Source organism: Haemaphysalis longicornis, unplaced genomic scaffold (assembly GCF_048455015.1).
Source record: "Haemaphysalis longicornis isolate Haplotype H1 unplaced genomic scaffold, Haemaphysalis longicornis Haplotype H1 scaffold_4, whole genome shotgun sequence".
NCBI classification, from domain to species: domain Eukaryota; kingdom Metazoa; phylum Arthropoda; class Arachnida; order Ixodida; family Ixodidae; genus Haemaphysalis; species Haemaphysalis longicornis.
Genome location: NW_027526361.1, coordinates 182337543 through 182409631, shown reverse-complemented (window position 1 = coordinate 182409631; position 72089 = coordinate 182337543). Strand labels below are relative to the sequence as shown.

Genomic DNA, 72089 nt, shown 5'->3' with positions numbered 1-72089 from the left:
CCACTTACTGTCTTTATCGTTTGCTGTTACCAGAGTGCAGTTATAAAAACAGATCTGCGTTGACATTGCATGCGATCGATGCCAGGTATTCAACAATACTGGGCATAACACCAGCGTGCACTTCAGCTACGATGGCGTATCGAAATTCTCGTATAAACCACGCGATGTCAGTGTTGCCTTGCGATTTTTAGCTTCAGTCCAAGTTGCCTGCGTTCGACGTTGGAAAATATCGCTCACTGTGAGTGGTAAACGAGGCCTGGTCTTTTGTATTGGGTTACAATTTTGTATGACAAGCCTTTGGAAAGATTTAAACAAACAGCCAAGTATATCTCATCCATACTAATACCAATTCCAAATTTTCTATTCAAGGTTATTTCACCAAGAGTGCGACGCCAGGTTTCGCCGACCGCAAACGTCACAGTTCGCTTTCCCATTCCTGCTCGACTAAGCCTACGCGCCATGTACACCGCAGGTGCAGCTGTACAACCCTACTAGTCCTTTCAACCGAAGCTTTCTTTGCCTCTCGCCCGGTTGACGCTGCTGCTGCTGGGTAAAAACTGGTTTGGTGCGTCCGTGAATATGATCATAAAGCAGGTCATGATAGGTTCCGTGAATGGGACCGGGGCACGAGGGACGCGCCCGCTGGTGTGCGGCCGGGGAAGCCCCATCTCATGTGTGCAGGACAATTTGTGCGATTCGAGCTGGTGGCGTCAAAACAGCGTTCTGTTCAGGAAAATTCTGCTACTATGAAGAAATATTGAACCTCTCTTAACTTCGCTGCAACGTTACTCAATTCTGTCAAAAAGGGCGGTCAGCTTTGGAGGATGGGGTAGCATGTTCACTGGGCATGTACTTCAGCTTCGCTCGAAATTGCACTCGGATGTACACGTTTTATGGTTCGGGATAATACTGTTCGGCCGTGTCGCTTGTACGAGCTGAAACTTTAACCTTCCTATGTTGCACCCAACCTAACTAACGTTTGGGTTTGGGGCTAGTTTCTACTTAAACTGTGTTTGGTGCTCAACCTGCTGCTTGACGCTGTTCACGGCTCCTAACACAGATTCTGGCACTGGTGTGACCTTTAGATGGAGAGCGGAAGAGCGCTAGAATTTTCAAGGTCATTCATCACGTCGCAATGGCTTTCATCAGCCGGTGCGCAAGCTCCGCCATACTTTCTTATCGCATCCCTCACTCGAAGAGGAGAAAGGAGCTAGAGGATAGTTGATGTCTTGGTCTCTCACTTCACTGGAACACGCGTTGGGGTCGTCCATAATCTCTCGCAGCTGTATAGGGGATTTCGCACGCGCCAAGTGTGAGGAAGCCAGAGTTAACAAAAGGTACAGTTGTTCGACAGCATGGGTTAGACGTAACGGAGCCTGCGGAAATGCCCGCGCACCAAGTGTGAGGCGTAAGTGAAGAAATAACGTCGCATAGGATGAACGCAGTCGCTAACAGGGCCAAAAGCCCGCGCACTGCCACCGTGCCCCAGTACTATGGAAAATTGAGCATACTACCCCGACCGCAAGCCTCAACGTCGGGCCGATTGTGTAGACCGTCCCGTAAATGTGGTTTTGCGCAGCCGGACCGGTAGTCTTTACATTAGCATTGCGGTAAACCAAGGCCGACGTTTCCATCTCTTCGTTTCCGCGCTAGCCACTGGCCTAAACTGAGACTAAATTTCGTAACACAATTCAGAAACCCTTTAGAGTTTAGTGTTTTTAACCTTAAGAAAGCACATTGACCGGTACTTTTGAGTTTTGCTGGTCGCCCATCTTGGACTCTCACCTCACAGGATGTGAAGGCCTCAAGATATGTTTTTATCACTGTCATTTATATGGTGCCAGTCTGTGAATTTGAGGTATTCCGTGTTCCCCGGTGAAATAAGTCTTTTACTCCGTTACGGCGCAGGGACGCGCACGGATGAACGCTGCGCTCTCAATGTTTTTCTTGAGGAAAGATTATTCGACCATGACTACGGCAGAGTTCGTATAACTGAAGTTCGAAGCATGGAGTGAGTGTTGCTACTGGATATTTTTGCGCCGTCGCATCTAAAGACAGGGACGCCAAGTAGCGTCATTGTGGTACAATGTTTTCCGTACGAGTGTTTGGGGTGTTTTACTGTGCTTACCAACCAATTTGTATTTTAAAGCCACCTTGATCTCGATTCTTTTATTCCATCATTCCAGCCAGCGCCAAGGACCGCCACGTTCAGACCGCCGAATCGCGTGGACTGAGGAACCCTTAGTGAGGTCGTTTGGCCACACCCATTGGACTACCCCCCCGGCGAGTGCACCGCCTCCTGGCTTCGTCCCGTTGGTGGAACCCGGTGTTGGAGGGCGGTCTGGCCAGTGGACCTGCCGCTCCCTGTGCCTGGCTATCTGCATTTCCTCCATGCTGTTGCTGCTAACAGTCCTGCTGACCCTTTGGATCTGGAACTACTTGGACCAAGGAGCGTCTGAAAGCGGCGAAGACCCCGGGCGGTACGGTGCATTCCGCCAGACAAGAACCGAGCAAGCGACGCTCGGGCCCCTTGATGGCGACCCCAGTCCAGTTTCCAACATTCCGGATAACACGGATCCGAACGGTAGGAGGCACGAAGTGGCGTTTTTGTGATTTTAATTTGTTTTGTGGAATCATATGTGGTGCCTAGAATTGCTGCGTTTTGTGATGTGCTGGCAGTGGCCTACATGAAGTTCATGGCTTAGAGAAGCCTTAGGGGTTAATGCGCATGCGTATAGCGAAACACTATACGCCTCGAGCTTCGCGATCGCTGCGCCGCCTGCCGCCGCTTCTACGCGGCGTTGACGGGATTTGCGCTGCGTGACTGATAGGGGCTCGTGCAGTGTTTTGGTTCTATTTCGCTTCTTTTCGCCTTTCCGCGCCCTAAAAAAACTTGTTATGGTGACGACTATAGGCAAAGAGTACGTTTAGGTCACTTAAAAAGCAGCTGCGTCTTCGTAGAGTACGCGATCGCCTGCAAGAGCTATCCGGGGACGCGGTTTTTCGCGCTTCGTCGCCGCTCTTCCGGGCGTCGGCGACGGCAGCAACACATCACCCATGTCCCCTCCAAAACATTAAGCACAAATGAATTCTACTGTCGCCTCGTATAGACCTGATGCTGGCACAATGAGAGGTTGGCTTCATTTTGCAGCGTGGACAACGAATGCGGCTTCGTTTCGCATATATATATATGCCGCAGAAAAATATGTTTCGGGGATGCAATTACCCAATCCCGGACAATACCTTATGCCTTTTATAAGAACATAAACCATGCGAAAATATAAAGTATATTCCAAGCCTGTGCGTCGTTAAATATGTGCCCACACACGCCATATAGTAAGAACCAAGGAAATGAAACCACAGAAAAATAAATGCTGTGCCAATGCGGAATTTAAAAACATAATAGCTCTAACGGAAATAAAAAAAACAGTGCAGCCTCTGGCATGCTAAAGACGTTCGTCTAAACTTAAGCCAAGTAGGTTTCACTAGACCAACTATACGCGAAATGCACTGCTATTTCGCGAGAAATCGGTAGGGGGGGGGGGGGGGCAGGGAGGGGGACGCCGTGTACAAATGCGGAGCGGCATCACGCAATGAACGTTTTAGTAATCCCACACATAAATCTCGCGTTCACTTTCCTTTTGTTTTTCTACTTCAACGAAGAGCTGATCATACGGCGGACGCATTTTTGGAAGTATACAGGGTAGGCTGTTCAACAAGCGATGAAATGTGTCGTTGGAAGAGTGTGGTATGTGATAAGGCCCTCTGATTTCAGTTTCTGGTTTATTCTGCAGGGTCCCTGTGCCATATGACGATATTTCGAAGAAGCATTAAGTCGCGGACGCGGATTGTATTGTAAGCCCGTCTCCGCGCTGCTCGCAGAGGATATATGTAGCAAATGCAGGTCTGCTGGCGCGCACCTCACGACAAGACGACTCTGTCGTGTGCTGATCACCGAGTGTAATTATGCATTGTCCATCGTACTTTTGTTGAATATTCCCGAAATTAACACAGACTGGCTTGTAAATGGTGGTGATCAATATCTGAGGTATAATATTGGCAAACGTAACTGGTGTGCTGTCAGGTATGAGTGCTCCGCTGATTATGTAAGCGCACAAAACCGATTTAAATCGTAATGTATAGCCGTAGCATGAACATCTGAGGAACCGGTGGTTACGGAGACACGGCTAGTAAATTCAGGTCTGTGTAACTACAATCGGCTCCATCATACGCCGGTTCCGCGACGCTGGCCTGTGACACACACCTGGCGCTTATACAGACCGAAAATACCACACTAAGATCGCGTAGAACACATTTACACTCTCGTAAACACACCCCATTTGCGAACAGAGTGACTGCTCCACACAAACATGATTTTCGAACGCCCACAAACGGTAAATCTCAGTCGTGAACATGCCGCAAAAGCAGCGGCGGCTTTCGAAACGGGCCGCTAGGGGGATTTCAGTGGCGCCCCTACAGGCCGCGCTCGAGGCGTATACCAGAGGTGACTTGCGCCGAAGTCCTGATAAAGCGGGTAGTCAAAAAGAAAGAACGAGCCTGACACTGCTTCCCGCAACTTAAAAAAAGACATCCCCCTCGCGAGGGGCACGATCAAATGCACAGCATTTCCGAGGGGGTGCGCCGGCAAGTCGTATCTCTCGATCGCAGGACCCGTGTCGCCATCTTTCGGAGGCGCGGGACAACTTGTGGCGCTTTCGAAACAAACCAGAAATGAGTGAAGGATATAAGGCGCGTTCGGTGCATCGAAATCTGTGTCGGTTTCGATCACGGCTCTCGCATCACCGGGTTCTACGGGGAGATAGCGAACGCGGTGGCATTACTGCAGACGTATTTTTCTTGGGAATACCTGCTCACTGTGAAACCAAGAAAGTTATATTGGGACTTAGTAGCGCAGACATTGCCACCACCTCTGTACCGTCAGCCTCCGGTCCCTCAGGGTGGAGGCGATGTGCTCAAGCGAGTCAGGCAATCGCCCATCCCAGTCGGCACAAAAGATTTTTTTTCCGTTTCCACGCGGCAGTGTTGCCAGTCATGGCGCGTCAGCAGGAGCGGGGCTCCTTCCTTCCCTGGGGCGCCGGATGCCTCCTGTGTGGCAAACCTGAAACCGCAGAACACGCACTCCTTGACTGCAACACAGCGATGTATTTCTGGCACGAAATACAATCGTGCTTCAGAACATCGTGGAACGTCACTTGGACGGGCCTCAAGTTCCTGTGCGTGGACACAGAGCACCCCGCTTTCCGTGATTGTGTCCTAGCCATTGGACTCCACTCCCTCTGGAAAGCGAGGGTAGATGCAGTGGAGTGCGCCCTCCACCCACAACCCGCATGGCGACACTTCCTGCGGGAGGTCCAATGGATGGTTAGTGCATTGGGCACATCAGACTGTGACCTGGAACTGCGAAGGAAGCTCGCCCGAGGCAGCCATGCGCTGAAGCGCTACAAAACAAATGAGGAAAGACGCAGGCAGGGACACGTCTAAGCCATTAATAAAAAAAAAATGTGATTGGACCGCTTAGCGAGCCAGCGCGTCTCGTTGACCAGTCCCTCTTTTGAGGTACAAGAGAGATTAGCGCCAGCTAATAGGACACTCACAATTCTTTCAGCCATTGTTTTTGTATAGTCTGTGTTGCTGTTCTCATTGTCCTTCTTTTTTGTTTGGTTTCTCTTTGCCTTTGTGTTTTTTTGTCTCCTGTATTTACGTTTGTTGTCATCTTACCACTCAAACATGTAACGGACACATCCGCTGTCAGAGCTGCTCCTGAACCATGTGTAACACTCGGCATAACGTGTATATTTATGTGTAAATAAAGTTATTGTTTAAAAAAAAAAAAGTCGGTTTCGTGGCTCAGTCGGTAGGGCGCCGGGCACCTTGCGTTCCGCCCGCGGCATCATGGGTTCGAAACCGGGCGCCGGAAACTGTTATTTCTTTTATAGTGTAGTGGCCTGGCTGCGGGCTACGACAAGGCGCGCCTGCGGACTACGACAAGGCACGCCAACGCCGCGTGACATTGTGAGTTACTAAAATGCTATGCATTTAAAAAGCTTGAGCAGTTCAACCAATCAAACCCTTTATATCACAAATACTTTTTTAAGAAAGAATGATTCCGGTTTACGTAATTATGCGTATGGTAGGACGTAGCCTATCCTCGTGCTGTGACCGCTGAAGCATGCCAAACCATGCCTGTACGTAGCGCACAGGGTAATGGCAGCTAGCTTATGTACGGGTATAAACAGTTATTGCTATAGTTACAGTTACTCCCAAGATTGATCCTTAATTAGTTCAATAAACCAGGAATAATTTAAATGAGAGTGACAGTTCGCTGTCAGTAAAACGTGCGCGAGATTTTTCCTGTGGAACATCTGTTTTGTGTAAAAAAGAATTTCGTTTGTTCTATGAGCATTTTAGGTTTCCTTTATAATAAATGCAAAAAACATTAAAGAAACGTCGTATTTTTTGTGTAATGATCAAAAACCAAGCCGATAAGAGACCAGCGAGAAAACGTAGAAAAGTTTGTCCTAATACTGAAACAATAATTGGCTCCTCTCCGGGGCAGAGTTTGGGGGCACCCACGTGTTTCCACGATCTGCCTATCTCGACTGCTGATAAACGTACGCTTGACCGGAATGTTCGGCTTGGTAAACACTCGGCATCTCTCTCTCTCTCTCTCGGGACGTGCCTTAATCTTCTCTACGTGCGTAGTGCAGTGAATGAAGTACGCACAGAGAGCTGTCACTCAGGGCCATCTTCTGGTCAATGAGCCGTGCCAAGGTGTGTGGAGAACGCCCCTAATATTCACTGGCAAACCAGTCCGCGTTGGAGAAAACACACTTGGGTGTACGGGGGATGAGAATAGCGATCTTTCCGCGGTCAGTAAGGAGATGACAGAGGGGCTTCATTCCTAATGCTGAGGGAACACTCCACGCATAGCGTGCTGCGGAACTACGTGCCCGGACCAGCGAAGCCGTGACAGCAAGTACAACTCTATCTCCGAACGCCGAATCTCTTGAGTCTGGTAACGCGCACGCCACAAAGGTTTGATTCCTCGCGTGCCGGGCACTTCCGCAGAAATCACGGCGTCCGCTGCATACTCAACTAATAAAAGGTGTCATTCTCTACTTTCGCCACCACATGCAATCCAGGAAAGTGGCGGCATTTTATAATGTCAGTCGCCTAGATGCAGCTTTTAGTAAAAATGGTAACGGCCGGGAGCAATTATGCCTCCTTCGTTGTTGAAGAGGACGCCCTTCTCTTAAATGTGGTGGGTGGGGGCGTAGTCCAAACGTTGTTGGGGGCAAGGCAACGTCGCAACAGCGGTTAGAGCTGTGAAAGGGCCGCGTCGCAATAGATGTTGGCTATTTAGCAGCAAACTGAAAATCATCATCATCATCATCATCATGATAAAACTGCTGTTAAGGCTTTGCCCGTTGTTTCTAATGTTTTGGTCCGGTTTGGAAGTGGTGGTTTTAGTTTCTTACGGCATTCAAGGCTTGCAGAAAGGCGGTCTAGAATGCACACCTTTTACTGAGATGTACAGAAGCGACGATGACGGCAGCACACAGTTGGCATGGGTGGCTTATAATAGGGTCAGGTTTAGGGCACATGTGCTGCAGTCGCCTGTATACCAGCAAAGGATGAAGCATTCGGCAGCCCGGTGGTACGGTTGGAGGTGCGTACAGAATCGTATGCCTTGATTTTCTAACGCACACACGCGCCTTCAAAGGTCTTACTGCGGCACTCAATCTGCCCAGTAGTCGGACTTACAGGATTCGGGACCCGTAATGCAGTTTACGAGAGGGAGTGTTTGGTTCTTTCCAGTCCATTCCTGTAATCACTGCTCTGGTCGTTCTTGGTAGTAGCTTGAGGTAATAAACAGAATCTTGGGTCTTTACTCCCAGTTGAATGGTAGTCACTTCGCGGAGGGGTAGACGTACCGTATCAGTGGCTGTGATCAGTACGATGAGGTTCTGCTTCGCTTTGGTTCGAATTAGTACGCGGAAAAAGAACTTATTGTCCGTAGCTTAACGTCTTTTCCGGTAACTCTAACAGCTTAACCGGTAACTCTAGGTAACAACATGAAGCGCAGGTTGACGTCGATGCATAATCACGGGGCGGCCTCTCTAGAATCCACCGTGGTCCTGCGTAATTCGCAACAACAGCGCCAAATCCTCCCCTAGTGGCACGTGGCGTCTGAAAAAAACGTTGCACTTATCGTCATGGCAACCAGTGGCGAGGCGAGAAAGGAGGTTGGTGACGTCACAGACGCTGCTGACATCATTTTTCCCGTGGCAGCCAGGCCATTGGCCGCGCGCCGCCGCGTGCCGGCACCTGAAACCGACGCTCGCCCAACTGTCGCGCCTGCAGCCGGTCGCTGCCTCATGGGCCGCTCGGCAATGGCACCAGGCGCGAAAGTTGGACGAGCAGCGGTGATGACTCGAAATGGCCGCCACCCGTCGTTTGTCACGTGTGCAGGAACGTGTTCAATAATTCAACGAAGAAAACATGTAGGTAATAGTATGTTTTCTGGCGTTGAATTGTTGTCTTTGTGGCGATATTAATTGGAGTGTTACACAAACATTTTCTTGCTTTGCGTTTATTTAAAACTCATATGAGGACGTCCTTGATGCGAAGTCATGAAAACACATGTACTACACTCATATATTCCACATACATTTTATGTACATAGTATTGGACAAAACAAAAATATGACATCTGCAAATGTAAGCATACCATATTGTACAATAGGAAAAAACTTGCTACATACACATTTGCAATAACACGGTTAGGCGGGCTTGTTGGTATTCTGTATTCATGGCTGTAACTTATGCGCAACTTTAGACGGAGACAGATACAGGTCTTCGTGTCCCTTTTTTCACCTGTCTCCATGTAAAGTTGCGCAGACGTTACAGCCATGAATACACATTTAGGTACACAATACTTGATTACGAAAGAACTTCGAAAGTTTTAGTCCCTAACAGATATTTTTCGCGCACACCTCGGCGGGAGAAGACAAGAACTTCAAAGGTCCACTCAATGTATACTTAGCATACTGATTTCTTGGGCTCACTTCGAGACAGGAATGTTCCTTAGACGTTAAAAAAAATTCATTTCAGTTCAGATACACAATAATTGGGAACCTATATGTTAACAGAAAGCACGCACAAGTATGCTTCAAGCTCTGCCTTTCGGGCGAGTTAACGCAAACTCCGAAAGAAAGCGTTGACCCGCCCATTAACCAGCATACACATCCGACAAATCATGTTCACACCAACAAAATGCAGCCATAAAAAACTGTTGTAACACAATGAACGCACTGTAGACACTCATTGCTGGATTATATCTACGTACAAAAACAATGCGCAACCATGTGCACGTCGTAGAACACAGAACACAAATCGAACGCACTCGTCTTTTCTTTTAATGACGCGTGAATTAACAGTCTGCTTACCGGGGGTGGGAGGGAAGGCAGGTGGGGGGGAGAAGAAACCAAGAAAAAAAAAGCTTGCCGGTATTGTAAGCCGCAGATACAGCCAGGTTGTTACAAGCTACCATCTAGCTCGTGTCTGGGCAGCGCCTCTTATCTCATCCTATCCAATACGGCATGACCATTCTAACTTCAGAACTATCGAATACCAAACCTACTCGCGATAAGATGACAAGGCGCGGGCGCGCAGTTTAGATTGAACAGCAAAGCCGGCAATGCTACTTGGTTTTATTTATTTTTTAACGAGCGAAACGCCAGCAATGGCGGCTGCAGACAACGCATGTATTTCGGTTTGGCCTTCCACTGCTTCATGTGAAAATCGACTTGCATTGAACACCGTGGTGTTACGTCAGATTCTTCGGAGCACTGAAGCAACGCTTGGCAATAGTTTCGCCGCAAATATACGTTTTGGAGCACGACCGCGTAGGAAAAATTCCCGCGCCTTCCCGCGAGGGGAACACGAGTAAATGCAGAGCATTGGGAGTCGTTAACGCCGCGTGAAGTCGCGTTAGGGTGGGTAGTTGGGTCGTAGTTGCGTTGGTGTTGGTTTGGGATAGAGAGAGGAGAGTAAAGTCGCGTTAGGGTGGAGCGAGCGTCAACCAAGGAAGGAAGGAGCAACGCGCTGATTGAAGGATGAGCGACCGCTAGCCGCTTTATATTTGCAGCGCGCGCAGTAGAGGGAGAGCAGTACGGGGGGGGGGGGGGGGGGGAGAGCGCGCATGCGCAACGAGCGCGCGCCCTTCCACGCCCCACCGCGCTGCTATCACGCACCTGTTACGCCGAGACCGCGACGGAGCGAACGGGCTGACTACGACGCATGCGCGCGCCAGCTGCTGTTGAGAGAGAGGAGTGCAGGAGGAGAGGCGCACCTGCTGCGGGCGCGGAGCTGTGGACGCCGTCCGACGCAGGAAGAGGCGAGGCTAAAAAATGCTCTGCATTAAAAAGGCTTAGGGCGCAGCACCTCCACGCCACCAATCACTGTTGTAATAGGTACGCCGTGAAAGGCAAGAAGCGCGTACAGTTGAGCTTTCATTCTTTGTGAGCAGGTGCGTCGTGATGAAATCGGATGGATTGAGGAGAGTCACCGGAGGAAACGTCCAATGAAGTCGCAAACCGTCCTCGACTTGTTGCCCAAAACTAGACTCATACCTGCTGCACGAAACAACAAAAAATACCTTGATAAGTATTCTGAATCGACGTTCCTTCAGTTACTAAGGCAACCAAAAAACGGCAATGCCACCACAGATTGATCTTGCGAGTAAGAGTGTGCATGCCAAAGACGCGTTTACTTCAACTAAAACTTCGCGTGCCTGCACAGCTGCGATATATTTGCACATTAGTTTCCCCTCCAAGACGAGTGACATGTCTCATTAACTTCACATTACATGCGCGAAGTACTTTGAAAACAGAAGTGTGCAATCGGTCGGCTTTTAAGAAATTCACTATAACTTGTACAAAGTTAATTTGCTTACCTGTCGTCTTTGGAGAAGGCGAGAAACTTGGCCGAACTGTACCGCCCTGTGTTGCTGCACCACAGAGCTGCGCAGGAGTGGTAACGCTACTTCCTCCACTGCACCATATTTAGAATACATTCGAGTCTATTTTATAATGCAGCGAAACTTTCAGCCCGTGAAGGCGTTTAGGCAACCCGCGCAACCCTTCGCACGCCGGCTCGCTCACGCACGTACCGAACTGGCATGCCGTGCGCGCCGAGAGAAAGAAAAAAAAAATTCCCGCGCCTTCCCGCGAGGGGAACACGAGTAAATGCAGAGCACTGGGGCCTCAGTACTGATTGAAGGCAGTGTTGCTTCCATCGCTTCTTCCGTAATGCTGGAGTAGCAGACACGAGTAAACGTGGGCACGAGCGTCAACCAAGGAAGGAAGGAGCAACGCAGTGACTGAAGCACGAGCGACCGCTAGCCGCTACATTTGCAGGGCGCGCAGTAGAGGGAGAGCAGTACGGGGGGGAAAGCGCGCATGCGCAAGCAGCGCGCGCCCTTCCACGACCCACCGCGCTGCTATCACGCACCTGTTAGGCCGAGACCGCGACGGAGCGAACGGGCTGACTACGATGCATGCGCGCGCCAGCTGCTGTTGAGAGAGAGGAGGGAAGGAGGAGAGGCGCACCTGCTGCGGACGCGAAACTGTTGACACCGTCCGACGCAGGAACAGGCGAGGCTAAGAAATGCTCTGCATTTAAATTATTGGCGCCGGTGAGCTATTGCGCATGCGTGAGGAGGCGCGGAAGTGTTGATGGTGTGGAAAGAAAGAAACGCTGAGGGAAAGGGAAGGGCCACGCCGCAGCACCGTGCCGCTAGTATCGCCACAATTTCGGAAACCGAAACTAGCCAAAGTCGCCGACCAGTGGCATAATCATGAAATCGTTTCCTCGCCGTGGGCAGGGTTAGGTGTTGGTGGGGCCCCGGAGCTCGTCACACTGTATGGTCGCGTAGAGAACTACGGTGGTGGTGTCATGTGTGGGAGCAAAAAGTGGAGCCGGAGCCCGTGGCTCCGGCTAGCGTTAGGCTTAGTGGCGAAACTCGGTGTTTTTAGGATACCAGTTGCCACTACGTCGCAACCGCTATATGCGGCAATGGTAATGGGTGGGTTCAATCGATGGCAGTTGTCGTAATTAACCAGTTGGTAATGTAAGTGACCCGGGTACTCGTCAAGCAATGGCAGGAGTTGAGTATATCATCCTATTATTCTAGAAAAAGGTAGCTTATGATGATGATTGACTCTGAAGAAGTATTTTGTTGTTTTTTCTATACTAACGAACCGGTTGAAGAAAATCGGGGATGTTTGCTGAAACTTAAAATTCTTATTAGTGGCCAGCAACATTTTAGAAAATAGCAGAGTGAAAGTGTTCGGTTAATAACACATTAACGCAAAATGAATCCATTTCATTATGCCATTGCTACAGAGTGCTTTAATTTTCGACAAATGGAAATACAGCGTTCCTCATTATTAATGGGCTCCAGGTTTTTTTCGATCCACTAAAGCTCTGCAAGCCAAACTAATGAGTAATTGATATCTGCCGTTTTTTCTTCTTTTCGTAATTCCACGACCATGCTCGACCTAACGCACGTAAAGGCTATCTCCAGATACTTCTTAGTGTATTTAAAACTTTATTTATTTTTTGTGGCTAAAATAAGAGGCATTGAAGGACTCTGCTAAAATCATTCATTCCTTTCTTTCGGGAGAAGGAACATCTATCAACTTATTGTTGACACGCAATTTTGGTAATTATGTGGGCTAGTTATGCGTTCGTGAATGGTCAAATTAGTTTGCCGAAAGGCTCCTTAAGAGAAGTTTTGCCGATACAAGGGTATTCACATTTTCAGGTCAATCAATGACATAGTAATCGCCTTCTCAACGATTTTTTTAAAGAGATGAGTATTAGTGGAGTTGTTGCAAATCAAAGCGTCGCATTATCTCTCGCTCCGGGCTTCTCCTTCGTTTCGTTCCCCTCACACCCCGCGAGCGCAACTGCTTTTGATGCGTCGCTTTTCGGTGACGTCTGTAAAAGAACATCCGGTTGCGGGGTCGTCTGCTACTTCGATATTATGCGCCGCAGCTTGGCTCTGGGACGCAGCCATTTGGCTTTGTGCGTTCCATTGCGGCTATTTTTTATCATTTTGGTTATAAATCTTTCACTCCGCTCACGGCTTAGAAAGCTGATGGAACCTTACAGCCAGTGGTATTGGCTGTAAGATTCGTAAACTGTAAACCCTCAGCATATCCGAAGGGAGAAGGACTTTGCCACCCTATCACCGCGCGTTTGCGGTGACGTCATGTCGTGACACACTTGTTAGTTTAAACTATAGAAGAGGATGAAAAAGAATTTCCTCAAAATTTTCTAGAGTGAGCAATTACTTACGTTTTGAACCGACGTCGGTTTATATATTAAGGGGCCGCTCGTTCGCGCCAATGTCGAGCGTGGTCGGGTTGTGGTGACGCCATGTTCGCGCGTACAGAGGCAGATGTGGTATTCCATTTTATACCTATCGGTTCTAAACATTGATAACCATAATAAAAAATGTGTGTGATGCCTCTTTCATAGGAATCGGCAAAGCACGAAAGTTAAATGTGCCTTCAGATGAGCATTTCAATGTTTATTGGGCTTCCATATGAGCTTGCACATTGCTATTTTTATTACGTTGGTATGGCACCATTAGACGCATGAACATTAGACACCGGATTGCACGCGCCGGAACACTGTGTAAATATTGCTCAAATCACAGCCCCTTCAAAACCATGTGAGCAAAACGAATCCAAACCGAAAACGGAAGCAGTAGGTGGTCCCGCGCACACAAAGACGCTTAAGGCCTGTAAATTTACTTAGGTGGCACCAACCACTCCCTTCTTCTCCGCCGCTCTCCTATTTTTCTCTGCCCTCACCACGGCGCCGCGCGCCCTTGAACTCGCCGGCGGTGCGCCATTTTGGTTGGCTGCTTCGGAGATGACGCCCTCGCTACTCTACCCGACGCTCACTGACGTGTAAACACTCAGCTCCAGGCACAGACAACATCACATGTACAATGATACAACACCTACACGCGGACACACTTGAAGCACTTCTAAATCTATATAATAAAATAAGGCTTTCGGGGCACATCCCACACTCTTGGAGGGAGGCCATAGTAGTGGCTTTCTTGAACGAGGGAAAGGACCTGTCGTCCCCCTCAAGCTACCGTCCTATAGCGTTGACGAGCTGCCTCTGCAATCTCTTCGAGAAGATGATCAATCGCAGGCTCATGTACTTCCTTGAGTACCACGGTCTTCTCGAGAGCTGCCAGGCAGGCTTCAGGCTGGGGCGATCGACGAACGATCAACTGGTAGCACTTGACTCATACATCAAGGATGCTTTCGTGCATAAGCAGTACTGTTTAACGGTTTTTTCGACCTCGAGAAGGCCTACGACCCCGCTTGGCGCTATGGGATCCTTAGTGACCTCAAGTCATTCGGTGTTTCGGGTAACATGTTGAACACCCTTGTTAGTTAGTTGTCAGAGAGAACGTTTCGAGTAAGAGTTGGCTGTGCACTCTCAAAGGATTACGTCCAAGAAAATGACGTGCCGGAAGGTGGCGTGTTGAGTTGCACTCTCTTCATAGTAAAGATGAACTCTCTTGGAAAAGCACTGCCACCAACTATCTCTTATTCCATGTATGTATATGACATGCAGATATCTTTTAAGTCATGTAATATGTCAATATGCGAACGTCAAGTCCAGCTCGGCGTCAAGAAACTTGCCGGCTGGCTAGACCAGAATGGTTTTAAATTTAATCCTGTAAAAAGCTCTTGCGTTGTGTTCTCCAGGAAGCACGGGGTTCATATGAACCCAGACATTACTCTTAATGGCGTGTCGCTTCCTGTGAACAAGGAGCACAAGTTTTTAGGTGTGGTGTTTGACAACAAACTCACATTCATCCCACATATAAAAAAACTTAAGCATAAATGTATGAAAACAATGAATATCCTTAAGGTACTCTCCCACCAGTACTATGGGGCTGACAAAGAACTCCTACTACGGCTCTATACTGGTTTGGTTGGCTCTTGTTTAGACTATGGCAGTGTGGTATATGGGTCGGTGACTAAAACAGCATTGCGAATGCTTGACCCAGTGCTGCACTTGGGGCTACGGCTTGCGTCGGGTGCTTTTCGCCCTAGCCCTGTCGAGAGTCTGTATGTCGAGTGTAATAAGTGGATCCTTGAGAACCAATGGACCTACATAGACTTACTTTATGCCTTTAAGATTTCGTCGCTGAATCAACATCCTTTTTATCCTATCTTTAACAACACATCCACATCTGTGCTATTTGTATATCGCCCATTCGTTCCTCTGCCCTTTTCACTTCGAGTGAGAGAGCGAGCCTCGGATCTCAGAGCTTCGTTTTTAGACGTGTACAGGTCACCCTTTTTAAACATTTTACCGCCTTGGCAAGTTCGCCCTGTGTCCTGTGACGTTTCTTGTATAAAACTTGGCAAAAATCGGGTACTGCGAGCTGCAATACTGCAGAACTTTCTGTCTCTGCAGTTTAAATACCCATTTGCAGAATTCTACAGTGACGCTTCTAAAACCTCCACTATGGTCTCCTGCGCTGCTCATGGTCCGAATTTTCATACAGCCAGAAGCATGAGCATACACACAACCATTTTTTCAGCAGTCGCGTATGGAAGTTTTCTTAACACATACTTGAAAATCAAATTCCGTAGTCTATCATCTACACAGATTCCTTGAGTGTTGTTCGCGCACTGCCATCGCATAAGCCCCCCCCCCCAAAAACCACATAGTTATTCTTGTATTCAACACCATCATGTCTGTGTATGCGCAAAAGCATCAGCTGCTCCTCTGCGGGGTCCCAGGACACGCTGGAATTGCTGGGAACGAGTTGGCAGACGAGAGGGCTGCTGCTGCTGCACTCAGGAACACTGTAGACATCACAACTATACCCTATACAGACGTCAAGCCACACATAAGACAACACTTGCGCAGAACATGGCAAACACACCGGAATGAACAGACAGACAACTACATGTAATAAAGCCACACTTGGGACGGTACACATCTGACTCACACAACAGACACATGGAAGTCGCCTTGGGTAGGCTGCGGACAGGGCACATCCATGCAACGCACTCGTATCTGCTGAGGGGATCTTCTAGACCCCAGTGAAGCAGGTGCGGAGATAGAGAGAGAGAGAAAACAAACTTTATTTTCCGCAGGACCTAAGTCCAGGTCCTAATTTCAAAGTTCAATTCACCGGATCCACGTAGTACTCCAGAATGTCCGTGCGGATCCGGTGCAGGTGTTTGTAGAGACCTTCCCGGGCAGCCTGGATGTTTACTATCGTCGGGGGAGACAACCAGAGCTCCCAGGAGGTGATGGAGGCGAGGGATGGGTCAAGTCATGGCGGGGTGCAGTCCCAATAAGAATGAGGGATGGATGGGCAGGAAGAACAGGTGGGACAGGAAGGATGACCAGGGCGCCGATAGATGCGGTGAAGAATGTGATGGGAGGGGAGTGAAGAGGTTTGAGCCTGCCGAATGAGGCACGCAGCCTCACGAGTTAGACGGGAACTGGGGGGTGGGTACAGGGTACGTGAGAGGCGTTGGGCGTGTAATTGGTAACGGCGGGAAGCGCGGTGTTGAGTACGAACCGTCGGCGGGTGGTGCAAGGCTGGCCAGGACATGGGCGGACCCGGGAAAGGTACTCGGGTGAGCGCGTTTGCTAAGGCGTTTCCGCACATGCCAGCGTGGCCAGGAACCCAAACCAGTGTGAATCGGGGCCGAGGATTCAATGCAAGTATCGGAGTGACGAATTCAGTAGTGTGTGAGTGAGTCTCATGGTGAGCGAAATTACGAAGGGCTGACTGACAGTCGGAGAAGATATATACTGGCGTGCTGGTAGGAACAGTAAGAGTAGCGTGCTCTATTGCAAGGGCAATGGCGTATTCTTCGAGAGAGGTCGAACCTGGTCAGGAAAGAAAGGAAAGGAAAGCAGTGTCTAAAGAAGGGAGTTGGAGAAATGAAGCCGTGCCCGTTGAGTGTGAGGGGATGTCGCTGGCGTCGGTAAAGTAAACGATGGAACCATGGGAAAGTAGAAAATTAATTCGTCTGGAGAGGGCCTGAACGCGCAGTGCACGACGAGCAGGGTGTCGATCAGGGTTAATGTTGCGGGGCAAAGGCTCAACCCGTAAATTAGTGAAAGTCGCCCAAGGAGGGTGCTCCGGTGGTATGGGGGGTAGTTGCGAAGTGGGGTAGTTAAGTGTATTGAGAAGTCTGCAGGCGTTCGAGTTGGGCCTGGCGATGGCACGAAACGCGTTCTTCAAGAGTATTATATATCCCTAGTTCCAGAAGAGTGGCGCTGGGGGCGTAGGGGGGTACTCCCACAGCGATACGGTAAAGTGTGCGGAGAGAGGCCTCGAGGGACGAGAGCTGAGATGGCGAGGGTTGCAAATACGGAATTGTGTATAGTATACGGGACATAACAAAAGCATCGATGATGCGGAGCAGGTGATGCTCGTGCAGTCCAGCTCTTCGGTTGGCGACCCGGCGGGGGAGATGGGATAGCTGAGTGATCTGATTGTGAAGTGTGCGCAGAGCCGGTACAGAACTTCCCGCATAATGTAAGGTGAGACCGAGAATCCGAAGGGTGTCAACATGCGGTATTAGGCTGCCAAAAAGTTGCACCTGAGGAAGAAAGCGGTCCGGGGCTACTCCACGCTTGTTAGTGACTACGCGTAGAGCGGATTTTGAAGGCGAAATAGAGAGGCCGACAGACGTGACATAGCCTTGGATGACGTCACACGCTTGCTTAAGAGTGTCCTCCAGTTGGCCAGGACTGCCCTTGGTTGACCAGAGCGTGATGTCATCCGCGTGTATAGAGTAGAAGAGAAGGGGATGGCATCTAATAGTGGAGGAAGCGAAGCTAAAGCGATGTTAAAAAGGGTGGGTGACAGGATGGAGCCTTGCGGGGTGCCAGCTGATAGATAGAATGGGGGGGAGGTAGAGCCGGAGAGGTCCTATCCGTAGTGCACATACTAATCGCATGCAAGCACTTCACACAAACACGACACAAACTCTACAGACAACATATTCCCCTACATCCATCGTTGTTTCTAGGTGACGATGCCACGGTTTCCGTGAAACGTGTGTTTGAGTATTTGTCAGACGTCAAGTTTTGAAACCTCATTTCCTATCACGCATAATCAAATCTGGCCCTATACACCAGCCACCACTATTCTCTTTAATTGATTTTACTATGTTCGGTTTACAAGTTTTTATGGTAATCACTTGTGTGGTAATCACTTCTCTTCATTAAATAACCTCTTCTCTGGCGCTCTTTGCCCTCGCTGGCCTTGCGCCATTAAACACTTACCATCATCATCAATAGTGTTTGCCGCAATTTTGTTTTACGCTTACGCTAAAAGCGTTGGTCAATATTGCTTCCCTGTCGCATTATAACCCTTCCATGCCCCGCTTTTGCGCTTAAGTGAGATTATATTTTCTACAAGCGTTGCTGGGCCCCCACGAATATGCAGTTGGGGACTACAGGAAACGAATTGTGGTCAAAGTAAATGGCTGAAGTGTCGTAAGCCGAAATACCATTCGCATTAGCGCTAGTGTTGAGTTGTATAGAGTTCATGGACCTTACTATATGTTTAGTGTGCTCTAGGAAGTTACGGAACAGAGCAGCATTCATTTACGGTACGGATGTATTCAGGGCGCAGTTTTCGTTTCTCGATCGATTCCCGCAGACCGTCCTGCTGATGGGTATTCTTGGCGTTTTTGGTAAGCAAGCCAGTCACACCACGCGAACTGTCGATCAACCGGCGCTTACGTGTCGAAGTCGGCATCGTGTGACAAGGTGGCCTGCCAACTCGGAAGTCGGCGTCACCGTCGTGTCGGCCTAGCGAACGCGCCTGGTAATAGACGGATAAGCGTGTTGCGGGAAGCGCTAAATAGCAAAGGCGCCGCTGAGACAAGTCGACGCCGAGCAGACGACGCATCTCTTCACCGGAAGGCACCGAAAAAGACTTCCAATTGTAGGACTTTTGCTTCGTGACGCACATGGTAGAATTAATGACTTTTCATGCAGGAAGATGGCAGAGCCCAAAAAACACGAAAGAAATGGCGGAAATGCGGCAACAAGCTTTGAAACAAAAGTGTGAGCTCTCCGCTGTACGTAGGAATGTTGTACTTGGCACAGCTGACGTTGAACACCCAACCTAATGATTGGGCTAGTTAATTCAGTGTGCTCAAAACGCCTTTGCGGCACCCCTTTAACCCTCATGCGAAGTTGTGGTGACAAAGTATTCTGAACTGGACGTGTGACCAAAGACGAGATACAATGAATTGTCTCCAATGCATGCTATGAAGGTGGTTGGAACGCAAAGCTGTAAACGACACCCACAAAAACTGCACATGCGATGTCACTTGAATTCACACACCTGGCTCTACAAAGAATCATACCAGAGATTTTGCCTGCCGTTACCTAGAATTCGCAGGATCGGCGTCCCAAAACGCAGAAGCTTCGGCCACGGTCGGGGTAGAGCGGCGGACGCCGCCGCTGTAGCCCGGACGGTTGTCGGGAGAAAGAAAACGGCGAGGAGCGTCAGTCCAATGGTGTAGCGGAACCTAGCCATCCTGATGTGCTAGCTCAGGGCTACACCACGCCGCGTTACAAGCGCGGACACGGAAACAATTCGGCATGTGAGCTTAGTGATTCCAATTTATACCGATTAAGTTAGTCATACCGGTTTATACAGACTAGTTAGTTTAGTGATTTTAAGAAGTTCGAGAAAGCTGAGAGAACTTTTAGAATCGCTATTAGTCAGAACCAGTTGGTCCTTTCGCCTTTTGTAGTACCTGTTCAAACAAAACCAAAGTGGTGTTTACCAGTTTAGAACATGGCGTCCAATTCGTGGCAAGCAGTGCGCAAAAGTAGGGTATGTTTAGCGGCCAGGTGTATGTATGTGGTCTCTACATTTGGTTTTCGTGCTCTTTAAGGTATCTTTGCCGTACGACCACTTTATTCCGTCGTGTCCGGTGTACACAGGAGGTGCTTTCGAACAATTTAATCAAGCAGTTGCTTACGAAACGCGCAATGGAGGCGAAAGCTGCACCTATACGGGCCCAAAACACCCGTCGCTACAGCAGACGACAAAGCCGGGGCGCGCCGATGCACCCGCCAGCGTGATGGCGCGGGGAACGCTGGGTAAATTCTCCGCGCCATGTACACTGTGCTCCGTGAGGGAAAACCGCCCTTCGCTCTGCAGCCGCGTTGGAAGTTCCTTGTCCCAACCACCACAAAAGAACCGTTGGCTGGCAGAGGAGATACAAAGCTTTCCTTTTAAACCTTATGCCCTTTTCGGTAGTCTACAATTACTTATGCACGCGAGCAATCATAGTATTGTGGTCTTGTACCCCGGTGATAGCTACACTATGTGCGGGTAATGCACGTGCAGCGCCGGTGTGAAGTTTTCTTTTGTCGACAATTTGCCTTTTGTACACTAAACCTGGTATGCATTTGCCTCTTCAGTTTAAGCAAAACTAAAAACCAGTGCCCTTCCACTCTAAAGAAGGATGACCAGGAACGCTGGACCAAGTTCACTGGAAAGGCTGCACGAAAAAAACACGATAGTTAGCAGTTTCCGATTGAGCATACTTCCTACCCGATAGATAAGAAACTCAATCCATATTTTCGCGGAAAAAATGGTGCTGTTTGCTTTTCTTCAACTTCGAAGGCAGCTTAAATTTTGTGTAACACGCCGACCTAAACCACTCGGCCTCGGAGGAAAGCAGATGGGACGCGCTGATTCGTGGGACCTCAAAGTTATAATCTGCCACCAGCTCACGAGGTATGTCCATGGTGATGGCAAGGAGGCTAGCTGCGCGCGCACGCCCGTTCTCTCCCTCCATCTCGCACCCGGTAAAGCATAAAACGGAAGATCGGGATGTGCGCGTGCAGAGACCTCAAAGGAACATGCGAAAATGTCTCTCTGAAAGCCATGAAGCTGAGCAAGAGCTTTTTGCACGCTTCAGCGTTCCAAGAGAAAAACATAAAAGATATTCGAGGATTTTTTCTAAATACAATCTTCCTTTATATATACTCTTAATGCTGCAAATTTAAACATAGGTCACTCTTAGTTGCGTGGCGCACTCTGGTTAGGTTTTAGGGTTATTTCCGCGGACTAGTGTTCTATATTATTAGGAATAAGATTATCCAAACGTAGACACGGTACTTGTATACTGTACCCATGTTTTGATCCGGAAGGAAACATGACTTTCGATTTGCTGAGACATAGACGTACGCAGACCTCCTTAGGGGGTAATCTGCAGTATTTCTGATTGCATTGCAAAATACAACTTACCATTCGTAGTTATCATTTCGTAGATTCCTATGTCCTCACCAATATCCTACGTTTGTCTTTTGCAGACAATGATGCCGGCTTCGAGACCACAACCACAACCAATCCTGACTTCTTGCCGTTTCCTGCCACCCAAGAGCTGCTCCACCTGCCACAACACAGCAGCAGTCATTCTCCCCCGTTAAGGAACGTCTGCCTGTACACCCACCGTGAAAAAAGCGACACCAACAATGCCACTGGCTTGAACCACGCTTCACGTGGACAGGGCCACGATGACGGCTGCGACGTCCTGGTCGAATGTTGCGCCGTTCTTGGTGACGACCTGAGGCTGACTCTGCAAGACCCGCTGCCACAGAGCCATGACAAAGCGAAGTCGTTACAGCTAGAACTGCTGACGAAATGCAATGTCTCACAGTATAGCACCGGCAAGTTCCTCCTCATGGTTCATTCGAGGTACTCGACGTTCCGTGGGCTTCTAGAACATGGCCCCAGAGCTACCAGTGTATTCATTCAAGACGCACTGCGCATGGCACATAGGAACCACTATGCAGGCATTCGTTTCTGGTTGCACGAGTTCGAGAGAAAATTACTCGCCCTCCCTCTACTCAACGCTATTAGAGAATTGGCAGCAAGGCTACGGAAACGAAACTGCACTCTAGGATTCTTTCTCCCCCACCCAGAAGCGACGCAAGCGGGGTACGTGAAAGGACTGCGGCTGTTAGAAGGATTTCTGAATGCCCCTCAGTCCATACTATTGTACCCAGCCACTTTTGGGTTTCCGAACAAGAAAACTGTGCTCACATCCAAGCGCATTCAAATGGCGTTTAAGTCTAGAAGGTCTGTGTGCTACATCTTCAACTCTGGAGTGGCCACTTCAACCGACCAAGGAATTCCCACGCCACGTAACGTCATCACGCCTCCCTCAGAATGGCGTGCAAACGTACTCGAACATGGCCGCCTCCCTGAGATATGTCGCTCCTGGAACGCCTCCTCGAAATCTCCGTCAAATTGTTATTACAGATACATTTGCAATGGGAACAAAAAAGGACTATTTCAGACCCCCGTCAGAATAAGGAGGCTTCGCAAGGAGCTTCACAGCCGTTCTGGATTTGATTGCTTTGGAACATTTTACGGTGCGCGTAATTTTTGAGGCGCCTGTTATAAACTTGCATCGCTGTCTGAAGAATCAAGAAGGTTTGTTCAATGAATTGTAGTATTACTGCTCCGCGATATGTGAACAAAAGTCTGTGGGAGCCTTTTGTATAACTTAGCATCAATTCAAACAACCAATTGAATTATAATGTAGCGCTAGGGACCACAACAGAATAAATGGGCTTTTCCAAAATGTCGATTCTTTGTGTGTTTGTCTCCGTGCACATCTACTACTTTTCAAAAAGGCTACTGTTTTCAAAAGTTCTATCTTTTGGGCTAAAACTTTGGGCTAAACGCATTCTATGTGGGGGCAAGTAGCTGTTTTTCTGTGGGCATAAATTTGCCGGGGTTTGGCCACTTCTCAACCACATGAAAACACATTGTATGAATGATTTACTTATGTATATACAAATATAAAAAATATGAATATACAAACCCAGATGGTTTCATTCAGGCTCGAGAATATACTTCACATAAAGCGGAGAAGACAGTCGAGGAAATTATCGACTTATCGAGGAAATTATCGACACAAGACTTATCGATGCAGAAGCCCATTTATAATGGTATTAGCTTCTAGGAGAACCAGAACATCTTCGTGTATATGATCGCGTGACACCTATTGATTGAAGAGATAGGACCCAAAAATACGCCAAAGTTTAATTTATTCATTTATTTGTTTGTTTACGCCCTAAAAAAATCATTGCCTATTGCAAAACTGTCCTGATTGTAAGAGAAGAAAGTACAATTAACAGTGGCTCCACGTGCAGGTGCATTTGCACTAGAGGAGTATAGATGATAAAGTTTGAAAGAGAGCTAGAAATACGTTTATTTAGCGCGAACGAGCAACACACAGTGAAGTTTATCCTATGAGGTTTAGTAAGGCGCAAGCCAGCGAGCTCACCAGGGCTAAGTGAGTTTTTGTCCCCAAGATGATCTGCGCGACCTTCTAGTGCTTGAGAGAGAGAGAATAAACGTTTATTTAAATCAACGGGGGGGATTGTGCTGAAGCTTGAAGGAGGCGTCCTCAGTCCAGGATGCCTTGAGCGCGGGCAGCATCGACAGCCCTTTGAGCCAGCCGAAGCTGGTCGTCCAGGCTGGTGCTCGCCAAAGCGCTCTCCCAAAGCTCGACAGTGGAAAGTGTCAGGTTGGGAGGAATCGGTGGAGATTGGTCACGTCCTCCGACCATATGGCGTAGCGTTCCGGGTTCTCCGCAAAATCGGCAAAGCGGGGAGTTCTGTCAGTCGAAAAGGTGAATCCGGATAGGATGGGGAATTTATTAGTCTTGAGAGCACGTAAATGACGTTCGTGCTCTCGGGGTAGAGATTTGTATGGGGGAGCGAGTGTCTGACGCGACAGCCTGTAGTGCTGCGTAATCTCGGCGTAAGAGGTCAAGGGCTGCTTGGGTGAAGGGTCGGAGAAGAGCGTCATTTTGTGGCCAGAAATTGACTGGGTGGAATGTTGCGATGGGGTATGTCAAGCTACGTAGTTGTACAGCGTGAAGGAAGGGTAACTATGTGACAATATAGCGTACCCAAAGAATGTACCATTTTTATTCCAGCAGCGGATGTGAGCTTCGTAGCTGATTAGAGAAGTCCGCAGCATTTCAATGTTTACTTCACCAGAGTCGTCGAAGCAGCGCTGGTTAGGCCCGCCAAGCTCAATGGCGAGTTACATGGAGGTCCGTGCACCATGCGATTGGGAGGAATAATGCTGCTGAAACAAGTCGGCTTTCTACAGCGCGAGACCCGCTATTCTAAAGTGGTTGGTTCCATTCCTATGCTAAACACGCATTTGCCGTATTTACATTATGAAATATTAAGACATTCGTCACATCGGCATCTTTGAATGCAGCCTCTCTTTGCCGCGTTTAAACACGCATTTGCTGTCTTTAAACTTGGAATTACTAAGACATTCGTCACATCAGCATCTTTGAATGCAGCCTCTCTTTGCTGCGTTCAATGCACGAATTTTTAGAAGATTTATATGGGAGCAAGTGCCAGCGGAAACCAACATTTCGGTGTTTTCCACCGAAGCCGTCTTCCTTTACTCCATGCATGCTTTTCCTGCATGCATTCCCGCTGAGAGTACACGGCCACGGATAACTCCAAGTACAGATATTGGGCTAAAGTGCGCGGGCAAAAAGAGGAGGTATCATAGCCCGCGGCGTCCCAAAGCACCGGTATTTATTTCCTGAGTGCGTCTTCAGGGCCGTATCGGAGATGGAAAATTTGCGCGTTAAGATGTCGTGAGTTTAGCGGAGTGCACTGCGACGAGGTTTGTTATAGCACGTGACATTTCATGGTGCATTAAAATATGCTTAAGTACTTATATACAACTATTTCACATCGTACTTGCGTATTTTTGCTAGCTTTTATTTCTTTGTCTTTCGGCACGAATTACTTCGTGTGGCTTCTTTTCTGCTATACGGCGTTTCGGTTAGTTTATTATTTTTCATTTCCTAATGAACTACGTCAGTAGGAAGACTGTCATACGCCACAGCCTGCCGAGATTCGGGATTCTGTGAGGGCGGTATACACCCTTCCTACTCCCGTGCCATCACGTTAGGTGTCACGCGGAAAGGAACTATTTTGCAACTTTAACTTTTCACATTCAATGTGATGAATCTTGCGAAGCCGGCACGTGACCTCCTCAAACCACCCATTTGCGCACCAATCCCCCAAGTGAGAACGTGCTGCGATGCAAGGAATGGCAGCAACGACAACAACTTTTCAGATTTGTTTGCTTTATTTCCTTTTGCTCATCATCGCTCCTGTTCGACGAAGCTTTCTACAGTGGATTTTTTGGTAGCGCAAGCTACACTACACTGCCTCGGTCAGTCTTCGCTGGGTGACCAATTTTTCACTTAAGCTCTAGAGGTCAAACCACATGCCCTTCTCCAAGCGCCGGGCATGAAGCCGCGCCGAAATGGCGAGGAGAGATAGGCGACAGGGGAGAGATATGCTTATTCTTGGAGGAAACCAGCGCCAACCTAAACAAAGACAAAGGAAGTAGACCGCAAGGATAGCTGCAGGTATAAGAACTAAAGTTTAATATTAAGAACGGCGAAGTTGAACACAAACCAAAACAAAAACAAATGTCCTGAGCAAAACAAGTTTAGAAAAGGCACGGTGAAAACGCGACTATCTAGACAGCGGCTATACTCAAGGCCCAGACTGATATGCAATCTCTTTAGGATGAAGACAGACGTTTGTTTGGATGACACACTTGGCTGCTCTTTTTGCTATGCGGAACACTTCGAAAATATCGCGGGGCGTTTGTTCAAAGTGCCTATCCGCGGCACTTAGTACAATGTGAAGAAAGATGGCATGATTGGGGGCGCTTTAATGATAACATAGCTTAATTCAGTGCAACAACAAAACGCCGAGAAAAACGAACCGCCCGCGCATAGCGAGGCGAACAGCCAGGCTGGTATTCTCGAAGTAGTCTTTTTATTTTATTTTATTTATTTTAGTACCCTAAGGGCCCGTGATGGGCATTACATATGGGGGGAAGGGGTTAAAAACAAACACAACACTATTTCACCGTTGAACGAGACGTGATATACAGAGTACATCCACCATTTATCGTTCTTCCTGGTGTCTTTTTTTTTTGTTTAACAGGGCATGTATGAACGCAAATAAGTTAGTACTGCAACAGGGTTATGTATAAGGTGCTAGCAAGAGCAACCCGTAAGATCAAAATCGACCGTAGTCAAATAGCAAAGCATACATGCAATAAAATCAAACATTTCTAAACTTTGTGCATTTTACAGGATTACACTATATAGACAACTTCAACTGCAAACAAATGCACATTTTAAAACACTTTTTCGACAAAACAGTGAGTAAGGCTTACTGGTCAAAATATTGGGTGATAAATGAATGCAACGCGGTTTGAAAGAAAGATGATTCTGTCAGATGAACAAGTAGTAGTGGGGTTATCTAGTTTATTGTAGGGAATGAGCATTGCAGATATATTTCAGATGGCGGTACATGCAGATGACACCAGAAGCCGCACATTATGAACGTAAGCGGCCCCAAAATGACGCGCTGTATATGCCAGGAGTACTGCGCGCTGTTGCGCCGTTTTCGCTAGAGGTGTATCGCATGCACAGCTATGACTATTTCATAACCCCAGCAGCTCAAAACTCCTGAGCAGGCAGAACTCAGCCCTTCTGGAATCGCGCCCCTGTTCAGTGTGACGGCAGATGCTCAGCAGACTTTTCCGCTGCTGAGGGGAATGATTGGGATTGTGGGTGAGGGAGAGAGAGGAAATATTTTAATGAACTCAAATGTGAGAGCCCTAGTCTGGGAATGTAAGCGTTGCCGTAGCCGTCTTGACCTGTGTCACCAAGAGAGTCTGGCGCTCCTCTCCGTTTTCTCTCTCCCGACCCACGGCCGAGCTACAGCGACGGCGTCCACCGTTGTAGCCCCGCCGTGGCCGACACTGCTGCTGCGTTCGGAATACCGCCCTCGCGAATTCCAGGTAACAGCGGGCAGAATCTCCGGTTTCAGTCATTGTAGAGAAACGTGCGTGAATTCAAGTGACATGTCGTGGACAATTGTTTTGGGTGTTGTTTAAAGCTTTGCTTTCCAACCACCTTCAGAGCGTGAATTGGAGCCAATTTTGTAAGTGATCTCTGGGGATATTCTAAGATTCTGCAATACTACAATGCCGCATTAACCTCAGACTAACGGAATTTCCGAACGACTAAATACTAACCTGGCCGACACGCTTCCCAGCTGCGTTAAGCCGAACGCAGCGACTCGGCCGCCTCGCTTACTTGATTGATTGATTGTAGGGTTTAACGCGCCGACGCAGCGCAGGCGATGAGGCGCGCCGTAGTGAAGGGCTCCGGATTTTATTTTGACCACCTGGGGATCTTTATCGTGCGCCGAAATCTCGTACACACGGGCGTTTTTGCTTTTCGCCGCCTCGCTTACTTATGTGACGTTTCTCTGCAATTGGTCACGGCATAATACGGCCGGGTTTTCAACGATATACCTCAACTGTGACCATGAGACTACTATACCACTGCAGTCACTCCTATGTCGGCAAACTAACTATCATTGCGATTGGAGTCCGCCTTGGATACCACTGCTCGCACCAATTAAACTTGGCTGATTTCCCGCAACATGACTGCTACATCCCAAGCTAATCAGAAAAGGTTTATTACTCCAGACACCAGGGGATGCACTTCTCGCCAGGATCCCTTGTCCTTTTGAAGCATACCCGCCGTTTTGGATTTATGCTAATTTTCTGCCCCGCTAATGTAGTTTGTACGCCGTGCACCGGCAAGTTACCAATGTAACGTACGAGATCACCCCGGGTGCTTCCACCTCGTAGAATCGTAGCCCTCCTACGGGTATTGTACGGGCTGTACTATCGAAACCTACCGGCCAGATGACAGCGTCCCGCCATACAGCCACGACGGTTCTCCTTCTGGGAGGATAAGGCCCCGCGCTGCCATAAAGTACGACTAGTATACTGCGTGCTTATACTACTTTATATACTAATTTACTGCGTGATTATACTAATTTACCACAGTTTAAGCAAAAGAACATTCTGCGAGGGGTTCTGAGAAAAGAATATGACGACGGTTGGTTGTTCGCCAATCCGTTCGGTGGGCCAGTGGAAGGCTCCCCCTGTGTTGAAAATCATTAAAATACATTTTTCTTCGGTATGCTCGCCTCGTAACACTATATTTTAATTCAAATTGATCCGCTAATGGGAATAAGCCTTCCCAGGCAAACGTACGTACAGGTACTTCTGCGGCGACGAGCGCCTGGAAAGAATTCTTCTGCACTACCCGACAATAATCACGCGGCCTTTGCTACACGTTTTCTGGATAATTTTGCTCTCCCGTTTTTTTCGATTTTTTTTGTTTTAAAGATGGAAAGCCATTTTTGAACCACAAAAAATGTTGCTTCCGCCACTCTTCCTAGATGCCACTCTTCCTCGTCAATACACTACCGAGGCCGCATTTTTATGGGCGAAGTTCCTTAGGGGCTGGAGCTCTTCGCATCTCCTGTCGTCATCGTCATCGTCGTAATCAACGCTCGTCTGATGTTGCCACGGTATTAAACACGGGTAAATTCGCTTAGGCGTTGTGCTACAGCGTAACGCGCACAAAACAATTGGCCGCGTATCTGCTTCTTTCGTTGCAAATGCCGTCAAAAGACGATAGTCTTTATCGGCTTTTGCGAAGTAAATGCCTCCCTTCGCTTTCCCGCTCACCTCTCATGTTGTTCCTCTTGCGTCGCGCTCCTCCCAAGGTAAAGACGCCAAAGGTTTGCTTAAATCCTTTTAAATTTCCCGCGTTCCACTGCTCCCAACCGGGTGTCTCGATGCCAACGCTGCCATACGGCGAAGACGCGCGTTAATCGAGGCGCCCTACTTCGACGTTTATAGAACCGCGTTTCCCCAGTCAACGTGCGTTCTAAGCAGAACGTAGAATCTATCTAGTGGAACCTTTCGTAACTGTTGCCACTTGATTTTTTCAAATGCCGCCTCAAGCTATATGGCGTGGGCGACAGCAGGCGACAGCGGAGTGATATTTTTTTCTTCGGTTGATGAAGTATTTATTCTCGCCAAAATCAAACATGTACGATTTTTTATAAAGGAACGCTGTAAATATCACTTCTGTATTAATTTGGTGTCTTATATATGCGTATTGTCTTCTCGTTCTTCAACAATATTGACAAGTACGAACATTACACCGGAATTAGACGGGCACATTTAGCTGTGACTATATAAAACTATTGCGGAGGCATTGTTTTACTTTGGCCGGGTGGCTGAATCGAGTCACAGACAGACAGACGGACAGACAGACAGACAGACATACAGAAAGAGCAAAATTTCTGGGTTTAAGTAGCCCAAGAAAGACTATCGTTAAAAAACTCCTACCTCCCCTCGCGGGAACCCCTGTGTAGAAGCGACGCATAGGCGGAGCGGCGAAGGGACCGCGTTTTATAGCGCGCATAACGTTGAGGGGACTGCGTAAGCCGGTCGCAGTCGATGACGACGTTGGCGTACTTGTAAAGCGGCGTGGACTCTAGCTGTTGGAGCCAAGTGTGGATGTTGCTTCGCCGGAGAACGGCACACCGGTTATATGCGCAGCGCGCCCGAAGGAGAGGAAACCGCGCAAGAGAGAGTACTGCACATGCGCTGGCCCCAGCGCATCTGCCGCGGCTATGACGCAACGTGCCGCGGCTATGACGCAACACAATCCACTTTAATCCAATCCAAATCCAATCCAATCCAAGCCAATCCAATCCAATCCAGTCCAATCCAATGCCCCTCGCGAGAGAGTGTTCGCTATCGGAGAGGAGAGGGGGTGAGCGGCGGAGAGTGCAGCTGGCGCGGCGAGGAGAAAGGCGAAGGGGTGGACAACGCCGCCGCCGACGACGACGACGACGACGACGCCGGAGAGACAAGGCGAGTGAATCAGATGCTCTGCATCTAAAAATACCGGGATGCTTATTTACGCGTCGCTCTGGAGCGCTACGCAACGCGTAATAAAAGAATACAAGGACACACACTTACGCCTCTCGCTAGAGAGCTTCGCGCTTCAAAGACAAGAAGCTTTTATAGCAAATCTGTATACTACTACCTCCCAAGGGTTTCATCTCCATTGCAAAAACGCTAAGGCACAAGAATATACGTATACACTGCATGATTCGCCCCTCCATAGGTTTCAGGTTACTGGAGATTGTCCGTGATTTTTCGCTAACGTAACTTTGCATGGGAAGAGAAAAACCTCTTTCAGCTGCGTGGAGTCCAAATACGGGTTTACTTTGATTACGCAGAGATAATTTGAAGAGACACCGAAAAGCGCTTTCGGTTGTAACTGTAAAAGGGCCTCTTGGGAAAAAGCGCAAAAAGCGACTACACGTAAAAAGAACACAGGACGGCGCGCTGTCCTGTGTTCTTTTCTACGTGTAGTCATTTTTCGCGCTTTTTCCCAACATGTATCACCCACTCGCCCAACTTTCAATTGTGTAAAAGGGCAGCGGCCAGCATCGAATTTTCGCAGCTCGTATGAGGCAGGATGTTAGCGCCGAACCACCTTCTGAACACACGTTATGAGTACGTGCACTATAAAAAACTAGCGGAAGAAGAAATCATCAGCAAATAATGGATTCGCATCGCAGCAGGCAATTTGATTTGGCGGCAATATCCTAACAGACCCCTAAAGAATAGGCGCGCTAACATAGAACCACAGCACTGTTCAAACTGCCTTTTCAAATTAAAAAAAAAAAAACTTGTATCTACGTCCGCCATCAGTATTCTCTTCATTTCCATTTTTGAGTCTATTCTGTTTGCTTAGGCTTGAATAAAAATGTCCAACAGGTTTGAAACAAACATTTTACATTTGCTTTAACTGCAATGACAGAAAAAAGTCCTGCACGATCAGCGAAGACGTACTGTGCGATAAAGCGGTGAACATTTGCATGGGCTTCGAACCGATATTCTATTCATGAGAACAAGAATATATTTAAACGTTTGCCGTGTTAGGAACGCGTACTCGGAGGAAAGTATTGGTTTGCACTTATTATTTGCTCCTTTTTTATAAGTGCTCCGTTGTGCTCCAACCGGCTTCTTTCCTGGTTTACGGTCTCAAGTAAGTTAGTTTTGCAGCATGACCCCAATTTTTTGAGCTAGTATCAAGGCAGGTCCCACAGCCGGAATACCGTTTTCGCCCGCACACCAGACCATTTTAGCCGCTGGAGTTAACTCCTGCGCAAGCCATCTCAAACCTTTCTTTTTATACGGAATTAACAGATGTATTAGGTAGCCCTGGTGACAGCTCTTGTTTTGGCCGTCTCTGTGACAACGCCAACATCATGTAGTGGCAATGCTTCATCTCCAGCTTGCCGGAATGGGTCACAGAAGGTGCAGATGTCGTATTTGTTACTTTTACGAAAGAACCTCTGTATATTCATTGCAAAAAGATTATTACATCCAAATATACTATTTGGAGGTTCAACAATACCGGACTGCGAGACATTCTTCGTAGAAACCTAATTCTCTATAGGCACACGGCGTTGTTTGAGGTAGTTTCAAGAAGGTACGTAAAACGTGTAATAGACGCTTTTTCCTCTCCGAATGTCATCGGCATACAGATACAGTGGGTTTTTCTCCTGAACATAAGAGACCTCTATTGTTACGCGAAGCGTTTGTACCAGTCGGTGACTCATGTAGACATCACCGCCGTCAACCTTTACGAAATAGGTTTTCGAAGTTTCTTTAGGCGTAAAAAGGGGTGACAGAAAATAGGTGCTCCCTGAATGCACCAATTGTTTCAATATTCAATAATATTTCAATATTTCCTTTATTTGCCATCCTTGGAGATGGGGGAGGCAAGGAAAAAAAGCTGTACAATCATCCACAGCCAGGCCAGAGCGGCGGCGCGCGCTGTGTTGATACCAACGCGTGCGCGCACGCCTCCGCTCCAGCCAGGCGCAACAGATCCAGCCATACCAATCCAAGCTTTTTTTCGGGTGAAAGGATGAGGCTCGGTTGCCTGATTGTTAGTGAGTACGATACGTGCACCATTATTCACACCGTAAAGTTTATGAGACTTCGGTCCACCCAAAATGTAACACTTAATCTGGGCCCGTACCGTTGGGGTGATGCTTTATATAACAATATATATGCTAATAAGATAGACCTTCAACTCGTTAAGACTACTTTACGGGAGCATAGCCTCGCACGGTTATCCTTTGGGGACAAGGTTTGGCTACGACTATTTCTATGCCCTGGATAACAGTACGCGTGTGGTATCAGTTTTCCATGCCCTCTGTAGCTGTAACTGCGGAATATTTGTGTTTTGGGGCATAAGTGGTTTTGCTATAGCAGCTGCTGTATCTAGAAGGCAACGTGTGTTTTTTTACATATTGGCAAAGTGCTTTGAATGAGGCATTTTACTTGTTGGCAACACTTTTGGGCGCCTCCTCGCAGCTGCGGCTAATACGAAACTGGTTCCACGGCCTTTCTTTGGTATACTTTGATTCGATTCTTGCGATACTTCCGTTTTCATTCTACTTCCGGAGTACACTTACGTTTTTAGTAACAGTGGATCGCCCAGCTGATGTTCTGGATACGTTAATTGAGCTCGAGAACGCTCTTGACCTCGCCATGGTGCTACCTTGTGTGACCAAAGGAACGAGTGGGCAAGCAGATTTAGTGGAAATCTCGAATGAAGGGGGTTTCCTCCTTAAAACCGGGATTGGCTTATCGGCACCACAAAGGAAATGGCTTATTGCAATCAACTGTAGCTGACTGTTTGCGCTGCGCGACGAACAAAATCGAGTCTGCCTTATACGTCAACGTCCAATTTGCGCTGGTAAAAATACATTTAGTGATATCGGAGAATTCAAAGACGATTTTATGGTGGATTTATGGGCATATCCTATGAGCAACGAGTTGAAACTGAGAGGCGGCTATGCTTTCAGTTAATGAAGGGTCGCTGCTTAAGCTCGCTCCATATGGCTGCAACAAAAATGCCCCGATCGAAGATATGACACACGACCTCTTTTCTTTCATTGCCGATTGGTTTATTCTGCTTTGCATGTCCGCCGTCGTTTTTAGTGGAGAGGTTTTTGTTGCATGTTTCCTCACTGGAACCTAAACCTGCCTTCTGGTATTATTTTTCTTGATCACATGGCTATATTACGATTTTCGAGATCTTGCTCTCGCCCGATTGACCGCTATGTGACTTTGAAACAGTTCTGTGTTTATGTGCAGGGTAACCATGTTATTTTTATTCCAAAGACAAAGAACTGCGCTTGCGTCCGCAGAGGAGCGTTATAGCTCAAATAATAATTTACTCTTCTGTTTACATGTCCAGAGCAATAGGTACCTGCTTTCCTGAAAAGAAACAAAAATGTATATGTTTACTGTGTAAGGTTCGTTTGGCTGCGCTCTTCTGGGACTGCAAATTATAGAATGCCATTTTTCTTACTCTTGGTAGCTCAGTGGGAAGCATTATTTTGCATTGTACATTTTATAAAATTCGGCTTCTAAGACACTAGGAGGCCGCTTTTAGTCACAGAAATTGTTAACCATAAAACGGCTTTTTTTCTCTTCAGAGTTGTATTAGTAATAGCGTTGTGAACTTAAGAATAGCCGCGTTTTCAGTGCTCTGTGGCTTACCATTATTATGTGTTGATTACCTTCAATAAGGTGTCGTGATGTGGTTGGAAAATGGTTTCCCCCACAATTATTACTTAAATGTTTATAATCACATGGTCTCATCACAACAACAGCGTTCATAAACCAATATGTTCTTCTGGCACTCAATTCAGGCTAAAAATGCACTGACACAAAAGGAACACCATCAGCGCTGAAGCTAAACTCGCGCAGGCAGAAGACAAAAAATACAAGTGAGTATATTAAACCATGAGAGGAAGAAGTTGTGTTATTTGGCTTGCCCCTGTCCTCTCCTATGACAATCAATTGATGTGTTCCTTCTTTACGGATTGCCTGTATTTACACTATGTACAAACGTGAATGAGTCACTCAATCGAGGACCCAGCAGCTGACCGAGCTTCGGTATATAATTGGCGGCATACCCAATGTCGTCGTTATGTTTCTTCAAACTAGAGCACGTGTCGACGTAAAAAAAGAATAGCCCCAATCACCGCTCGGAAGGTGGCTGGAAAACAAAGCTTTAAAGGACACCCACAACAGCTGCCCATGCGACGTCACTTGGATTCACACACGTGGCTCTACAAAGAGTGAAACCAGAGTATCTGACAGCGTTAAGTGAAATTCGCAGTGGCGGCGCCCTTAACGCAGCAGCGTCGGCCATGGCCAAGAAGGAGTGGCGGACGCCGCTGCTGCATTCCGGCCGTGTGCCGGCAGAAGGAAAACGGAGAGGAGCGTATTTCAACGGTGAGGCAGTAGAATCGCGGGGCTACACCATCGCGCGACACAAGCGCAGACATTGAAATAATTCGGCATGTGAGCTTAGAGATTCCCATTTATACCGATTTAAACTAGTTAGTTCAGTTTGAGAATTGCAAGAAAGCTGAGAGAACTTCTGCAATCGCTATTCATCAGAACGAGTTGCTCCTATCGCGTTTCGTAATACCATCTAATGCACAACCGAATAGGTGTTCGCTAATTTAGCAAACACAGTCCCATTCGTGGAAAGCAGTGCGCAAATGGTAGCGTTTCTATAGAGGCCAGATATCTGTATGTGGGCTCTACATTGTTTTCCCGTCCTGTAAACCACTCCTTAACGTATCTTTCCCGCAGGACCATTTAATTCCGTCGGGTCGGAATTACCCAGCAAGTGCTGTCGAAAAATTTAATCAAGCGTGGGAAGGGTAAAAACAGGCCCAAAACAACCGTCGCTAAGGCAAATGACAAAGTCGTCCTGCCGGTGCACCCGCCGGTGGGATCCCGGTCCTGCGCGCGGCTTACGCTGGGCAACCATTTGCCGCGCCATCTACACTGTGCTCCGCGTCTGAAAACCGCCCTCCTCCACTCCATAGGCGTTGGAAATTTCTTGTCCCGCACGCCACGTAGTAACCGTTGGCTCGTAAGGTGGCCCACTACAAATAACCCCCCGCATAACCGCACATGACTAAGTATCCAGAGAAAAAAGAGCACCGCGACACAACCATTAAGTGACAAAAAGCGGGTGTTTAAATTATACTAAAAGATACATTATCCACACTTCTAACGAGTGAGGAAACATTTTTGAGCGCCAGAAATGTTATTACTTCACTAGGTGTGATAATAGTTCCGTCGGGATTGTGTGTTATTGTTGCAACAATGACCCCCCCCCCTTCCTCCGGCACCTTGAGGGACGTCTGGGTCGCGGGCTATCTCGTCGTCGTAAGGGATCAGGTGGAGCCGGCTGTTGATGGTTTTGCCATATCTGCACGGTAGCAAGCAGACGCGTTTTTCTTAAATACGAAGTACGTGGATCGACTTACAATAAAACCCAAACCATGAGCTGGAAAATAAAAGCAAAAAAAAATACACCATCTTCCCGTGGGGAACCCTGATGAGGATGCGAAGCATCACGAGGGATCAGTGTGGTTCCATTGTGTTGCGGTTATATTGAGTGATCTGGTGTTTAGCAGCGCAAGAGGGATTTCCGCGTCCGGGTCCACACCGGTGGCAAAGGCACGCAAGTACTGTTGTGGGACAATGAGTAGGCGGTGGTTCTCGAGGCGCCGGAACTCGTCAATGAAGCTCATGTCGATGTTGCCGTCTCTGTGGCAGAATCACTAGTCTCCGTCAGCGTTGGTGAGGTAAAGGTTGTTGAAGTAGGTGCACCGGCTGAGAGCAACGCACACACCCTCCTCGCAGTTGTTGTTGTTGTTGCGCCTTTTGGTATGGCACATACCCAATCAGGGGATCGGCCAATCAACAGAGGATGGTTAAAATGAATGGAATTCTTATCTACTCACGAGACGTTTAGGAAAGATAATTTAGACCGGTTGGAAAATTTTTTGAGAAAAAAGGGGAAAAAATCCTCAAAAATCAAAGCGAGGGTGACCAATCGCTATCATAAAGAGAATCGTTTTGAATTTTCAATGTAGCGCAGGAGGGCAGAGCATACATCCCGGCGGCAGAACCCCGTTTCGGATGCCCCGAACGATTGATTGATTGACTGATTGTGGGGTTTATCGCGCCGACGCAACGCAGGCGATGAGGCACGCCGTAGTGGAGGGCTCCGGATTAATTTTGACCACCTGGGGATCTTTATCGTGCGCCGAAATCTCGTACACACGGGCGTTTTTGCTTTTCGCCTCCATCAGAAAAGCGGCCGCCGCGGCCGGGAATCGAACCCGCGACCTCGTGCTCAGCAGCGCAACGCCTTAGCCACTGAGCCACCGCGGCGGGTGTCCCGAACGATAGAATAGCCGGCACTGTTAGGGATACCCCCAAACTGTAAAGCGGCACCTCCAGGGACTGACGTCTCAGTCGGGAAAAACGTCGGCATGTCAAAAGGTAGTGATCGACAGACTCGTCTTCGTTGCAATAGCTGCACAGAGCTGTTGGCGCCAGACGAGACCTGTGCAAATACCTATTTAACTTGGGTATTCGACAACGTAAGGCTGTAATAACCACCTCTAAGTTGCGTGAAGGGCACCATTCAGGTTTCCATGAGAATTTAAGATGATTAAAATCCCTTAATGATAATAAAACCGATTCTTGCTGTACTTGGAGTTTCAGCATCCTACGGTACCTAGCTGCTTTTATTAAAGGTGTCGGCTCTACGACGTCTACTACAGGCCCAGAAACTGCTACCCTTGCTAGAGAGTTGGCAGTCTCGTTGAATGTGATCCCTGCATAACCAGGAACCCAAAGAAGGTGAATTTCAGTGAAGTGATGTAGCAGGAGTGACCGAAACGTCCGAAGAAGGGGAGTGTCTTTCGGGGAAGAAAGGGCTAGGCATACAGAAAAAGAATCGGAACTTATCATTGGAGATGTAATTGCCACATCCAGCTTTCGTAGCGCCAGGACGATTGCCAGGAATTCCGCAAAGAATATGGGGATAAAATCACGCAGACGAACCGAAAAGGTCCAGTTAAGGGAAAGGGAAAATATGCCGATACCGGATTTTTCTTCTCTTTGAGAGGCATCTGTATAAATTATAGCACCTGGCTGCATAGAGGCAAAATAATCTTTGAGAAGACGATTGAGCAGCCGGGCTGGTAAAAGTTAAGCATTTTTGGGGAAAATGGTCCGGAAATTGATAGAAAGAGGTGAACTCCTGTCAGCATATGGAATAATCTGATTTATTGCTACACCCAATGGAGAAAGGAAGCTCTGTATCAAAGTGCTTTGTGGACATAAAGACCTGGGCCATTGGTGCACCATAAACGCACTTGGTTCTGCAATAAAGGTAAACTGCTCCCTGTTCACCTCAGAGCTATAAGCTCTCAGAAAAGTTTCAACAGTCAGAATCCGGAACCTATTAAGCAGAGGAGGAACGCGCGCTTCCAAGTAAACTACTGCATTTGCTGCGTTCTTATGCAACCCTAAACAGCAGCGAAGAGCCTGGCGCTCCAGAATACCCAGACGATGAAGCTTATACGCGGCGTACCCAGAGAATAACACGCACCCAAACTCTAAAATTGAGCGAACGTACATACTGTGTATCATCAGAAGGGTCTCTCTGCGCATGCCCTTCTTTCTGACTGAGACTTCTCAACATCCCAACAGCACGTGCACCTTTGGCCTCAATGAGGGCTATATGTGGGGTCCAGTCAAGTTCACTGGTGTAAATAATCCCGAGGTACTTTAAAGAAGGAACCTGAGGAATTATGCACTGTCGGTAACTGAGAGTAATGTTAACAGGACCTGAGATTGGAAAAACTAATAAGGAACATTTGTTCACATTCATAGAGAGACACATACTCTCCAACCAGGAGGCAGTAATGTTCAGATAAGACTGCAATAATATGAAAAGAGATTGAATGTCAGGTGCTGATGCAAAAAAACGCAATATCGTCGGCATATACATATGCAGAAACACCAGAAACCACCGGAATAGCGCTTACAAGGATGTTAAAAAGAACAGGGGAAAGGACCGCCCCTTGCGGTACGCTCCTAGACTGTGGCCGCTGTGAGGAGGTAACATTAAATTTTACACAACTGAACTGCCTGTCTCTCAGAAATTCACAAATCCAAGCTATGATATACCTTGGGAAGTTTAGGACTTGTAACCGGGACAACAACACAGGGTATTCGGCCCTATCAAAAGCTTTTGCTACATCTAGGGTTACTAGGGCCGAAAACTGGTTAGTGCGACGGGCTAGTTTAATCCGGCTTTCAAGGTCCATATGTGCACTCCAAATCGAACACCCAGGGTTTTTATGTACCCATACTTGAAAAGCGTGGACACGCAGTAGTTAAGGAAGACTAGAAGGCTAACGATGCAACAGGGAAAGAACAGTGGAGAACTCAAAACAGCCAAGGTAACCAAAAAAAGGCAAGGCAGATTGAAAGGAATAAATGGAGAGAAAAAAATGGAAGCTAAAACGTCGTTAGAGATGTACGGGGCTGAAAAATTGAACATCAGAAAGCAGACTTTCTACGATAATTTCCAGGGCAGTGCTTTACTTTTTGAGGCTAGAGCAAGTTGGTGCCAACTACGAGCTTTGTGGGGAAGTATTCACAAAATGATGGGGTATGCGTGTTCTGCGGGAAAAAAATTAACTATGCGGCACATAGTGTTAGAATGCGAGGGTATCAATCCAAATCTAAATGAGGGAAATATTCCGCTTCCAGAAGCCCTAGGATTTAACGGTGCCACTTACAATGGTCATCCAGGTGGCCTCCCATTGCGAGCGAGTGTCTTCTTTGCGTCTTCTTCGCGCTCCTCCCTTTTATCGCTAGTTAAATGCAGTCAGAGAATAACCAAGTAGCCCGAATGTATCGCCTATTCTATCTAATTGTCATTATCAGCATCATCATCATCATCACCAGCCTATCTACGCCCACTGCAGGGCAAAGGCCTCTCCCATTATTCTCCAATTACCTTGGTCCTGTGCCAACTGTGACCAATTTATCCCCGCAAACTTCTTGATCTCATCTGCCCATCTAACTTTCTGCCGCCCCCTGCAACGCTTGCCTTCTCTAGGGATCCACTCTGTTACCCTTAATGACCAGCGGTTATCTTGCCTTCGCATTACATGCCCTGCCCACGTCCATTTCTTCTTCTTAATTTCTACTAATATGTCTTTAACACCAGTTTGCTCTCTGACCCACTCCACTCTCTTCTTGTCCCTTAATGTTACACCTATCATTTTCCGCTCCATTGCCCGCTGAGTCGTTCTCAATTTAAGTAGAACCCTCTTAGTGAGCCTCCAAGTTTCTGCCCCGTAGGTGAGTACCGGTAAGATGCAGCTGTCATACACTTTCTTCTTCAGCGACAATGGTAGGCTGCTATTCATTATCTGAGAATGTCTGCCATATGCACCCCACCCCATTCTTATCCTTGTAATTATCTCTGCCTCATGGTTGGGATCCGGTGTCAAAACTTGGCCTAAGTAGATATATTCGCTTACCACTTCCACTGCCTCGCCACCTATCTCAAACTGCTGTGCTGTCCCGAGGTTATTGATCATTACTTTAGTTTTCTGCATATTAATTTTCAGGCCCACGGTTCTACTCTGTTCGCCCAGTGCGGAAAGCATGCTTTGCAATTCGTCCCCCGAGTTACTTAGCAAGGCAACGTCATCAGCAAATCTGAGGTTACTGAGGTATTCTTCATTAACCCTTACTCCCACCTGTTCCCAATCCAACGTTCTGAATACTTCTTGTAAGCATGCTGTGAATAACATTGGAGAGATTATGTCTCCTTGTCTGACACCCTTCCTTATAGGTATTTTACTGCTCTCCCTATGGAGGATGATGGCAGCTGTAGACCCACTGTAGATATCCTCTAGTATTCTTACATAATGCTCATCTACCCCCTGGTTCCGTAATGCCTGAATGACTGCTAGGGTTTCGACCGAGTCAAATGCTTTCTCATAATCTATGAAGGCTATATATAGGGGTTCAGTATACTCAGCGCACTTCTCTATCACCTGATTGATCGTGTGAATATGGTCCATTGTTGAATAACCTTTACGGAACCCTGCTTGTTCTTTAGGTTGACTGAAATCTAAGGTTGCAGAGATTCGGTTAGCGATTACCTTGGTAAATACCTTGTAGACGACTGACAGTAAGCTGATCCTCCTTTAATTTTTCAAGTCCTTCATGTCGCGTTTCTTATGGATTAGGATGATGTTCGCGTTCTTCCAAGATTCCGGTACCATTGCGGTCATTAGGCATTGCGTATACAGGTTTGCCAGTTTTTCAAGTACAATTTCTCCGCCATCCTTCAAGAGGTCTGCTGTTATCTGATCCTCACCAGCTGCTTTGCCCCCTTTCATTTCTTTCAAAGCCTTCCTTACTTCTTCGGTCGTTACTGGTGGGATGTCTATCTCCTCTGAACTGCTGTCTCGTTCGGCATTATCCTGTATGTCCCGGCTACTGTACAGATCCCTATAGAACTCCTCGGCGACTGTGACAATTTTATCCCTATTTGTGATGACATTGCCTTGCTTATTCTTAAGTGCGTACATCTGATTTTTCCCCACGCCAAGACGTCTCTTCACTGCTTTCACGCTACCTCCGTTCTTTACAGCGTATTCGATCCTCTCCATATTATACTTCCGTATTATATCCCCCCCCATCATCGTCACCATCCTCTTCTACATGGGGCTGTGTCACTGGCTCAATACAAAAAAGACAACGCAAGAGTTTCAACATCGCGATGAATTGATGTATCCGTGTTCATTGTCACTCACTCCTCATAGGCATAATTTCGCGAACTTATGTCTTCTAAAACGAACAGCTCGCATTTAAACTACCAGAGTGCGATGTAATCTAGACTATGCGCGCTGACAGTGACTTTGAATGACTTCATGAAATACTAACGCTGAAACATACCATTTTAAACGCTGAAATGCTGAAAGTACTCACTCGCCTTCTTCGACACATGCTGCAGAGCCACGCGCACAACAGAAGGTATCCCTCTTATATTGATGGCGTTTGAGCTGCAACAGTATTAGATTTTACTCGCTCATTCGCTTTGCACATTCTCACAAAAACTTGGTGACACAATGAATGTATCACCAAATATTATATAAATTGTAGGAGGGCGCTGGCACCGCCTCACCCGACCTAACCAGGGAGGAAGCATCCACGTTCAGACAGCTGCAAACGAATTCACTGATGATCCCGGTCGTCATGAAGCACATACAGCCGGAACTCTATACGGACGACACGTGCGTGTTATGTAACAATGCTAGGGCCTCGACTGCCCACTTACTCTGGGACTGTGCAGTGCGACCAAACGAGGCGGCAACCACGACAGACCTACCGCCGTGGATCCAAGAAGCAGTGCGCAGTTGTGACAAGGACACCCAACTATCAGCCGTCCAGCAGGTCCTGGCGGCCCTCGAAAATCAGCACCGGAGCGAAAGCTGCGGGGCGACGCCCTCCCTTATGGGGCAGCGGCGTCCAACCCCGTAGGGAGTAGCGAAGGTGTGGTCCGAGTAGGGGTGACGTCGGGATCGACGAGTGGCTACGTCCGGGCGCAGTATATACACTGTGTCTGTTGCAGGCACTCAACAAAGTCTTTCTTCCTTCCTTCCTTCCTTGTGGCAACTGCTTTTGGTAGTTTTTCTGTTTCACCTAGCGCTGGTTCACCTAGCAACGCCAAAAAACACAGAAGACATTGGGGAGAAAACTGTTTGATTGCCTACAGCGGCGCATTTGGACAGCCGTAGATCCAGTATGGGCGATATCAAATGAAGGCGTGCTATCTAACAGCACTTCTGGGAATTGCTTAAACGAGCAACACATAGCTCCTGGCCCATCGCGCACATCTATCATCATCATTGAAAAAATCAATCTATTATTTCTAATAAAGGGGTGTGATCGGGTGGTTCTCAAGGCCCCGTACCCTGGCGGCCCACCCGCAATGAGGTGGCCGCTCCACGGTTTACGGTGCAGGAATGGGTTGCACGAGGCATAGGCGAAAGAGATCATGGTAGCGTTCTACCGACACGTCCACTTCCAGGCGAAATCAATGGCCACGGTATCGCATTCTTCTGGGAAGCAAGACGGCACGGCTAGCTAGCAACTGCAACAACTCATGCGTTAATCTTAGGTCAAGCTCGAGGCTAGAGAACAATGTAATGCAGTAGGGACTTCTACCGATTCGGTTGACACCCTCGAACGTAACGGCCAATCCACCTCGGAACCCCTCGCAAGACGCAATGCCCAAACGAAACCGAGTGCTTCGTTTGCAAATCAGAAAAGCCCAACACCTAGGCATGCAAGACTTCGTTGAGCATCGAATACAAAAATAAGCGGCTTTGGGAGAAGAACTGATGCTACAGATGCTGATTGGCGGGCCATAAATCAAAGGAGCAACGGCAAAGGAGCATGTGCAATGAAACGAACCCTACCGTCATGTGTGACCCTGGCTACAAGGCTGCACACAACTCTCCAATTTCCCGATGCAGATGCCGGCCACCATGCTGGCATCTCGCGCTGTCACTAGCTGGCAGCAGGGCGAAGGAGTGCACCTCCAGGCATTCAGGTCATGGGTCACCGGTCCCAACGGCGCAAGTTACCTAGGATGTATTTTGGACAGTTGCAGCCAGCGAAATACTTCGTGCTGAAAATGTGACCAAAAACGTGGGAGCGGTGAGCCTAGCTGTAAATTTATTTGCTTCGGCAGTCCCTCCAGAAGCACGACGTTATAGAATAGTCAAGCTGCAACTGCGCAGCTACTTAGGCTACAAAAGCATGATTTTAGGCACTTTCTGTACAAACGATTAGCACGAACGTCCCCAATACGGGAGTAAACGGTGCTTTCATAAAAAATCTACGAACATTAAGCTTCGACTACACAGTAAACTGACCGTAGAGAACAACACTATGATTAGTGGGGAAATTCGACTTACGCACTCAGACGAAGTAAAGACTTAGAAATGCTGACCGTATGACACACCCTACGTTTTGCTCTTACGCTAGAAAACCTATGCTATCGTTGACGATGACATTAATAAAGAAATATGCCGATGCCAGTGCACATTTTTGAAGATTTCCCCCCAAATCTGCAACAAGTCGCATATATCGCCTCGTGAATAATTTAGTCTTTAGTTCTTTGCGTAGATCTTAAATTGAATGTGATGCCATTGGGTAACAAAAAGCGATATATTAAATTTTTATTGCAAGCGCATATTCATTTTCTAAGTTACTGTTGGCGAAGTCATCCTTCGAGTGTAGACATCAGGGCGGAGTCTGTGCTATTATCTTCGATTGTTGTTGACTGGTTGCGCTCGGGAATGCCGTTCTCTTTCGGAGAGCCTAGTAAAAGTCCCACGATGAGCAGCACAGAGGCGACGACAACCACGACGATACCGACCGCGTACCGACGCAGTACCCTGAAGAAAGAACTAAAAAACGAAGGCACTGACTAACAAGGGCATTGAATCCGAAAATGGCAAGCAAGAAGACTTTTGCCGCATTATATCTGACAACAATGCTGTAAAATTGTATGCCAGAAACTATTGCAACAGAATAATGCAATAAATACTTTTGAAACTTCCGTTAAAATAATTCTGGGCCCCGCCAATTTTGGCGACTGCGGAAAGATTTCGCAAAGAATTTCTGCAAACGCATGACACTTTCTCCTCCTAGCAGTAACGTATTAGAGAGTATTAGATATTGAACAGCTGCCGGAAATAATTGCTCCCCCCTCCATTGTCTGTGCATGCATTTTTTGTTCGTAGGACATTTCTAAACTCATGACACGTTCGTGCTATTAGCAAAGGTTTAAAGTAGAACGCGGTCACTTTAATGTACAATATTCATTATTAGTATGCTTTCAATTTCATTTATTTAGGTGACCTACATAAACAGGCAAATTGTTCAAAGTTTTTGTCAACCATAAAATATAAAGCGGCGATTGATGTTTATGGCGGGCATATCCGTTTAACAGGTCAATCTATTCTCCTGTCAGAAGCCCGAAATTCTTACTCAAAAAACAGTCACAAGGATGTTCGGCAAAAACTGGATTCTTGTCAGGCAGTTCACATAAAGTTACGGAGGAAATGCGAAACTACAAGATCGGTAGCCAGGAAATATCCGCGTAAAAATATCCGTGATCACAGTAGGCGGAAACACACCCAGAAATTTAAGAGTGACTGTAGATTCCTTTTTATAGAACCTTTATTACCTTGATAGAGATACCCTACCTTCCTTTCGGAGGAAAGCTTAATATACGGCGTCTCGTTACCGCCGAAGACTAAACACGGGCCTGTGCCGCTTTCTGCGACTTTGTATGAGCAACACATGAAAACACAGTATTGTATGTGTAACGTGCTTCGAGAACTGTACGCAAGGAGTAGTAACTGAATCCTTCATCTCTACCTGCTTAGGTGCCAGAAATATATTCAGCTTCTTTTTCAGAGGTCTTCCTTTATTCGTGTAGAAAGTAACATGTGTTTTTGAAGAATTTATTTTGAAGAATTTATAAACCCAGGACCAAGCATTTTGGTCAGACAGCGCTTTGTTGGTCATCACTTTTATCTCTATTTCCGAATCGTAAATTATTTGTAAATGGCGTAAATTATATAATGCAATCAAGCAGCGAAAATACAAAACATACAAGTTTCTCACACAGCTAAGGCAAGGCAATGACAAAAAATTGTTGAAACGAGTAGGAGGAGGAGGAAAAACTTTATTGTGAGCCTGTGATGTGAGAGTGGCTCCTCAGACGAGGAGACCATGACAACCTTATCTGGTAGAAGACACAAGCTTAAAAACCTAGCAATTATTTTAATGCCTTCCGCAAATAAGAAGTTGAACAAAGGGCAAACATGACCACTCTGATGATTTTTTTATCAGTTGATAGCGGCTTTATTTGTCTATACTCTGCAAAAACAGCCGTAATTATTCGTCTTTTTTTTTCAGTGTGAACTGCTACTCCACTGAACATGTAAAGTAAAAACTTAGTTGAATGTGACCTCCTTTTTCAAAGTTCAAACACAAATATTTTAACACATTTTTATCTTTCTACAATACTCAGTTATTTAGCGTCATTGAGTGGAAATATCGCTAAAATTGATAAATATTGTTTTTTAGTGACTTTGAGAGGTGGCCCTTTTTTACAAATTTTGTGTTTTGACCCCAATTTACCAGTCAATATGTTGAAAATCTCTTTTTGTAGAGCAATGAGCATTGAATGAAGTGTTTAGTAGCCCCTGGTAGGGATGATAAAAAAGGAGACAGTTTTTCCTTCACGCCGATGTGTAAAGAAAAGTTTTTAGGATCCCGACTTTTGAATAGAATGGCTGTCGCTACACTGAGAGGAATACTTTAAAAAAATATAACCATGACGTCTTCATTTTTTTCGAATCAGGCAAAAAGATTGCAAATATTTGGCCAAATACTAGGAAGATAAAGAAAGATATTCGCTTTGTTTTACATGTACCCGAAATGGCCACACCAAGCAATGAGGAATATAGCCCTGCCTGATTGGGTTCTAATTATTTTTTCAAACCAACTACAGTGTTTCTCACTAAAATGCTGCCAGTTCCATGGTGACAATACAGCGTTCTACGTCATAATAAAGTTTCCCCTCAAACAGAAAATGGTCATGGTACCACTTTGGCGGCCCTTGTCTGAACCCACCCCTAATATCTTCATTTACGCTGTTTCAACGATTCGAGGTGGAACTTCTGCCAAATCTGCATTTTTGTAGAAATGCATGGCTTCACATGGTTCCCCACATTGCACATTTTTTCCTATTTTTCCTAATTTTGGATATAAACTCTGTTCGACTAATTTCCATTTACGCCATTACAGCGATTAGTGGTGGAATGTTCACCAGACCTGCCTTTTTTGGTGGATTGAAGGGATTTGCACGGTTCGCCACATTTCGCTATTTGGGGCGAAGCCCCTAAGGTGTTTGGACCGTCAGCGTCTATTGTCGTAGTCGTTACCGTCGCCTCGTGTAGTCACGGCGTTGAAATACCGGGACACTCGTTTACGCCTCGTGCGTGACCGTAACGCGCCGCAAAAAACACGGAGGCACTTTTTACGTCTCGCGCTGGCACGCTTCATGACGCGTACTAAAACATCGAGACACTCGGTTACGCCTCTCCTACAACGCTTCGTGCTTCAAAGACGGGATAATTTTTATGAAAAGCTGAATAGCTGTACGCCCGAACGGTTCCATTTCCGCTTTCTAAATGGCCAAGGCGCCAGGAATACACTCATACACTACATGCTTCGCCCCTCACAGTTTCAATTTAGTAGAGCTGGCCCGGGTTTTTTTTAATGCGATATCCTTTCTTGGGCTATATAAATGCACAAGTTTTGGTCTGTCTGTCTGTATGTCTGTGTGTTTGTGACTCAATTCAGCCAGCCGAGCGAACTGAAACAGATGCTGCCCAATAGTTTTATATACCCAAAGCCAGACTGAAACGTCCAAGCCCGGTTTCAATGTTCATACCTGTTAACATTATTGAACAAGAACAAGACATTACGCAAGTATAGGGAAAAATTAATACCTAAGTGACATTACAATACTTCTTTTTTTGAAATTTATGGATGCTTGGTTTTTGTGGATGCAAATGAAATACTTCATCTAATGCAAAACACCGTCGCCTACAATTACCAGCGCTACTGTAGCTCTTTGTGTCATTTAATAATCAAAAGGGAAAAGTAACAAAAGGTTCCACTGGAGGGGTCTCCCGTTTCGCTTGAAGCGTTGTAGTAGGGTGCCTTGATTGACGCGTATCTCGGCCTTACGGGAGCACTGAGATCGAGGCACCTGACTTGGAGCAGTGGAACGTGGTAAATTAAAATTGACTAGAGCAAAACTGTAGCGTGTGATCTGGCGCGGAATGAGACGGGAGGCATTTACGTGGCACGGGCGCCAGTCGACTATCGTCTTTCGTCGACATCTCCAAAGAAAGGAACAGATACGCGGCAACTTCTTCTATTTTTGCTCTTTTGTGGTTTTTCCGAAATTCTGTTTGCCGAATACTTCCATTTACGCTGTTATAACAATCACAGTATGAGGCAAATCTGCATTTTTGTGGAAATGCAAGGTGTTACACGGTTCCGTAATTCTCGCTATTTTTCTGCTTTTTTCTTCTTTCTTGGTTTTTCTAATTTTATGGAAACAATTACCTCCATTTCCATTATTATAACGATAACAGGTGGAACTTCCGCCAAATTGTTATTGTTGAGGAAATGCAGGGCGTTACAATGGTTCGTCACTTGCTGCTGTGTTTATCTATTTTGTTTTTTGTTTCTCAAAATTTTTTTCGAGCAAATAATTCATACACGCCTTTATAACGAGAACAGGTGGAACTTTCAGAAAATCTGCATTTATGGAAATGCAGGTGCTTACACGTTCTTAGATAAGAGGTACTCGGCAATGATTTAGGCTTAATAAGAATTTTAGTGTTGGACCTATCCAGTTTCGCAGTGTTCACAGTATGTAGTTTCATAGTTTGGTTCTGCGTGCCTATTGTTTCTATCGTTTGGCGTATATGTTGCGCATCTTCAGCAGCCTTTTGTGTGATGCGTAATAATTGAATTATGTTTAACCGATGTGACTGGGTGAATTCCATTACCTTTCTCAACTTACAAAACTGCAAAACGAGGCGTTCCTTAGGGCTTAGTATTTCCGCCATTGTGCTATTGGCAGTGCGTAGGCAGCCTTGATTAGCAGTTGCTTAGACACGGCAGTGTCGTTTTTCTGGCATTTGAGCTTGAAGAAATAAGTGATGAAGGTGCTTGGGCACCCAAAAAACTTTAGTACAGGTAAAAAGTTCACGGAAAACAAACGCGATGCATAATTGTAATTCTTTTTTGTTTGTCTGGGAGCACATTAAGTTGGCATCGATGAAAGCATATGTGTCATTAGCAAGAAGTGAACCCACGAAATATTGAGCTCCGCTTCAAAGCAATGAGTTTCACAAATAATTTGGAACTGCGGGTAACGCGACATGTTGGAACCGTTTACACGACGCGATTAAGAGATTCTATCACCCGTACCTGAACGCCACTTTATGTAATTGATACAATGCCTATCGATCATGCCCGCGAGGCATTTTTAAAGCAAAGCTTTACTGCTTTCATCCAGCGGTTTAGCCGCGAATACGGAAGCTCACCTTTTCACAACATACACCCGCAGCGACACGCCCCTCGGAACGCATCGCGTGATTAGCTGGGCCCGCTTTCAGCGCTCCGCACCAGGCCTGGTTTTCAGTCGTTTTTCGCAACAAGCGGTGGCCGCAACCACGGTTGCGGGTGCTCAGCTAATCGGCAGCCGGCCAACCCCGCCGCATCCCACGCATGCGGCGCTAGGTCATCTCGGGCTACCTGACTCCTCTTGCGCTCGGCGAAAAGGAGCAACGCAATGAAAGCGAAGTCAGGCCTTTTCCTTTTATCGTTGCACGGGTCCTAACAGGTTTCAGCCGTGGTCGGCAACACGGCTACATCAAAGGTTAACCAAGCGAAACCAAGCCTTCATCGGGCTAAGCCGAGCGTTTACTTTGCATATCCAACGTTAGCTGAGCTATGCCGCAGAGATTTTTTAAAAGCGTTCAGCCATCTCTGTCCACAAATACAAATTTAAAAGAAACTTGTGAAGTGGCGCAAAGATTTGCCCGGCTAGATACAGGACTGTATATACGGGCAGCGCAACGGCCGAACTCAGAACTAGAAATGAATGAATGAATGAACTAATTTATAAGGGAGAGGTCGAATGCCTCTTGCGACGGGAAGAAGACGAAGGGGAGGGGAAATAAACCAGCGGGGAATGGGGTTCACTTACAACTCATGTCCGTCCCGCACATGGACCACTCGATATAGGTCATTTTCACCAGACCTGTACGTCCAGCAAATGTCCACATGGTCGTTAAATTTTCGTTCACGTCGCTCGAAGGTGTTATGTATTCTTGAAGGGACGTGACGTGAGTAGGTAGGCACCTAAGGCGTTCCTCGGAGAGCCCGGCACAGTCCCAGAGAAGGTGGTGTATGGTGGGTCGGTCGGCATTCGACATGGGGCAGGGAAGGGTAGCAGGGGGAACAGGTGTGGAACCATCTGGTCTCTTTCTGCCGAAACGCCAGTACCACGCCCATCAGTCGCGGACGTCAGGAGTGACCCCTGTGCGGGAGCGGGACTTGTGTATAAGGACCTGGAGGCCTCGCGGGATGTCCTCGGGAACTGGTGGGTCTGACCTTGGGGTCCTTTCCTTGAGGTGACGGCGTCGCCGCATTTTTTGGATACGGCCCTTCGGATATGAGCAGCGCCCTGCCTTGGCCAATTTCTTCGTATTTTCTTCTGGCGGGAGGGGAGACGGGCAGGACTGCGTCTCATGTTTCGTCGAGTCGCAGAAGAAACACCTCCTCGCCTGCTCGGGCAGCGTTATAAGTACCGCGGAGCTCGGCGCGCGTTGCTGTTTACTTCTCGCGCCGGCGTATGGAACTTTGGGGGGCTTTGGGGCACAGGCGCCTTCGGCGCATCTTTCCCTGCTTTCTATCTCGACGAGAAGAAAGTCAAGGATATCCGACAGCTTGCTGTCTGCGCCCGACGCCGAAGAGGCGGCCCACGCATGCGGCGACTGATTGGTGGGAGCTTCGGCTCTGTTGGCTCGGCTCACTTTCCTATGGAAGTCTACCACCATTTCTTTTGAGAGGTCTGAAAGTAGGACGGCGCTAAGCATTGCCAAAGAGGAAGACTTGCTCATGCCGAGTCCTTTAAGTCCATGAATGAGGGCTTGCACGTGATCATACATTCGGCGCAGCCCGCGGACGTCCTATGGTTCTCAACTGGGCCAAATTTTCTTGTTCAATTCTTTCTTTGTCACTAAATCTTCGCTGCAGTATCTCTACAGCATCTTCATAGCATGCCTCTGTCGCCTGAAGCCCTCGTGCTTCTGTCATGGCTGTTCCCGTAAGCCGCGATTTTAAATACTGACCCTTCTCTGCCTTTGAGAGCTCTTTGTTGCCGTGCACTGGCTTTTGGAAACATATTCCCAAAATGCTCCCCATGCCGACAGCTCACCGTTGAAAGGTGCCAAGCGCAGCTTGGGCAGCTCCGGTGCTTGTTGTCGAGGCTGAGCAGGCAGCTGAGGCTGTGATGGTGTGACGTTGTTTGCGGTGTTTGTACTCACCTGCAGTGCCGCGATCTTCGCTTTGAGGAGGCCGATGGCTTGGTTTGCGCGATCTTCGTACTCGATTGTCTCCACATACTCTGCCTCGAAGGTGTCCTCTGAAAAGCCATCCTCGATTGCTTCGTTGATTTTCCGAAGTTCGCGTTGTTTACCTCCAATCGCTGCAAAATGGCACTTAATTCTTCCACACCTGCGTCTTGGAGCGCCGTTGTCGCCTCGTTGATGATGACCGTGTTTTGTCATCGTCGAGTGCGTCGTTGCAATTTCAGCTTCTCTATTGCCTTTGTCTATCCCTACTCTCGACCTTTGTTTACCTGAACTTCAGTCCTTTGTCCCGGGTTTTGGTACCATTATGTTGTCTGTTCCTCAAAAAATAGAATTACATAAAAACATTGAGGTCGACACGAGAGTAGGGGGTTAAATATAATGGAAAAACTGTATTACTTTCCCTCCTACAGAAACAACACGTCTTCTTTGGGCGAAGTCACAATGCAGAGTCCCCCCAAAACTTCTGTCCACGGGTGAGGGGGAAGCTCTCCCTCTCGGGCTGGGTCCGACCCCGCCGGCGCTCCGTGGTGCGTCTCGGGTTTCGGCTTTCTCGGACAGCCTGGCTGTCTGTCCTTCTTTTTCGTTGCCGTTGGTCTTGAGGCGATTTCTTAAAGTGGCTTCCCTCTCAAGTTGTGACTCATAGGTTCTACACCCCTTAATTTTTTGCATACAAACAACTCATGTTCATTGCACGTGTAATTGCTGATAAAGAAAAGGCCTAAATATTTTACTTTGTGTTCTAATGCAAGTGGCCTACATTTCGATGAGCTGCATTGTGATGTATGCAAATATATGGGCTCATCCAGAGAAACAGCTTTACGCGGGTTCCTGAAGAATTCCAATGTTGTTCTCTGCATATGTATGAAAATCGAATTGCAAAGGGGAAAGAATACAGCTCAGGCGCCCACAATGTAAAGGCGTGGACACAAAATGGCAAAACGTCAAAATTTCACGTGAAATCTGACGACACACCACAATGAATGGGGTAAACTAACAAATTCGGGCCATTAAAACAAAGTGACCATGGCGAAAACGGCTATGTGGGCGGAAATGAGAAGAAAAACGTGATGTTTAGTCCATGAAGTATGCCAATGAGATTGAGATAGAGTTATTCCGGAGGGAGTTCGCTGATGTTTTAAGCCCAAGTTTCTCTTTCAGGAAAAGGGCCAATGTCTCGAAAACATGTAAGAAAATAATCTTCGCCGGATGCGGTGTGTGCGTGCTGCGGAAGAAATAGAGAAAGAACCAAAAATACGCACATGCTATGCCAAAGTATCTTCCCTGTTTGAAATGAGGATGGTCAAAACATTCGAAAACTGTACACAAAAAGGGCAAGGAAAGTTTTACAAGATGAGATACCGACTAACAAAGAAATGTTGTATCCCCTGGACAACTGGACAAAGTGCTCTCTACCAACCACATTGTTTATTTCCTAGTCAGTGAAAAAATGATACATTCAAGGATGATCTGGCATCTTGAGAGCAGGAAAACTTTCCCTCAAGAAATGAATGGCTTCCGTCAAAACAGATCTTCGATAGATAACATTATCGCTTTAGTGTCTTCTATTGAAGAGTCACTCAATTCCGGCTGCACACCAACCGCCATTTTCCTGGACATCAAAGCTGCCTTCGACTCGGTCTTTCACGCAGCAATCCTTGCCACTCTTGAAGACCATGGTCTCGGAGGCAGAATATACTCATGGATAGCGGACTACCTTGATGGACGGCAGCTTTTTATGTCTACTCCAAGTGGCCCCACATCTTACTACGCTGTGGAAAAAGGTGTGCCACAAGGTGCTGTATTAAGTCCACTGCTATTCAACCTAGCCCTTATTTCACTCAAGAGAGTCCTGCCCCGTGGAGTGAAGATCACACTATATGCAGATGACATCTGTATCTGGTATGCCTCACGTTCTCGACGATCTACGCAGCAGCGCCTACAGAAAGCCCTCCATAACATATCTAGCTACCTCGCAGCCCGTGGCCTTAAGCTGTCCCCAGATAAGAGTGTAGCCATGGCCTTTACACGAAAAAAGATGGATTGTTATCCTCTGATTCTAGGCGGCCGCGCACTCTCATATGCACGAGTTCAGAGATTTCTGGGAATTCTAATAGATCGCAACTTGACCTGGTCACCCGAGGTTAAACGGTTACGGGTCTGCATTTCTTCGGCCACTCAGGTTTTGAAATGTCTTGCGGGTTCGCGCTGGGGCAGCGATTGTCATTCCATGGTCATGCTGCACAACGGCTATGGGGATGGTGCGCTGAGGTACAGCCTCCCAGTCCTACAACGTATATCAGACACAAGCAAGAAGAGGCTTGAGGCAGCAAGGAACAACAATTTACGCATCTGTCTTGGGCTTCCGAAGGGATCTTCGAGTGTCGGAACCCTTGCGGAGGCACGTTGCTTGCCTTTTGACGTGATTAGAAAACAGGAGACTCTCCGTGTGCACCTGAGGCATCGGCTTCACTTAAGCAATCACTTTTTAAGTCGCGTATCCTCAAGCTGCTCGAGCTCTGGATTCGCCCAAGCAATTGGCAGAATACCCCTGTTAATTCCAAACCAGCCGAAACAAATAATGCCTCGAAATTTCCCTCGTTGGAACGTTACTCCTTTACAGATTCAATGTCGCATCCCTGGAATTGGCCCCAAGAAGACAATGTCCCATACTGAAATACTACATATTGTGCTAGAATACATGTATAAAATGCATTCGGCTAGAACACACATATTTACGGATGGATCGTCATCCCCGCAAAGCTCTTCATCTGGAATGTACGTGCCACTTACGGGTGAAATGTTTTCATTTCGTCTAGAGTGACCAACATCATCTACAGCGGCTGAGCTATATGCCCTTAAAGAAGCGATTGTTTACGTCTTACGCCACCAGCCGCGTCAGTGGACTATCTTTACAGACTCCAAGGCAGCTCTGCAAATTCTGTCAAGGAGGAGCAGGTCTTCCCCTCACCATACCGCAGCCGCCGATATCTCCTACCTTCACCACCTCGCTTGCATTGCTGGACACACTATAAAATGGCAATGGATACCTGGCCACAGTGGTATTATTGGAAACCAAAAAGCCGATGAAGCGGCCCGTACGGGCCTTAACCACCGCAAATACCGCAAAGTGTACTTTACAAAAACAGACGCTTCCACCATGGCCCATCGCTTTGCAGTAAGTGAAAGAAACCGGCTATGGCGCAGCAACGAACCCAATAATGAAGTATGTTTGCACGCGATTGACCCTGATTTGACATCAAAACTTCCTAGAGAGCTCCGTCGTAGGCTGGAGACATTATATCATCGCCTACGACTGAACTCGGCCTACACCAACAGTTCCCTTTTTCGCCTCGGACTGATGAACAACCCGTACTGCGATAACTGTTCTTCCATAGAAACCGTCGAACATATCTTATTAGAATGTGTGGCCTACTTGGCACCAAGATCCCGTTTTTTTGATGATATTGAACGCCTAGATCAAGGGCCGGTAACTTTGAAGACCATCTTAGGACCATGGACTAGCCCATCGAAGCAGCGTCAGGCCCTAAAAAGTTTGTTTTCATATTTGGAGGACATTGGCCACATTTCAAAATTGTAATTCTGTAACACAATCTAAAAAATAGTCCGCCAAGCCCGCCAAACCACGCCAGGGTTTTTTTTTGTTTGTTTGCTTCTTCGTTTTTTTTTCTCTCTCTTTTTTTTTCTTTTCTGCCCACCTCTCTCTAGGGCCTGTTCTCCCTACATCCCCGAACCCTAGCAGAGAAGCATGTAGGTGATCACAAACGCCGGCAAAACTCTCTGCTTTTTCAATAAAGAGCCTTCTCTCTCTCTCTCTCTAGTCAGTGCGCACTTTTTCTTGCTGTTCTTTTTTCCACCTATCCGCCCGCTGTTTTCAAAACTTTGAAGTGTACCAATAACCCCTAATTTCAACTTGGTTGAAAAAGAAAACGTCCAGCTTTCAGGGGTTCTGGTTTAGAGTGAAGCTGAGGGAAACGCCAAGTTTCCGGAAGACATTAGAAAAAAGCGAAGTTGATTATTCGTGCATAAAAAGCAGGGGACAGGACGGTCAATGGCCTACACTACCACGGCTAGCATGAGAGCATAATCGAAAACCAAACGCGAATCCCAGTTTAAAAAGAAAAGGTGAGCAGTTGTAGAAAAGTATCTTGCAAAGGCGGGTTGGCTAATGCTGTCAACCCCCTTTTGAGGGGAAGCCTTTAGTAATTGCAGCGGAAGAGATGGAGTAACACAGGCTAGGAAAAACCAGTAAGCTCATCGACCGAGCGGCTACCTACCGTGTCGGTTCCTTTGCGCACTGTTCCCACACGTCGTCATAATCGTCCTACGCAACGGTTCTTACGACTCTCGATGCAACCTGTCACAGCTTGTATGCATTCTAAAAAGAACTATGATGCGGTTGCACGGCCGAATAGGTGACGAATTATGATTGCAAAGGAATGCTCAAAGGCTGGCACAGTGGTGGGGAAAAAAGGGAGCGATGGGAAGTTAAGGCCACAAGTTGTGCTTTACGGGCCCACCGAACTCCAACTTTGCGAGGGAGTGGGACGTGTTGGCAGCGTATTTTACTAAATCTTCGAAGAAATCTTGTTACCTTTTGTCACTAACAAGAAAACATTATAGATCAGATTTGGTACCGCTTTCCGACCGCTGGTGTAATTATTTACCCTTGCCTACAAATATTTTTACTTAGCGCGGAAAGGCAATATATGCAATTTGATGCGCGTAAATGCAGGAGGAAAGCTCTGGTTTTATTGCCCATTTGCATACTTGAAAAAATGGTGATATCAGCGGCTCTTCACACCGCTCTCATGTTATGACAGCACAGATATTTGCTTGACAGAAGACAGCAGCATACAGCTACGGAAACGGATCGAGACCGCAGACGTAGTTGTAGAGAGGCTGCACATCGGTGTATTTGTAGCCTGATGACCCACTATTGTGCTGCCTAAGGGAATATGTAAAGGTTAGCTCAGCGCATGCTAAAAAGTTTAACTAAGCACCAGCCTTGTAACCGTGAACCTGTTTAGCAAATCGTAATTTTTGTGTCCGCATTTGACAGTACCAAGAAAATGCCGAGCGCGAGCCGGTGAGCGAGGGCTTCGCGGCGACATCCCGGCAGTTAACAAAACAAGGAAATGCCTAGCGCTCGTGTGTGCGTGCATGGGGTGAACCGCCCAGCGTTCCGTGCGCATGTTAGTCGAGTCAAGCATACCCACTTTGAGAGGTAGCCCAAGATTATCAAAAAACCACTCTAGCGCGCGCCGTACTCGTGGCAACACTTGTTATGAACGAGAAAGACACGTCATAGCGTACACCTCTCAACGGTGCAGCCGAATGAGTATCACTTCCAAAAAATTAAAGCTGTTCCATTCAATGAGAAAGCAGTCGGAAGAGAAGAGAACTGATTCGCCGTAATGCGCTGTAGCACATTTATCCGCTGACTGCTACCACCCAATGCACTTCGAATTTCCCCCTTCGCAGGGCTCGCGTGCCCACTGCCTGATACTGCGCCAACTCAAGTTCTATTATCTTTGTGTTGGCTTTTCCTCCCGCACGTGCCGGCATTGCACAACCACTTTTTCTTTCACTTAATATTGTGAAAACCAACCAAGCGGGCGTTCCTAACTAAATGAACGTACGGACTGGCGATTAATTACACATATTTTGCCTCAAATGTACCTGTAGTTTTCCTTGCGCTAATCAACGGGCAGATATATGGCAAGCGTCAACGGGTCACGAGTTTCGAATGGTTTTACTATATAAATCGCTTTGCTTTCGAAGCCTCTGGTTTAGGCCCCGATGACGGAACTCCGTGTGGCTCTACGTGGACCCAGTGAGTGAATTTACGACGACGAGCCGAGTCCTAAAGTGCTCTGTACTTTAAAATAAATGAAGGTCACAATTATAGCAACAATTATGGATTGAAGGTCGTTGCGTTAGCGAAGAAGAAGCAAATCGACTGCAATCGTAAACTTAAACCATCGTGATAGTTGGGAAGATTGCGTAGAGCTTCGCTACCTTCAGGGCTTACGCGTTATCGTGATCTTCGTTCATTTGAAACTGAAAAAAATTTGCTGGGCTCACATCACCTTACGAGCCCTCGCCGCCAGGAAATGTGTGAAGAGGTGTTGAAGGTAGAGATTTTTCGTAAGTCTGCTGTAGGTCCCGCGTAAATCAAGGATAGGTGAAGGTTTGCAGACCCGGCAGCGGCTCTATCGTTGTGTCTGGGTACATTGAGGTGGTTGGCAGACCCACCGAGAAAGGTCGCAGTGGTCTCGGAGGGCCGGGTTCTGTCGCCGCTCAAGTTTAGCAGCTGATTAGTTTGCCGGAACCGCAGTATGTGAGCAGAAATGGCGCTCTGGGCCACCACAAGGGAAACAAAACTCCCCTATTTCATCAAATTTCACCCTGGGTGGAAATGGTTTTAATATACTTGTTAAATACCTGAGGAGATTTACCGGAACGGTTCCTAAGGTTGACTACGGGAAGCTATGAACCTTGTTTTCAGCAGAGCGTCGTGAGTGGCGCAAATGAAGAAGATGCATGTAGAAATAGTTCCAAAAAGCCACAGTGCTTGCCGAACGCGATGGGAAAAGTGCTAAAACGCTGCTGTTTAAATTCTCGTCGCACGTGTCTCGCTGATGGCGTTGTAGACGTTTGCCTTGTGAAAGCAATAAGTTTCCCTACAAAAACTACTGATGTGACAAGCTGAAGAAATTTCTAAGACTTTCGCGAGAATCCGGAATTTTTTTATGTTTTTGTTGAATGTAGGAAAACGTTTGCAGAAAAACCTGTGCTTACTTTCTGTTCACATCAGTCGATTGGACGACCGTGTCGGGCAGCTGTTGTGTTTCAGGCTGTTGAAAAATAAAATAATGCACATAGTTTCGATTTTTTCATTGCTAGATGAAACCCACAGTGTAAGTTTAAGATTGATATTGAAAACTACGCTAACCGAAAGAGCTAGCAATTTCACATTCTAAGAGAAGGTGAAGTTAGTTACTGTACAAAGAAGGGTCTGGAAAAGTGGAAAGGAAATGCCAATGTCCCTCAATGAATACCGCTTCGTTTTTGTAGGCTTTTGTGGTGCATGCACGTACTGATAATAACCTCGACGTTTGAGTGCGCTTGTAACCATGAAGGTTAGACGATGTTCATGTTCCGAAGTGTGTCTTACATCCCCAAGCTCTTATGTTGCAGGCTTGGTCATCACTACTATAGATAGAGCGTCCCCGGAAAACTCAGTGTTTTCGCCTACCTGTGCAATTTTTTTATGCCCCGGCCAAGAACTTTTCATCACCGAACCCAATGTATGCTCGCACGACACTTCTCACAGGACATAGGTATCTTTGCAAAAGTTCCCCTTAATACAACCTTAATATTTGGCAAAATAACCTTCGACTAAGCTAAGGAGTAATACATAAGAGAGAGAGAAGGTTCAACAAGACCCACTAATAAAACTACTCGGGCTATGGTTTAAAAGCACGCTAAAATCTACCAACACTGTATAAATGCTCCTGGAAGAGCACAGCGCAAAATAACTGGAATAATCATAACAACTAGAACTCTCAAACATTGCGCAGGTGGGCTTCACCACAACACTAAACAATGGCCCATTAACATGACGACATGTGTACATTTCGCGAATGACGAGACCTAGCATGCGGGTAAAGCAAAATATCGTATGCGCGATGTGAGAACAGCGCAAGGGGTGCTCCAGCGCTGCGGTAGTTCAGTACTGTTATGCAACCTAATCCAAGTGCAGCACGCAACCGCCAATGGGTGCGGAAACAATAGAGAAAGGTTGCGCCTTATTCTGATTTACATATCAGCGGTTTTCGCTAGTATTTGAAGAACGGTGGACAAGCGCGAGTTATGAGTCAAGAACCGCAAATTAGCGAACCCATGATGGGCAAAATTAAAACAAACAGTATTGTGTTCGTCTTGTCTTCGTCACCAATAGGTTCATTACCAGAAGGTGACCGTGAAACCTCGCATGCATTGTGCACTCTGTCGGTAGGTACCTTTAGGGTATTTGCATGTTGTCCATAAACGGTACTTACAGGCTTTGCGGTACCCGGTAGCAGGGAAACACGTTTTTTGTCGGGATCGTTGGCAGTGGATGAAGAAGCACCATCCAATTTAACTCCGGGAACAGATGTTGAGCGCCGGCTCCTCTCTCCGGACTTGGTCGCAAGTGCATCCTTCCCGGAGCTGCTGGACACAGACCTGCAGAACGGGCATTCCGGAAAATGACGGTTTCTTGCCCTGGGCATCACATTGCTTACCCAGAACGTCATTTCCTTGCGCGCCCTAAGATGTTCTTGGGGGCATTTAGTCCACCTATCAAAAATAGAGGCTTTGGCCGTAGCTGTCATTACAGCAGGTATATTGTACATTTCTAATCGTCTTCACCTTGTGAATATTCAGACTGCCACGGCGACATCGCCGGTTGTGTGGGGGTAATTGCTTGAACGCATTTGTTGGCAGTACTTGAAAAGTTTTGCTTTTATTGTATTCCTTGCCAGCAATGAGAGCTCAGGGCAGAATCTGCCGTCTTCTGCTCTTCTGTTTCACCTCGCCTTTTTTGATGCAGTCTTTGCAAACAAGGCATCTTTGCTGTCTTTCTTCCACCTAATCACTTCTGGGAGCTGGATTACGTAGATCTTACTCATTTTTTTGATAGACTTGTGTTTTTGTACATAATTAATTAGTTGCAGATAGTTGTTATTTTTGTGTTGCGGAAGCTACCAGATCTTCAGTAAATATCTTACTCACTCTTACGCTCTGTCCCTGCTCACTTCCCGAGCCAATTCTCTCTTCTATCTGGAAGATGGCATACCTCTTCACTGTCCGGGTGCAATCGCACAAGACGTTTTTTTGTCATGGCGGCAAACTTGTCACGTGCGTCCAAGAAGGGAAAAGGTACATCATTTACAATGGCGTTAAAATGACTGAAAAGGGCCGGGGGCCAACGCTGCTCGAAGCTGCTGAAGCTACGGAATATCGTATGGCAAGCTAGTTCAGAGGGAGGTGGAAGCAAATGGTCTATTTTTGGCGAGTTGGCATTTTGAAAACGTCATCTTTTAATAAAGTCAGGCGATGCCACACTATACCTGAAGTGTACATGCCATGGGCTCAAAAAGTTTGAATTTCCGTTCTCCGACGAAAAAGCGTGGAGTATGGCAACTCAAACAGTGCATATAGCCCATTGTGGATAACGCTTATGACCCTTTATACCGGGAGAGCATAAGAGAATTGATTACAACACAATTAGCAGTCAAACGAACCATCACTCGATTCTTAGTATTAAGTGGAAAAAAAAACAAATGCGGTTAACCGGGCGGAAACGTAACGCGTGACTGGTACTTTATGAATAAGGAAAACCGTGAAAGGAAAAAGTTAACGTTTGCAACATATAAGGGCATAGCTTACCTTTAACGCACCGAAATCACTGCATGCGGGCAATAAAATGTTTCTACACTTTCTCGCCTTTGGGTAAAGACTGTGTATACTGTGGAATAAAAACGCATGATAACTGTCACTCACTGTCAAAGACTTTATTCGGGCCGAAATGTAGAGACATTTCACAGTGAATACAACATCAAAGTCAGTGAAACGAGAGAAAGCCCATTTTTCTGAATCATTACCTACGTAGGTTGAAAATTCGGCACCCTCTTGGCACACACGTTGCTGACGGGTAGCGCAAAAAATGGAGGAATTTGATAAAGAAAATAGCTGGCTGCTCACAGAATAAAAACAAGGCAATGAATGCTTGAAATGACGGCACATTTCCTAAGAGAAGCGCAAAAATAAAATAAATAATGGGGATGCAAATGAAATTGCGTAAGTTTGGCCCTGGGTGTGATCCGAACCGTCACAACTGTAACACGAGATCGACCTCAGATGGATTGGCGCAACACAGCCTGATGATTAAAGCTTGACATTGTGAAGTGATTGCGGCCTTCGACTTAGAAACGTGTTAAGTGTCCCTGCACCTGAAGGAATAATTTCTGCATGTAAGTACAGAAGCAGCAAGTGGTAAATAAACTGACGCCTTCCCACTAACTGCAGTACCACAGATTATTGTCCCAGCCTCTGGGCCGTTGTAACGCACAATGGAAGGTGACGACTCCGGTGAAAGGCGAGAGCCAAACACAATGATGGTAAAAATAAAAAGAAGTCTTAACACTTGAAATGTGCAATCAAGGCCAGCAAGATGGTAACACCAGTGCCGACACCGGCTCATTCCTGTGGAATACATGAGCGTGCGTCCTCCCACGCGACACATGTTCTGAGGCATTGATTGGTGCAGTGTAGACGGACGACGGACTCGCCAAGCCCTCAATCAGCAGCATCTGTTAAAGAGGTCGCTTGGAGGTGAAGCAGAGCCGCAGCAGCAGGACATACTAAGGAGAACTATACCGGCAGGCACACCCAGAAACAAATGACATGAAATCACGCATAAAACAAGAGCGAAAGAGCGGAGTCGCCGGGAATGGAAGAACCAGGAGAGGCGACAGGGCAGAAGCTGATGCTGCTTCCGTGGTGGACTGCAAGGCGCCTACCTCCACAGCAGCTGTGAAAAATTGGCGATCGTATGGCGCTGCGCCACTCGATGGCGCGCACGTTTTACCCTCCACAAGGCGAATGAACGAAATAGAGGGGTATTATTACAAAAATTCAAGGCTGGGGGTTCGCATTCGGAGCAGTTCTCAGGGCTCTATATTTTCGAAACGCTAATAACCTTCTCGGGATTTTGCAATACAGGAATACAAGAGCCTCTAATGATCTATAATCCAGAACAATTACAGTTTATATACATAAAATATTTCGGTGTGCGAGTACGCAAAGTGCATGAAGCCGTGGATGACACACTATGAAACCTAGGCAGTGTTCATTGGACCACAACTGCTAGAAGCTAGATGGATGAAAGGACAGAAAAAAACGCCCTATTTATCCTACACGATGACTTGTATACTAAGGGCACCCCAATTTCTTTCAGGGTTAGTGCACTAAACGGTGAAATGTCGACTCTTTCAGAGGGTTTCCCACAATGCACTGCTTCATTTCCGAAGAAATGAACAGTCATACGTACACAGCCTAACAGAGATATTTTACGTTCGGCTACTTATATTTCTATTGCAAATCACTTCCTACTTTCTACTTTCTTTTGCAAATAAAACCTAAAATAAAACTTTCCAAATATTTCGATGACACCCCACGTTCACACTTTTATAGGCACTCCTCGAGGTCTGCTCATGAGCTCCACGCTTTCATTATAAGATTACATTTTAGGTCGCGAGATGACAAATACGCCCATAATTTGCCGACTTAGCTTTTTTTAATTACTCTAATAGGCAATTCGAAAACCTAATCCACATTTCTATCAAGATTTTTTTGTCCTACTCAACGACATCGCCAACTGTGTAAGTCTTGCCACCTCGGTGTATGTGAAGAGCGTAAAGGCTTCCGCAGAGACAACGTTTTAACAGAGCAAGTAAGGCTCAGTAATATTGTACGTTTGAAAAGCTCGAATACTTGGCATTTAACGCGCTGAAGGTTCAACTGGGCTATGGGGTGCGCCGTAGTGGAGGGCTCCAGAATAATTTCGACCACCTGGTGATGTGTGACCTGCATCGAACCCTCAACATACGAGCGTTTTCGCTGTTGGCCCGCGTCTAGAAAGTGGCCACTGGGGCAGAAAGTCAAACACGAGCCTTTTGACTCAGAAAAACAACGCCTTAGCCGCTGAGGCAGAGCGCGCAGTGCGCCTAACACTCCACGTTGGAACAAAACGCCTGCGCAGTTTACACTGATTATTACTTGCGCTAATGTTACGGCGTCATTCTGGAAGATAAGAAAGCGTCATTGCCTGTATACCTACAACGTCTGTAACTTAATTGGTGCTATACCGGGACAAAACACCTCGGGCCGCTTATGGCAGCCCGCCGAAGGCGAATTACTCACTTTCGCCGCTCAGTGGTTTCATGAGAGCGCCGTCCCTTGTTGCCACTGCTAGACTTGCCGCTGCCTTTGCTTTGTCGCTTCTCACCACGGGACGTCCCCGGCTCCTCAGATCCAGCTTGAGCAGTACGCTTTGTTACGTTCATGGCAACGTTCTTCTTCTTCTTCTCAGCACGCGGAAAGCACCGTTGTCGTTGTTCCTCCTGGCCCACACAAAAGGGCACATACCCACTGTGGGAAGATGGGTTTCGTTGGGATGCTGAAGGTGAAGCGACATTCTGATACTGACATTCCGCCAAACAATTGTAGCTGGTATTGACGTATCTATCTCAAGAATTACGCAATGGGTATATATAATGAGCCTCACCTATAGTACGCATTTCTTTAGCTGTTCCGTTTTTTATTATAAAAGTTTTATATAATGCTGCTGTAATGCTCCAAATTGCTTTGGGGTGTGGAGGTAGGTCAGTATATGTCAATTTCTGACGGCATGTACCGCTCGCACGCAGCGTGATGTACTTTGCGCGATATGCAAATATATACAAGCGAACAAAACAAGCAAACAAGTCAGTGAGGGCCAGATACTTCATGTAACACCTAGCGCTGTGTAATGGTTAACATTCAACATTGCCGAAATGTTATCGATCAGTTGTTACAATGGGCTGGCTCTCCTGCCTCTGCGGTCTAGCGGTTAGTGTCACGGCTTCTAACACTGATATCGTAGGTACAAGCCCGAACACGTTAATATTTTTGTCTTAGTTCCGAGATTTTGCATGAGGAAAAACATCTCCCGTAAATTAGTTCTATCCATTCTTTGGTAAGGGTATTTTAAACGTTTTATGTCAGTTAACGCACGTAAGGAAGTCACTCACCACGTTTATTCGAAGGCATGCACCGCAATGAAAAAAATACCCCTTCCCATTTATTCCAGAGCGGAATGTCGCGAACGCTACTGGTGCCTAGAAAATAGCGGATGCCTGACATGGAACATGGAGGAGGAGGTGGAGGAAAAACTTTATTGTGAGCCTGGTGATGTGGGAGTGGCTCCCCAGTTCAGGAGACCATGGGACGACCTTGCTGTCTCAGCCCTGGACACCAGGAGTTGCTGTGCATCCAAGCCGGCGCTGGTCGTCATGTACTCCCACAGCTCAGGAAGGGGAAGGGAAGTGGGTAAAGGAGGGAGGGCTGAATTCTGTGCGCGCCCCACGATCATGTGTATGAGGCTACACGGGTTTGGGCAGAATTTGTATGTGGCAGAGTATTGGGTGGGGTACATCCGATGTAGCCAAGTTGGGTGAGGAAAGGTATTTGTTTGAAGCCTCCGGAGTACTACTTTGTGGGCGCGCGATGTAGTCGTGCGGCTGACCCTACATTTATTTGCGGACGAGATTTTACGGCAGCAGGAGTCCGCGAATCAGGGAGTGCCCGTGGAATGCGGCCGAGCAGCGCAGAGGCCTGGGTGTTCTCTGGCGCGTGGCTCGTCATGCCTGCCGAGGCCACGCGCTGGTGACGCTGGCACAGTGGTCCATGGTGATGATAGTGGGCGCCTGCTGTCGATTACGAAGTGCCGCTACAGTGCTCCCCCCCTAGCGCGGAGCGCGACAAAAGAAAAGAACATCAACAAAAGGGAAGGTTATTGGGTGCGCTTACTGTCCCCAGCCTGGCACCCTCTACCACATCATATGGGAGTGCCAACGAACTCCAGACTTGCCCCCCCCTTTCCAACCCAACCTTCGAGCAGTGGAGGGCTTCCCTGGCCAGCCCGGACCCGGATATCCAGCTTAAGTTGGTGACCCGAGCACGGACGGCCAGCCGAAGTCAAGGCATCCCGGACTAGGGACGCCTTCCACGGGGCGACGCCCACACATCAGCCTCTGCTGGAGAAATAAAAATTTTTTTTTTCTCTCTCTCTCTCTCTCTCTCTCTCAACAAAAGGGCACATACCCACTGTGGGAAGATGGGTTTCGTTGGGATTCTGAAGGTGAAGCGACATTCTGATACTGACATTCCGCCAAAACATTGTAGCTGGTACTGACGTATCTATCTCAGAAATTACGCAATGGGTATATATAATGAGCCTTACCTATAGTACGCATTTCTTTAGCTGTTCCGCTTTTTATTATAAAAGTTGTATATAATGCTGCTGTAATGCTCCAACTAAGGGTGTATCCGCGGTCAGAGTTCCTTAAGTAGTCCATGTGAAAAGGGATCTTAGATCATACAGTCGTTCAGGTCAGTCGCGAAATAGCATCCGCTGACAGTCCAACTCGTCGTCATGAGGGCTTCCTGTGCACATTATAACCTCCGGTGGCCTGGGCTGGGAGTGGCGTGCCGGACGAGCTTGAGCATGAATCGTCTGTTCCGATGTCAGGCTGTCGCGGGTGTCCACAATGTAGGTGATGGGATGGGTCTGGAAAAGCGGGCGTAGTAAGTGTAGCGCCCCACGACGTGACTGTGCCCGTCTATTAGCAGCATGCCGGAGCTGTGCAAGTGGAAGTTCAGGGGATACAGCTGGGCGCAGGATGCATGAGTGTATGAGTGTGCTTGACGTGAAATCTGGAGGAGACGCCGAGGAGGTCCGCTGTATGCGCGTGGTGGGGATGTCACCAAAAGTAGGCGACGACTCGGGCAGAACCGATGACGGGTCCATCGCAGGCACCATGGGCGCGGGCGTAGTCGCAGCAAATGGTTAACTCGGCATTTCGCCCTAGTAGAAGGCGGTCGTCATCGATAGCAGGCACCCACTATCATCACCATGGACCGCTGTGCCAGCGTCACCAGCGCGTGGCCTCGACAGGCACGACGAGCCACGCGCCAGAGAACACCCAGGCCTCTGCGCTGCTCGGCCGCATTGCACGGGCACTCCCCGACTCCGGGACTCCTGCTGCTGTCAAATCCCGTCCGCAAATAAATGTAGGGTCAGCCGCACGACTACATCGGCGCCCACATTAATTTGCGGACGAGATTTGACAGCAGCAGGAGGCCGCGAGTCAGGGAGTGCCCGTGGAATGCGGCGGAGCAGCGCAGAGGCCTGGGTGTTCTCTGGCGCGTGTCTCGTCGTGCATGTCGAGGCTACGCGCTGGTGACGCTGGCACAGCGGTCCATGGTGATGATAGTGGGCGCCTGCTGTCGATTACGAAGTGCCGCTACAACTTCTTAAGTTTTAGTAAGATGCGGGTGAGGAGGGGAAAAATGTTGTCTTGATGTACGAAAATGTTGGGTGATGTCTTGAAATGTGAGCAGGGGAACGAGACTTGGTGGTTCCTCAGAGGCCTGGGAGGAGAGTTCGCAGGCTTGTCTATGGGCAACATTATTACCCGTTAGTGAGGAGTGTCCCGGGGTCCACACAATGTCGATCTTCCTCGGGGGGGCGTGTTGAGTCAGGAGGTTCCACGTAGTTGAGGCTACGTAACCTGATAACAAGGGAGGCATTGCACGGTCAATCCTACGCTAAACTGTGCGCAGTGGCTGGGAGAATTGTTTATAGCGGAAGTGCGTGGCGCCTGCCCGGGGGCTCTTTTCTTCCAGAGACAGCTGCTCATGACTTCACCGCCCCCCTCCCCGCTCATCCCCCCCCCCCTTCCGCGAAGCACGCGATACCAACGGGACCCTGCTACGCTGGAGCCTCCTGCAAGAAACCCCGCGTTTTGGGGGGTTGTCTTCGGCACAGCTCTTGCTGAGCCGTGCGAGCCATGGTAGATTCACGCAGTTACTGACAAGAGCACCTGTGACCGCAGCTGACGGCAGCCGGCGCCAGCGGTAAACGCGCCGCCACCGATAATTCGGAAAGGACGAGTCGGTCTTTGAAGACCGTCCCTGGCTCCCGTATTCAATCGTCAGGGATTAACAGTTGTGAGCGGCGAACAAACCGCCGCGTTGTTAATCACTGCTTCAGCGTTCGTGCGTTGCCGGCCGCCGCAAGGGCGAAATGCTTGAGTGTCTGAGAATTTCTCTCTGCATGTTGACCCTGGGGCTAAGAGGAATTCATGAATCGGCCGTGCTCTCCGGACGGCCACTCCTAGTTGTTCGGAGCCAACGAGAGAGACGACCGACCCGTTCAGCAGCACGAATGGAACTGCCTTTATTCTAGAGGCGTCGGAGCACGCGCTCCACGTCAAGCGCTCTCGCGCGCTCGCTCGCGCGTGTCAGAGTGGCCAGCGGCCCCTACATCTCCCCTCTTAGACTATAACAAAGGGGTACACTCGAAACGCTATAAGTTCAGTCCTTGTAGGGGCCGGACCACTCGGCCAGATCTCGTGCGATAGCTGCCTGGAGACCGCGCCGAATCAGGAACAGAAACTGTCCCAGAAGTTGGCGAAGTTGGCGATCTTCCCGTACTCTCTTCCTCTTCGTGTCCCGTCCACTCTTCTCCCTCGTGTAACGTGGAGTCCTGCGTCGCGTTGGGCTGGAACCGTACCAAGTGGCGGCGGTTTCTTTGCACGACGCCCCTTGGTGTTTCGACCACGAATGAGCGACGCCTTTGAGCTGGGCTGAGGAGTGTCGCTGGGCAATTTAGATCCTTCACCCATACACGGTGATCTGCTGTTAAAGGTGGCAACGGACTAGCGCGGTGTCGAGAGTTGAACGCTTGGCTTGTTGGGCTTTATAGGCAGCATCCCTATTCTTGAACTCCCGATGACTTGGGGTATGTGGACTCACGCGTTCTGGAACACTCGGAAGCCGCGTCTGAAGACTTCGTCCCATCAGAAGCTGGGCTGGGGAAAATCCTGATGGTCCCGGTGTATCACGATAGGATAGGAGTGCCAGGTACGGGTCATCGCTTTTTTCCAGAAGGTACTTTACCGTCCGTACCATGCGTTCCGCCTCGCCATTGCTTTGCGGGTACCGCGGGCTGCTGGTTTCATGGCGAAAACCGTACGTTTGAGCAAACTTGGCAAACTCGTTTGATGAAAATTGGGGTCCATTGTCTGTCCGAACGACATTAGGGATCCCGTGCCGCGCGAAGCAACTCTTGACCGCGTTTATCACTGCTACGCTAGTCGTGGAAGTGAGGGACACTACTTCGGGAAACCGCGAGTAGTAATCTCCGACGACAAGGTGTTCACGGCTTTTACATTGGAATAGGTCGATCGCAAGATGTTGCCACGGACGATCCGGTGTCGCTGTAGGCATAACTGGTTCGGGGTTCACCACTCTGTTGGTTGCGCACTGTTCGCAGCTTGTAACCATGTGCTCAATGTGCATGGTCACCCAGGCCACCAGACACTTTCTCTTGCTCGTTCCTTGCACCGGCTAAGTCCTTTATGTCCATCAAGAAGGAGGGCCAGCAAATTGGCTCGCAACGCCCGAGGGATAACTAGGCGGCGGTCTAAAAGTATAATTCCATTGAAAGTGCTCAGCCTTGCCCTTTCCTTCCAAAATGGCACGAGGTGAATTGGAACCTTGCTCTTGTCTGGCCAGCCATTTTCTATGAAACCACTGACTGCGAGGCATTCCTCGTCGTGTAACTGGCCTTATCGAATCTCTTCACGGCGGCTTGCTACTGGTGCTGAGAGTCCTTTGTAGACATCCCTAATAAAGAGTTCAACAGCATTTAGTAATTTGGGGTGAGCGGTATAGCAGGGAGCTCTGGACAGCGTGTCTGCAGTTGCCAGCAACTTCCCCGGCACGTACTTTACTTGAACTTGGTAGCGCATCAACTTTATGCGCATGCGCTGAATCTTTGGTGGTAGCTGATCGAGGTCTTTATGTCCGAGAAGAGCTACAAGGGGTTGATGGTCAGACTCCACCGTGAAGAAGAGACCACGCACGTACTGGTCTAACCGCGTTATAGCCCATGTTATCGCCAGTGTCTCCTTCTCTGTCTGGCTGTAGCGGGCTTCTGTTGGAGTCAAAGATCTCGAAGCGAAGGCGGCAGTGCGTCGAGCCCCACAGGGTTTACTTTGGAGAAGCACGGTGCCCATACCATACGAACTTACATCCGCCGAGACCACGGTTGGAAACGACGGGTCATATAGAGCTATGCAACAGTCTGAGCTGAGCATCTCCTTGACCTTCTTAAATGCGGTATCTTGATCCACACCCCAGGTCCAGTGACTGTTTTTATTAAGTAAAACTCGGATAGGGCGCCGTCACGCTTGCGAGGTGCGGAAGGAAGCGACCAACATGATTGACCATACCGAGTAGCCTGCGTACTCCGCTGGTATCCGTTGGTGGCGGAAGACGTTGGATTGCCTTGACGTTTTCTGGGTCTGGTGACACTCCGTTCTCGTTGACGACAACCCCAAGGAAACGGAGAGACTTGACTCCGAACTCACATTTCTTCTTGTTGAGCGTGACCCCGGCCTCGTCTAGGCGTTTCATTGTGGCTTCAAGTCTTTTGTCGTGTTCCCGACGGTCTTTCCCGAATACAAAAATGTCGTCGATCATGTTGACAACTCCCGGAAGACCCTCCAGGATTTGAGACATCAGGCGCTGGAAGAATTCTGGAGCGGAAGCGATACCGAAAGGAAGGCGACGATAGCAATACCGACAAAAGGATGTGATGGAGGTAGTCAGCTCTTCACTTTCAGGGAAAAGCTTCACCTGATGGAATCCTGATGTGGCGTCTAGCTTGGAGAAGACGTGTGCTCCTTCAGCTGACCTAACACAGAGTCCACAGTTGGAAGAACGTAGCGTTCCCGTTGGACATACTGGTTTAGCTTGGTGAGGTCTACACAAATCCTGTAGCCACCTGTCGACTTTGGTACAACAACGAGATCGGCGCACCACGGCGTTGGTTTGTCTACCTTGCGGATGACGCCTTGACTCTCCATCTCGTCGAGTTGAGTTTTGAGGACTGGCAGTAATGGAATTGGAATCCTCCATGGGGAGCACAAAGCGAAGGGCTGTGCATCCAGTACAAGGCGGATCTTGTACGGTTCTGGAAGTACACCTAACCCTTGAAATATTCGAGGTTGCGGAGAGGCATTGTAGAAGATGTCGCGTCGACGAACTTCACGACACCCAGGTCTTCTATGGCGGGAAGACCAAGTAGCGGGGTGTTCTTACCTCGCATGACCTAAAGTCGTTGAGTGATCGACTTGTCTTTCCAGTTGAGGGTCGCGGAAAACGTCCCGAGCACTGGCAGACGCTGGTTGCTCGGACCGGTGAGCTCCGCTTCTGCTCGACCAAGAACTTTGGGAACGGCAGGAAAAGTTGAAGGGACAACTGTCACTTCGGCGCGAGAGTCTATTTTGAATTTGGCGGGTATGCCATTCACGCGCACGTCAGCGTACCTTGCACAGCGCGTGCCGACCGCGTGGAGTTTCACCGAGCCTAGCTTGGCTTTTCTTTTCTTTGCTCGGCCGACATCGGCGAAGTGACCCTGCCTCTTGCAGTAGTTGCACGTGGCCCGCCGCGCCGGGCACGTTTCTCGAGGGTGAGGCTGGCGACCGCAGCATTCGCAGCTCCCAGAAAGCCGGCGTCCCTCGTGCTGAGCGAGTGAGGAGGAGGGTGTCGAGCGGCTATGATTGCCCTTCTTAGCTGCGTCGACATTCAGGTTTTCTGGCGTGCTAAGTGACCGCGCAGCGCGTTCCTTTTGGGCGTCCTCGTGCAAGCGAGCCTGATATAGCGCCTCTTCTGCTGTCAGCTTCGTGCTGCGGCAAAGCTTGTCTGAAAGCTGTTCGTCTAACAGGCCAACAACAAATCTGTCTCGAACCAAGCGGCTTTCCACCTCTGAGTTGCTGTAGCTGCACCGCTTGACCAGGTTCTGAAGCTTCGCGTAGAAAGCATCTATGGACTCACCAGGCTGCTGCGTTCGGCGGTGGAGGCGTCTACTCTCGTAGATCTCGTTGACGGGATGAACGAAATGACGGGTCAATGTCTGCTTGACTGTGGCAAATTGCTGTGACTCCGGTAACGATAGTCCCAGCGAAGTAAGCAAGGTCCGCGTCTGCGGTCCCATGACGTAGAGTAACGTTCGAACCTTTCGTTCGTCGCCCGCAGAGTCGAGGCCAGACGCGAAGACATAATCTTCGAATATGGCGATCCACGTAGGCCATTCTCACGGATTTGTGAACGCAAATGGGGCCGGCGCTTGCAGTCCGGAGGCGCCGACACGGACGACGGGAACATCTGGGTCGCTAGGCATGGCTGAACACTTCTGACACCATGTTCGGAGCCCACGAGAGAGACGACCGACCCGTTCAGCAGCAAGAATGGAACTGTCTTTATTCCAGAGGCGTCGGAGTACGCGCTCCACGTCAGGCGCTCTCGCGCGCTCGCTCACGCGTGTCAGAGTGGCCAGCGGCCCCTGCACTAGTGAGTGGAGCAATGAGAATCAGGGAAGGGGGTATGTTCCCATCGATCTCAGCTTGCAGGAGAGCCAACCTATGGTCAACCTCAACCAGCTCGTCATATCCAGAGACTCCTTTACACTTTGGCTTTGCTTATGCCTCTGCCGGTGAGAGCGGCGGGGCCCGTTCGGTAGGTCGGCTGGGACAATCCTGTAGTGACAGACCGCGACCTCTAAGGAGGCTACATATTGTCTTCCGCCATTGCGTCCTGCTCCTCATCCTCAAAGCAACAAACCGGTTAGACGTATGAATTGCGCTGGGACGAGACTGGCTTTGCCACGCGCGTCGCCGAGGGCGAATAGCTTTGCATATAGTGCGGCATTTTTTGTCCGTGATTGTATGGTCATCTGTACGGCACAGACCACACCGAAACTAGATTTGTGGCGATGCAGCCTACAGAGTAGGTGGTGGTTCCGTTGCATCGGTAGCCAGTGGTTCTGGTGCAGGGAATGGACACGACTTGCTCATGTGCCCCTGACGACAGCATCGATAACAGTGCACCACTCCGGCTTTGTATGAACGTGCGCGAAATACGCACGTTTTGTATAGGAAACGGTCAGGTGACTCCAGCGCGCCTCGTAGAGTAACAAGGCACGTATGGCTGGAGCCCATGTGCCAGAGAAAGAACACCTGGTTGGTGGCGCACCGGATGCCAGACCGGAGGTCTTCAGGACTTTCCTCGGTGTCCATACCACAAACACTGGCTCAGAGCAGGAAAGATACGTCGTAGCGTACGCACCTCCAGGTGATGACTTATGATTATCACTTGTAAAAAATAAAGGAAGCTCACACTTATAAGAACCATGATGGAGTAAGTGTTGTTGAGGCAAGAGGAGTCACACAGGAGGATTCCGGCTCTTGGCTGACCGCAAGGTGGTCCAACGCTTTATTAAAGTGCTATTTTCAGGATGATGATGACTTGGGTTTTTGTAGCACATACCCCACATGGCAGAGTCAACATCCTGCCGCAGGCACAGTTTGCACGTCTGCCTCTAGAATGTTGAAGCACCAACCACACGATGACACTAGACCTGCTGCTGCTGACACTTTTCTCAGGTGCACTGCATCTGGATAAAAAGCTCGCCCTGCCAGCAGGAATGAGACTTTGGACACTAAGCAAGCACGTGTGGCTCTGTTGATACTCTTCGTAGTACCCAGAGGTCACTGAATTCTGCGTCCGCTCGAAATGGCTCACAACGGCTTGCAATTTTCCTTTCGATTGCTAGCGAAATTGCCAATAAACACGCAATATATCAGCACTCCTAACTTTTCTGTTATCAGTTCGTAATGTACATCCTTCTTTACGGTCGTAAAGGAGTGCCACCTCTTACGCTTCCACCAGTGCTGAAGTCGGTGTCTCAATCTCAGAAGCAGCAACCGTCGCCAGACTAATGTGCTGCAGAATCACACCGTGTGTCCAGCGTCTCTCGTGAACGAATACCGAAGGCGGGCTCGGACATCTTTCAACTGGTTAGCTGTTTTGGAATAATTCTTG

The 72089-nt window shown here is 48.0% G+C and overlaps 1 pseudogene; it reads right to left on the bottom strand.

Annotated features, from left to right (window-relative positions):
* Positions 1–21631: 21631 nt before the first annotated feature.
* On the bottom strand, positions 21632–67502 carry LOC144180133 (uncharacterized; annotated as a pseudogene).
* Between the last annotated feature and the right edge of the window lie 4587 nt (positions 67503–72089).